Below are 64,958 nucleotides of genomic sequence, written 5' to 3' on the forward strand. Positions count from 1 at the left end.
CCCACAGTGTCGGTACATTAAATACATGAGCACATTCAGTCCTGAAGCGAGAGAAAAGAATAGGCACCGTAGAGTCAAAACAAATTCTAGCCAATGAAAGGCCAACCAAGCAGGCCTGGAGCTGTTGGGCCTCCCTGCTAGGATGAGAGCAGCAAATGCTTTCCATACGTGTGTGTTTGTAAAAATTATTTCTTAGCAATGTGGATGAATGGCCGCAGTTTATCCACGCTGCTGCTGCTGCTACATGTCCAGGGATCTTAAGTTTATTCCTTCCTTCACTGTGGGCGTATCCAAACTACCAGTGAATACATGCCCCCAAAGAAATTTCAGCATTCGTGCAACAAACCTCCTCTATTTAAAGATGAGAACATATTTTGGAGGGGTGGGCGGGCAATTCATTTTACACAATGACCTGAATGTGTGCTGGAGGCGGGGAGGGAGGGAAAATAGTACAGCTTTCGAAAAGACTGAAACACAAACTTAAAAAGCAAAAAGTTTGTGAGACGGCAAGGTGTCGATGCATGGGAAAGGGGGTTGCTACTTAGGAATAGGATGAGTCCTTCCAGGCTTGAGTGGGTACAGAGAATGGCCTAGTCCGCATGCTGTATTAAACTATAGGGTTTTTTAAATAAAAAAAAATATGGTTGAATGTGAACAAGCAGTGTGCTCATGCATGCTGCTCAAATGGCTCCTCCCACTCCTTTTGCTTCTACACTGTCAACAAAACAAGCTGGCGTCTACTTTGTTGTGATGTTCGAATCTGGGCTTGTGGGTTTGTTTCCTCTAAACATGCAACAAGCAGTAAGTCAAGAATAAAGCATGGTTACTGCTTGTGGCTGGTTTGAAGAACAGTGAACCACAAGCCAGATACCACAATAAGCCAGACTCTACCTAGTTTCCCAGTGGTGCAACAACATCAGGAACAGCGCTTATGGGTGGGGAGCAAGAACTTGCTGCACATTCACATTAATGTTTTAATCTTGTTTTTTTAGCTGTATTTCTATCAGTTGTTTTTGCATTTGGTGTTGGCCGCCCTGAGCCCGCTCTTGGCTGGGGAAGACGGGGTATAAGTAAATAATAATAATAATAATAATAATTATTATTATTATTAAACCATAGTTTGTTTCAAAACTTTGGTTTAATGTGACGTAAGAACCAGGGCCAATGCATGTAACTCTGCTTCTACAGTAGGGGGGGGGGAACTTGGGGTGGTATTCATCCAAGCTTTACTCACAGCAATTGCACTCAAATTAAAGAGCATGACTAAGTTAGGTCCATTAATTTCAATGGGTCTATTCTGAATAAAACTTAGCTGACCACCAGCCTTTATGTCACGCACATAGAGAGGAAGAAAGCTGTTAGTACTGGAGATGGCCCAGGGCCTCCCATAAATGGGGCCATGATTCTTAGCCACATTCTACAGAGCAGTCCCTTGTGCTTGCTCAGATTCATGTGTTAGTTGCAAGTCTCATCCATTATGTGTCCCAGTTTGCTATAGTAATAGCTGATGTGCCTGAAATTTTACAAGTGGGAATTCAGAACAACATACCAGGCGACTTGATTATTGCACAATTTACATGCCAGCTGCCAGAATGCTAAGGCGTTTAAGGAGCAAAAAGCTTTGTTGCTGCCATTGCATGAAACTGGAGGTGGGAGGGTTGGGGTCCAACTATGGCAAGTTTTGACTAATGCAAAGTACACAGCGGAACATAGGAAGAAGACCACTGGTTCATCTAACTCAGTACTCAGATAATCTGCCTCTCCAGATTTCAGTTAATCAAAGGAAAGATGTACACTTGATTCACTGATAACTTGCAGCTGAATGTATATGGATTCATTGCCCGGCATAGTGTTTGAGGAGAATCAGCCTCTGTAGTGTTTAGTTTCAAATGCCTCATTCAACACCTGCAAGATGCCAAGTTTCAAACTTGCATGTGTGAACCAATACTAATGAGAGATATTTGATTGGAGGGTCAAGGGGGGGGGTGCAGGGAGAAGAAGCAACACGTAGTTTCGAGCCTAATGAGTAGCTCCCATAACTGTAGACAAAGGGGGGGGGAACCGTTGTTTAGAGCTTTGGGCATTCTAAACCTTCAGCGTCACACTGTGCAAAATACAGAATCTGTGGCCAGGTACACAATGCATCTTCCTTCAGCAGAATGATGGCTTCAAGCTACAGCAGAAGCCGTTAGATGTTAAACATTCAGCACGTGGCTTATTCTGTCTCTTAGGGCACTGCATATTGGCATTATCATACCACATGTTCCTGTGGCACACACAATGAGCAGCAGATATATACAATTGCTTCAACCATTATTTAGAAGAACCGGGGCCTATCTAACATAGGAATGGGGAACCTGTGACCATTGGGGCCATGTTAACCGGGGCTGATGGGAGTTGGAGTCCAGCAACATCTGGAGAGCCACAGGTTGCCCTTACAGGTGTGAAGAAAATAACAAAACAGGCAGGCAGGCTGAATCCCTTTGCAATGCTCGGGGAGGGTAAGATTCTGTGCACAGCATAGTCTTTTTGTCCATGTCCGTAACTAGAAGCAGCAGGCAAACTAATGCAAATCAGGCATGTACAGTCAAAGCATTGATGATAGCAGCAAGCTTAAAAAGCACAGTAAACGTGCCTGACAAGACTATGGGTCTGTTTAGTCCAATGTTTTGTTTCTAGCAGTTAGATGTCCCTGGGGAGCTCACAAACAGGGCATGGAATCTTCCTCTTTTGCTTTCCCCCCAGTATACTGCCTCTGGCCAGAGAGTTTTCATTTAGTTATCATGGCTGATTCTTATGGGTTCCTTCCTGCATTTGTCTAATCCCCAGCTTTTAAAAGCCATTTCATGGAGGTTTGCTCCTCCTGGAGCTCCACCAGAGCCCCAGCTTCAGCATCTTTCTGCAGAAAAGAAACATTATACATTGAGAAGACATTTTTGATGGTTAATTAGGGGTGGGTGTGGATTTTAAAAAAAATCATTTGCTCTTTTTAATCAGCATTGTTACTGGCTTTAAATCTCTGATAGAGGGTAAGATATAAACTCAAACCACTGAACCCTTTTGCCTGGTGCAAGGAAGCGAATTCATGTGCATTTCCAGGAATATGCCACGTGTTGCAAGAAGAGAGGAGTACACACAACCCGGTGGGGAGGCTTACGCAAGAGGGCAACTCTCGCTCATAAAAGGGCACAGACAGCAGCACCTGCCAAGCAGGGATGACACCAGATCCCTAGGCTACCCCAGCCAACTAGGACTGGGTTTCTGAGGTCCTGTGGAAGTGATAGCACTTGGTGACAAGAGTCAACAGTGTCACTGGCTCCATCACTTAAGTCACTGGTTGCTTCACCTTTCTCCAGCTTCCCATTGGTTGACATTCTGCAAGGCTATTTTCGGATTTGTTCCCAAAGCACAGCCAAGACATTAGCTTGTTATTGTTCAGCTTCTCTCTCTGCCTTTGTGCAAGATTTAGTAAGTGTAACACAGCCAAGCTTTTTAACAACATTACAGCATTCAAGGCAGCTTCAGTTACTACTGGAAGAAAAACAGCAAGCTTTTCTCCAAACCACAAAGCTATCAAGCTAACTGCGACTACGGCCAGGCATTCTGGGGGGAAACCCCTGATCGCCTACTTCTGAAGCAACCCTTTCGCAGTTGTGGCATGCAAAAACCCCACACAAATTGGTGGTCTGTCCCAGTCCCAGACGATGAAAGCAACAATCGAAACACATGTGTGCTTTGTAGCACTTTAGAAGTCGAAGCACTTCTCTTATCTTCTCAGGAACCCCTATATAAGAATCTTGAAAAAGGTGAGTCAATACCACCATCACCCTTGCACAACAAGGCACCTACTGAGGTCAGGTCAGATAGATTTGAGCAGAGAACTTCCTGGCTCGCTGCTCAGTTGCTTAACCACTACATGGCACCACCTCTTAGCTTTGGACTATGTTTCTCTGTGCCCAAACAGTGCCCCTCCTACAGCATGAGTCAACAAATCTAGAAGCAGTTTTTGTGTTGCAAGATCTAGCTGCCAACAACTTTTACTTCAAATTAACATACAGAATCAATCCTGATTAGGGCACCCAAAGCACTATGTCTGTACACTTTATCCCTGCCAGTCTATAACGTCAGCCAGGTCAAGCTGCATAACGTGCCTGATCCTTATCTGTATTGACAATGCCTGCGACTGTGGCGCCATCAGCAAACTTAATTAAAAACACTCCTACTGCCATTACCCAGGTTACTACCCAAAGTATTTCCTAACATGGGTCCCATGACTCACCCTTGAGGAATGCTACTTGGTACTTATCTCTAGCATGGAAGCGCTTTGTTCTCGCCACTAATTCCTTACCCACTGCATGATACCTGCACAAAACGTTAAGTTAAAGGAGGATAATATGAGCTTCCTGTGCCTTATCGTATCAATGGTTTGCTGAACCAGAGAGGCATAGGTTTTATTTGACCAACTGATGTTCACGTTGCTGAACCCAAGTTTTGATTTACTGAAATCCAGAGAATTGGTTCGGACCACATTTCCCTAATTAAGGAAAATCAGCAGCAATTTTTAAAAGATATCAGATTAGGGTGCACCGATCCATTCTACATTCCATTACCTACCAAAAGCATTCTAACACTCACATAGAATCTACTCCATCACCTTTAGAATTCTCGCTTTTACAGTTTGGTCCAGGCCTTGTTTACCTCTGAAATTAAACTAACAGGTCTGCGGTTACCTAGGCAACTTATTCCCTCTTGTTACTTATAGGCAATATATATAACCATTAAGCGGCAGCCATCAGGTTCCGTGTCAATCTTCTATTTTACATACCAGCTCCTTTGACACTCTCAGTGGTAGATCAGTATAGGAGTTCGCAGAGCGATATATTGAACATAAACTTAACTCGAAATAAGTCTATTTAAAAGCAATGTGACTTATAACAGCCTGATACTTCTGAATAGGCGTGGTTTAAGAGTTTCAAGGTGTGCATCCAACAAACGGAGCAAATCTTTCTCTATGATCATTATTGTGACTAATAAAGAGTATTCACTGTATATTTACACTACACTGTACCTGATCTCTCTCTCACACACACAGCAACTGAAGTACAGCAAGAAGACAGGTGTAGCAGCAACACACTGACGCAGCCAATCCTATACGTCAATAGCGAACTCATTCTCTTAAGTGTGGTTCCTTCTAAAGCTAGAAAGGACTCCATCCATGCCTAGTAGGAAAGAAACCTCTTGACAGGTTTGCAAAAGTATGAAAAACAAGGGTTAGGAAAAACCTAAAAGGAGACCCCCAGAACAAACCAATGAAGATTTTAGCATGCTCAAATGAAATGAAGCATCCCAGAAAAAGGAATGGCCGACTCGTATTACGGACAGGAGCATTTCACACTGCAATATTTAGTTGTAGGTCCAATGTTTTCTATATTTCTTACGTTTACAAAGCTTCAAGTATAGCTACACCATTTGTAATGCTCCTATTAAAATTAAAAAATACATAAATCTAGATGCCCACATTTTTGCAACCTAAGACTCGATTGAAGCTGTTCTCCCACTCCCACCCCAGAGTTAAACAAAAGCAGTCTGATGAACAACGAAGGCCAGAAGACTTCCCAAAACAGAACAGCAGACTCCATTCCCCTCCGAAACCATTTCCCCCACAGCTGCCAAGTTGCTCATTTGCTGCTTTCAGGAAACAGTAAGTAGTGCATCAGCAGCAGCTGCCTGGAGTTTAACCTCTTTTATACGTAATGCTTCACTATAATTTCTCGGCTGAACGTGGACACAGTGTGAGTCAGCCTGACTAAAGCAAAGGAGGGAGAAGACTTCTTTGAAGAAATGAGACCATCAGTGGCCAAAGCATCCACCCCTTTGAAAGGGCACTCTGATCTGTTGGCAGAACAGGACGGGCACTGCATGAGTGTCAATGCCTCTAAGGCAACAGCTGTCACCCATATCATGCACACACAATATCTAAACCACTCTTACTTTTGACTCAATTCATTCTAATAGCAATTTTGGGTCTTTGCACTATTCAAGCTATTGGGTCAATGAGGACTAGAGCCATGACCATTTGAGATAAGAGAAAGGAAGCTATGGTTTCCCCTGTAGCCTAAAGCCAGATTCCAGATTTTATATGCCATGCTAGGCATGTGGCACACACAGCAGCTTCGCTGCAAGCCAGACTTCGAACATGCTTTTTTAAAAACAACAGTAGTGATGAAAACCGATCTTTCCAGAGGGAAAAACACAGAGGGAAAAATCCTCCTGTGTTATATACCCAATTTCTCTCTGCCAAAGCTCAAATCACTTGAAGCACACAGACAGCAGATGCTGCAAAGACATTTTCAGAAGCCAGCCAGGCTGTGCAACTTTCAGCTCCCCTCACCTCCCATTTCAAGCATGTTGTTGGTGGGAACTCATCACAGGCAATAGTAGAAAGCCAGAGAGATATATCCCTCAGAAACTTCCAACTGGTTCAAAATGCAGCAGCCAGATTACTGGCTGGGGTTCTATTTAGAATTTATGTAACCCCTTTTTCAAACGGTTGCACTGGCTGACAGTTCATTTCTGGGCCCAGCTCAAGGTGTTTTAACACATTTGTGTTTAAAAAGCCCTGATCACATAGCTGTGTCTTGCATTGTATAGCTTTCCCCATATGCTGAAGACACACCTCTCCCCCGCCCCTGCCCCAACTTTGGCAGTTGCAATATTTTGTTTTATGGGGTCCACGTCTTTTGCTGAATTTACACTGTTATGTTTCATTTGCAATGGAGAGATTGTGCAATGTGTTTTTTTTTAGTTGTAGATTTCATTGCTGTGATGTGCCCCGGTGGAAGGCAGAATGTAAGAAATTGTATGAACAACCCCTGAAAATAATGAGTTGCAGGTCTCTGCACCTACTCCCACAATTTTCATTGCTTGTGGAAGATGCAATGCCATCGGCATTAAGTTCAGGCCTTACTTAGCCACGTTAAATTTGAGGTGGACCTAGGGGTTTTGAAAACACACACAAAGCAAGTTCTTTAGAATCTGGGCCACCCATCCAGTGTACTTCAAAGAAGCCCAAAATAACACCAGCTTGGTGCTTTTGGCACAAGGAGTCAAAAGAATTGTAGCTTAGCTACGCTGCATGTGAAAAAGTAAGAATCTAATTTCTCAAAGAGGGGTTCTTGGAGAAGGTATTCAAGAGCATCAAGAGCCAATTCCACATAAGGGCTAAAACCAGAGAGGGAGATTGTAATTCTCCATGGCAACAAGGACATGGGAAGTGGCCCCTCTAGCAGTTTTTTAAACAGAGAAGCAATCCAGAGGCATTTAGGAAGTAGGATAAAGCAGCACATGGGCAAATTGGAGTGGGGGGAGACAGTGTGGGGCCAACTGCACTACCTCTACCCCCTGAATCTCATCACCTGCTGCAAATTGGAGAGGGCAGCATCATGCCGAAACCTAAAAAAGTAGGGACAGTGGTTGCATGCTCAACCCCCAACAAAAGCCTGAATAAGGCTTAAGAGTCAAGCAAAGATGTTAAGCCTATAGCCTCTTAAAGGTATGTATAATTCAGGAGTCTTCTACCCAGAATTTTACTTCCTTTCCATGTACACTGTTATCTGTTTTGATAGTCAAATTGCTGGGATCTGGGCAGAACAGGGGTGTTGTGGCTCTCCAAACATTGTTAGCCTGGAATTCACTGTGTGTGTATGTAAACCAGGGATGGGAAACCTGTGGCACTGCAGATGTTGCCCGCCTCCAATTTCCACCATCCAGCACACTGACTGTACTAGATGGGGCTGATGGGAGTTGGAGGCCAATACAATTTGGAGGGCCACAGGTTCCCCATCCCTGGTCTACATGGGGTGGGGGAATTCTAGGCTGCTTCTGCCATGCCCTCATGCTATTAGAAACAAAGCTCAGCTATTACTGACTGTAACAGAATGGTGTATTCTACTCACTAAAGAGTATTTTTGTTTACCTAATACCGAGATGAAAAGATGGAACCAACAGTCTCCAATCTTGCTAAGGATTTGTCCCTCAAATGTGTAAACATGGGAGCATAAAGCCTTCAGTGGTTGGTTGCAAACACAGTACTACCACTCTATACAAATATATGCAAAGCAGGTCCTGCCCACCAATGTAGATTTGGGCTGAAGGTGGGGCTTCTGGGTCAGAAAAAGTTGAAGACTACTGGTTTGGAATGAGCTCAGGGGCTGCTAATATACCTGATCAGGTACGTGGGGGCCACAGGTGGTGCTGTATTGAATACAAGGAAGGTTTTTAAAAATGGTCCATTGGTACATCACTAGAATGAGAGACATTTGGCTGAACAGAAGGCAGTCATACAAGAAGGCCTAAACCGAATTCACCAACACCAATGTGGTCCAATAGCGCAAGGCTGGCCTACAGAAGAACAGTGGCAGTAGCACACCATTGCCTGCAGGAAAGTCTTTAGCAATGAAGTGTTGATGACAGCCGCACTTTTGTTCTTACACCAAGTTGACAAAGGGGGCGGGGAGAGAGATTTGAGCAAGTGTTAAAATTCACTACACTTAATAAGCTACACTTATTAACAAGGCCAATAGTGTGAAGGGCTTACAGCAGACTTTAGTCTGGGCTGTAGAAGAAAAGATGGGACTGAGAGGCAAAATGGATCTCCTTCACCAAGTTCTTCTCATTGCAAACAAGATCTCCCGGACTTCTTTTTTATGACAGCAGGCTTTCCATCTCTCTTCGGAAATATGCATAGCACTGCTCTTTGGGGTTACATTATCCCAACTGAAAGCAATAATGGCAGTGACAAGATTCCACAATGCAGAGATGACCCCCCGACTCATATTTAATAATTATCCCCCAGGTGATGTTAAATTCTACTTTCCTTGCCCGTAATTTTCCATCCACCTTCCATTATATATTGAGCTGCTGAAGACACCCCCATAGTAAGAACAAACAAATGTACATTCAAACACCCACCACAATTTGGACTTAAATCCACACCTTTACATACATGTAGATACCTACCTCTGTGTGCCCGAGAGACAAGAGAGTTTCACACCGCTTGCATGAAACTGGAACTGAGGGATCTTGCGTTTTTCTGGAGGTTGGCCTGGCCCTGATCCTGGTAGGAAATGTGTTCAGCATCCAGATCCTGCATTCAAATCAATGTGTGGCCCCTCTGTTCACTTCTCCATGTAGTGAGGGGAAGGATGGCAGAGGAAGTGTGTAACCCCAGCTTTTAGTGACACAACAGTGTGTGTGTGTGTGTGTGTGTGTGTGCATGCACACTCACACACAATGGAAAAAGATGCCTCAGCACCCACTTCAATGTGTTTTTGTTCTGGTCAGAGCCTACTCAAAAACTTATATTTTTAAAAAATCCGCTTCTTCCAAAGCAATAATGCCGACAGCAGAGATAAACTTGAATGCAGCTTGATATAGCGGCTCCACACAGAAGTCAAAGCAGCCAAGTGTTCACTACAAGGCAATTAAGATGAGAACACACAAGCACCCTTCTTCAGGGGTCTAGGGAAGAGGTGGAACTAACATGAGGAGGTGGTGTGGGAACAAGTCTGCGAAGGGTGCATTCACACTGCTGTTTATTCCGTTTTCCTGACATCTCCCTAAATGTTATTTTGCACATTATATTTGAGCTTTTGCACAACGCAAAAGCTACTTCGGGAAAACGAATGGAATGGAATATTGTGCAAGTTTAGCACTCATTTTCATGTTATTTGACTCCAGCAAAAACTGTTTGCAGCCCTCTCAACCTGGAAAAGCATGGGACCTTGAGTGTGGCATTCCCCCGTTTTCACGCCGCAGCTGCTCACATGACGAGCCGAGAGGCGGCATACCAGCATGCACTGCACTGCATTTTGAGGCTCATGCCCTCCTTTTTTAGCCTGGTTAGAAAGCATGCCGGAATTTCAGCACAGAACGGCACAATGTCAAGGGACGGCATTTTGACATCTGTGCGAACAACATTTCCCGCACCGTGTTGGTGCAGAGGTAGAGATGTGGTGGAACAGGCTTACGCAGCGTGAAAGGAAAGTTAGCAAAACCAGGCACTAGCCTTATAATAAATGAATGCAATACACCCACCATACGAATGCAACCTAAGTCTGCCCCCTGCCCCATCACCTCCCTCTGCAAATTAGAGGACAGCAGCCCAAAAGGGAGGTCCTGCTCCTAAACAGGTATGTTTCCCATGTGATGTAAATCCTGGTTTTCCAGGGGTCTACACTGCATAGGGGAGTATACATGAGTAGAAGCTGGCTCCCCGATTCACAAAGACACCCTCCAACCTCTGGAGAGAGAAATGGGAATGGGAGTACAGCTAGCACTCTCGTTCCCATGTTTCTCTCTTCATCTGGCACTGAAGTGTGTAAGTGCTTTTTTTTTTTAACCTGCATTACGAAGCAATTCCAAATGAATGCTAATATTAACACCGACGACCTAGTTTCATTTTGCTTTTCACAGAGGCCAATGAGTGACGTGCAACAGGGACAGCAGGGAAGAGCGGAGTAGGTTTCTAGATAAAGGAGGGGAGGGGGAGGAAGAGGAGAGCAAGCTGTGTGCCTTTGCAATGTTGTGTATGTAAAGAGGAAGCGTTGGTTTTTGGTTTCTGTTCAGTTCTAACGTCTATCATTCATACCCAGCAGATTTCTTTGAATTAAAGAAGAAGAAGTGTAAGGCAACAGGGTGGGGGACAAAGAGACAAGTGCCACTCTGGTTAAAAAAGTGATTTTTTTTTATTTTTAAATTAATATAAAACCTTCAACCTGTTTAAGCAAGATTCTGATTTTAAAACCTAAAAAACAAAAAAACAAAAAGAGCCTCAGCATCTCCCTTGCCGCCGGATGTCAGGGAGCACTCTCTTGAGTCCTCCTTCGAATAATCCATCTTCTGGGGAGGTTGACGTTTCTGTTTTTATACCTTTGAAAACTTCAGCAACTTCCCTTCCAGCTTATCCTCCCAAATGCTTAAACTTTGTCCTTTTAAAAAGGGAAACAGCTTGAGAGCTGAAGGGGGAAACCATTCCCCCCCAAAACAAGAAGGGGACAGGTGGGAGAGCAATAAAGAGTCTGTGGTAAGGTACCAAAAAACAAAACCCCCAACCCATTTCTAGTTTCCGCTACTTGGAGCACACCTGCTGCAGCCGTTGGAGAAAAAGGGTTTCAATAGGCCAAAGTTGGGGCAATGGAGAAAGGGTTTAAACCAAAATGACAGCACGGACGCAAGCCCACGAAACCCCACTCTCGCCCATAAATTTGCCAGCCCATGTATAGGCTAGAAGAGCTGGCTGATTTTGCCAGACTGCACATGTCTCGGCACCTGTCAAAAAAGGACAAGATTTGCCTCCTTGAATGTACAAAATCTTGAGTAGGACTCAACATGGTCTCACAGATTTACAGCCCCGATAACATGACATTTTGCACTATTCCATTTTTTTTTTTTTTTTCTTTTCAGGCTCCTTCTGTGGCCTACAGGAGAGCCCTGTGGAGCGGAGCCCACAGTGGAAAATTACTTCCCCAACCCCTCACGCTCAGTCACAACATGGGGCAGGGGGTAGTAGAAGCTCAATTCCTTTAGCAGGTGACACCCCACCCAGCCTAGGAGGCTCTCTGAACCGCACGGGCACACAGACAGCCACAGAATCTGAGGCCTGTGCTTTCCCTTCAAGCAAGGAGGGTTTCTCCCCTCAAGGCCCCTCAACCGTCTCAGCTGCTACAGGCAACTCCTGACAAGCAGGAGCCAAAGGAAAATCAAGAGGAGGGCAACAAAATTGGGAAAGGATGGAAAGGAGAGGCAACTTTTGGAGCTCTCCCCGCCACCCCCAATCACATACATACGCGCGCGCACACAGGGAGACAGTTCGAACCCCCCCCCCACGACCTCCCCGGATCCAACACAGCCACCCTTCTTTTTTCCAGGCAGCTTTCGCAGAATGCTACCTGGATCTTTGCAATTCCGTTGCTTTCATTCATGATGTATATACATTAGATATATTTATATATTTATATATTATAGTTATATAATTTTTTTTTCTTTTAAAAAAGAGAAAAAGATCAGTTATTAACTCTCCTGAAGAGTGGATAAGGGAAGAGAAGGAAGGTGGGTGCGGGGGAAAGGAACATTGGGGTTTGGGCTGATGACGACATCTCATCAGTTTTTTTTTCTTTAAAAAAAAAACACTATAAAATATTCCAGTGCGATCTTCAGGGGGGAAAAAAATACCCCCACCCCATTTCCCTGTGCCCCCTCGGATTTGCCACACCCTCTTTACTGCCCCCGCCACCCTATCAACTTCTCCCCCCCCATTCCAAAAGCATTAAGTCTTATCTCTGGCCATCCATTGCTGCCATGGCTTTCTGCTGGGGGGGCCCTTGCTGAGACACAGGAGGCCACATGGGCTGCTGGTGGTGGAGGTGGTGGTGGAGGTTGTGACTGGTGGGCGACGAAGGAGGGATCCAGGCAGGTTGGTGGTTTGGAGGCGAAGAAGCCCAGTAGGGGCTGAAGCTACCCGGAGGAGAGCAAGCCATGGATGTGATAGGGCTGTTGCTGCTCTGAAGGTTCTCTGAAGTCCGCAGCTTGGAAAACATGGCAAGGGCGTCTGGGAAGTTGGGAGGCGTGGCTGGAGTATTGCTGGGTGTGCACATCTGGAGGGCAGAGAAAGAGAGAAACAGGGTTATAATTGCGGCTCCCTTCGCCTGGTCCGTGCAAGGATTCACCTAATGACTTCCCAAGTCTACTTTAAAAATAATAATAATAGAATAATATCCAGCTTCCACATGCAACACAAGGAAATAGCCCCAACAAGAGCACATGGCTTCCTCTCCTTCCCCCAACTAAGCAGCACAATGTAGAGTCTGGGGAAATAGATAAAAGAGTTTAGGTCATTTCCAAAAGCATGTGCTTAAGCTCCCTCCTTAAAAATTAACTACCCCGCTCTGCTAAATATTGGCAGAGCAGGGTCCCATATTCACAGCTAAAACTGGATCGGCATTTCCACCAGCCTGACTGAATGCACCAAGTGGAAGGTCTGAGAGGAAGGGGAACTCCATTTTCCACATGGATTAATCAACTGGATGTGCAGCGGATCAATAGGAGCTTGGTGTAAATTATTTTGAAGAATGAAATAGAATACAACAAAATGTATAAATAAAACCAACTGATTTTTAAGAAAGGGTTTACAGCTGGTTAAACAGATTCGATGACCTTGACTATTCAACCTGTAGACTGGCCTGGGTCCCACTCAATGATACATTGCCCCTACACCCATACCTGCCGGCAAGCTTCTCCTTCAATAAATTCCCACCTTCCCACACAATAAATTATTGAAGGAGGATGGGGCAGATTGCTGCTTGGTGAGCTCCTCCTACCCAGAAGTGGACAACCTTTTGCTGACAGTAGTTACAAAATGTTGCTGAAGGAAACCAATGGCAGGAACTGTTGTCAAGATTCTGGCCGAATCTGACTCCAGAGGATGCCCTGCTTTAAGCAGGGGGAGGAAAGAGAAAGGGGTAAAGTGATTGGGGGGGGGGGAGAGAGGTTGAAACACTGGTTTACAAGCTGCTTCACAGAAGGATAACAACTAAGGTCTACACCAGTGCTCTTCAGATGTTGTTCAACTACCCATCTTCCCTCACCACTGGATAGCTGGCTTGGGGTGATGTGAGTTGTAGCTCCAACAACTGGGGAACCAAAAGTTGAAGAACACTGGTCTACACCATCCTCTAAGTTTATCCAGCCCCCAAGCAACTTTTTCTGCCCTCCCCTCCAAAGATGGGGGGCAGAGAGATCTGTGTGTATGTGTGGCCTAAAAATGTTCGCTCCAGAATCTTCCACGACAATATCTAGTTGCTGATCAAGGTATTAAAACCTTCCCACACAATAATAGTAGGAAACTAAGTGACTTCCCTTTACACAAACCTGCAGGAAGCAGACTTTGGGCTGGCACCAATCTGTGGGATAATAGTTGGAAAACACACATAACCCCCTTTTTGGTCTTTGGTGACAATATAAAACCGAAGCAGGAGGGTTTAAAGACCCAGACCATGTATGATCCAGGATGCATGATCTACACGCCAGGAAAATAGCTGGTCCTACAATTCAGAAAAATGGATGCAAAGTCTAAAAGCTTCCAAACACTGATACACACTGACCAAAGAAAGGCAGGGTGTGTAACTGATGCCTGTTTGTCATGTAGTTTGCAAAGTTATGTTTCATTTTGCTTACACAAAGACAGAGATGGATTGCGCAATCCCAAAATGTACAAAAAGCTTTCTGTGTTATGCCATCAAAATGAAGCAGGTGAACAAACAGAATTGAGTGTGTTTTGCATAATTCCAGCACATTTCAGAACGGGAGACCTTTTTGGATCACGGGAGGCCCCATTGCCAATGAGCAATGTTGCCTCATCCCCAACAACTGCATTTTCCACTGTGCAGGGCTGCCTCTTTCGGTGTCTTGACATGTGACATTTGACATGCACCATTAATCAAGCACCAACCTCAATCTTCTGGGGAACTCTTAGACTCAGGGCTGGCCCTTCATCTCAGCAGCATCTCACAAACCAGCCCCTCACAATAAGCACACTTCCTTATTAAACATCTTCTCCCTCCTAAAGCCTGAGAGGGAAGCACGACAGCTTGAGAGTTGAGAACCCGTCAGAAATTAGCTGCACCAATAGAGGCCAATTTGCAGAACGTGCCATCTATGATGAAACAATGCTTATTAATTGCCCCAAGCACGTTGTCTGTCTATACCTTTTGTCTGGCTCCATCACCATGTAAATCGTCTGCTCTCTAAAGCGGTTCCCTCATCTGCAAGATGACCTCTTTTATCAGATCAAACACGGCCAGGTACGCAAGTTCCAGTTTAAGTGAGCAGCTGTGCCAGCTTCAATCTTCTGAAGCCATTCAACTTTCCTATGGGTCCACCCTGCAGTCAAATTCTACTCATGACGTGCTGGAGTGCTCCAACAATCCATGCTGGCCTGGTCTGGCACTCCACTTAAATGGGGGCAAGGGACTGCGTTTGGGAAGCCCATCCACAGAAAGGCACCCAAGAAAACAAAAACGCACACACAAAAGAAACTAGTTACACTTTAACTGACCTTTTCATCACACATGGCTCGGCGTATAAAGCAGGGGTGGCTAAGCTTTTTCTGGCCAGAGGGTCGTGTTCACCCTTGGCCAACCTTCTGGGAGCTGCATGACAGTGGTGAGCATGACCAGTTCACATGGGGACACAGAAAGGTGCTTATACAGAGTCAGGCCATCTATCTCAGTGCTGTCTGTACTGACAGGCAGCGATTTGCAGTCTCTCACAGACCACCTGGAGGTGCCAGGAGCCAAACCTTTCACAAGCAAAGCAGATGGTCTGCCACTGAGCATCTTCCCCACATGTGCCACACATGCCCATAAAACAGAGGATCATGTGCAGCCTTCTCTCCCAAGCTGATCTATGCAGATCACCTGAGGGAAAGGGGTTATCATCATCTCTCTGCAAGTCAAAGGCTTGATCAGATGACTGGGGAAGGGGTGATCTGCATTCCAACTGGGGAGCTGGGCTCTGCGTCCCAGCACTGTCTCTACATTCTTGTAATTTTGCCAGAGCCAAAATCAATAGGGACTTTGAGGGGTGGGCAGAAAAAAAATGGGGGGGGGGGAAACTAGAATTGCAATTTTGTCACCTCAATATAAAGAGCAGGGATCTTCCTGTCTTTCCAAATGTTATATATAGGTAAATTAGATCTAATTTGCATTAATACCTGACCATTCCCCAGCTAATTACCATACAATAAATACACACACACTGCAAAATTTGTATATGCAAATGAAAGAGTTGAGCACAGTAACAGGTAGACTAGACAACATGCCCATGTTATGGAACTGTCCAAATGAGAGCAAGTGATGAATATTTCCCGTCCCTGCTTCCCATGCATCAGAAAGTTTCATCCAAAATGCCCCCAACTCAGATATTAGGTATTTGATCCTGGACAGCTTTAAGAGAGGGCTTTTTTTGGGGGGGGGTCCTCGTTCTTCAGGTAATCCTAATTGGGTAGTTTCAAATTGCTTGGAGAAAAATGTGTTCATTCTAGCACAGTCTGGGCCCCGCCTTGCAAATAAGTATATTCCTTTTTGTCAGGTCCCTCTAAAAGCTACATTCAAAGTCGTCTGAAAAGAGGTGCAGCTACCTCAAGCACCAAGCACTCCATCCATCCTACACACCTACATGTAATGTAAAGCCCTGAAGTACTCTCCACGTTTGCATACAACTTTCCCTTTTGGTGGAATTCGAACACTCCACCCTTCTGCTCAACCTACTGGCATGTTTGTTTTGACGACTGAGCTCTTTTTTTATTATGTGTACGCAGACTCTCCTGCCTTCCATTTCCCCAGTTCTAAGACTCTGTTTTGTATCTATCTCAAGGTGCTCTTTTTAAAAAAGGAAAGAAGAATGAAGATAAAACACCAAAAGCTAATCAATTTGTCTAGGCTTTAAAAAAAAAAAAAGGTACCGTGGCTAGCTCAGACACCAGGTTAATAAAAACAAGTTTCCTTTTGTGCAGTCAACTGTGTGAAGGTGCATCTGAAGGGTTGAGTGAGAACAGCAGCAATTTAGCTAGCACACTACAGTAACTTTACTCTTAAAATAAGAGAAGTTTAAAAGGTTTGCTAGACATCTAGTAACCATGTATCTCCAGTGGGGCATAGGCTGCAGGTATGTTCATGTTCCTCTCCCTTGTGTGCCACAGCGTAGGGTTGATCTCCCAAACCTCCCCCTCATAAAAAGGAGCCTGGAAGATTGCCTATATTAACGTATGCCTTGCATCAACCATCTGCACAGTGAGGTGCCCAAATCATGTATGTAAATAAGCCGGGCTGACAGCATTTCCCAACCCATCAAGATGTCAGCCAGCCCTAACACCCTGATGCCAAATGCATTGTGTGGAACTAGTTGAAACAATGGGATTTGGCTGCCAAGTAAGAGTGTCTCAACCTACATAATTTATTCAAATTTAATTTTTTACACAACTGCTTGCATGTAGGGAAAAACCCATGAACGTCATCAGACATGTGCTTATTTCACCTCGCATCCAAGTGATGAGGATTAAGATTCCCACTGTATGGAAATGTGACCAGAGAAGACACACAACAGGCTGCTTACTGTTTTACCTTCAAGGAAGTGATCTCTCTGTAGGAAACTCAAGTCAAGCAACCCTTCCCAGAGGCAACTTAGGCACAACAAGTTGTTGGAAATAAAACCCACTGATTTATGGTGCTCACTTTGCATCTCGTATACAGTGGTACCTCAGGTTAAGTACTTAATTCGTTCCGGAGGTCCGTACTTAACCTGAAACTGTTTTTAACCTGAAGCACCACTTTAGCTAATGGGGCCTCCTGCTGCTGCCACGTCGCCAGAGCACGATTTCTGTTCTCATCCTGAAGCACTATTTCTGGGTTAGCGGAGTCTGTAACCTGAAGCGTATGTAACCCGAGGTACCACTGTATTTAAAACATCAGAAACAATAGTATTTCTTTACTACAGGTGTACCTCCCCCTTTCCTCCAAAGAGCTCAATGGGCAGCATACGTTGTTCCACCCCACCCTTTATTTTCACAACAACCCTGTGAGGTAGGTTAGACAGAGATATGAAAACTGGCCAAAGGTCACCAGTGAGCTTAATGGCCAAGTGAGGATTTGAACCTGCATGTCCCCAGTCGCAGTCCAACAGCCTAGCCACTGTGCCACACCAGCTCTCTTGTTACCCTGATATATTTTGCTTCTTTACTTAGAAAATTTATAAACCACTTTCTCAAAAAGTACAGTCACACCTCGGGATAAATGTGCTTCAAGTTAAGTATTTTCGGGTTGTGCTCCACGGCGACCCGGAAGTAATGGAGCGCGTTACTTCCAGGTTTTGCCACGCGTGCATGCGCAAATGGTCAAAATTACTTCGCACGCATGCGCAGAAGGAGCGAAACGCGACCCATGCAGACGCAGGTTGCGTTCACTTCAGGATGTGAACGGGACTCCGGAACGGATCCCGTGGTACCACTGTACTTCGAATGGTGTACAAGTTCACACATACACGACAAAAAAAAAAATGCACCATAGAAAAGTACACAGTTACCAGTCTTCATCCAACTCCTGGACTGGAAGATTAGAACCACACTAGAAATATGCCATAAACAGATGAACACAACTAGTTTCTTCTATTTTGCAGCCTACGTAATATCAAGCGCAGCTTTTTCTTTTGATGGCCTTACTCTAGAATTACTCTCAAATGAGAAAAATGGATCATTATTCAAAAGTTGCTAAGTGAAACCTGCCACAAAGTTTTGAAGTGTGGAGCGGCTCCTATTTACGATTCTAGCCTGCCACCCATTTTCAACTCTGGTTTTCCCTCTCTCCCACCTGTGCTGAACCAAAGGTGAACTTGTTCCGGGAGCTTTGCTAACGCCATCTTGGTAGTCAAGACTAACCCCACAACTAATTGGTAGTTGTTGTAACAATGAGCTTTGATATACGCGAATTGGCTTGCTTTGATGTTACCCTTATCTGTGGGGCTTGGGGTGCTGGGCTCTGAGCCCAGAAAAGGGGAGCTATCTGAAAGGTTTGGATATTTGCCACCTATGCCCTCGTCTGGCCAGGTGGAGTGATGGGAAGCCCAGGCCAAAGTTACATATGCTGCAATTTTCTTAGGCAATGTTTATAGTAAGTATAATATAATCCAGGGCAGCGAAACTGAGTTTATGTAGCTTAATGCATCAAAAAGTTAGCCAGTAATCCCACCTCAGGCAATGAGGTAAAATACATAAAGCCAAGATGCAGTTGGCCTCTACAGTTATCATCCATGCCCACTTTAGACAATGTTGTGAAGATGCCTCACACTGTATAAACACTGGCCTATAGGACTATTTTGTGATATTGTGCGTGTTTTTAAAAAGCAAGTTTCTAGTCCTCATTCGTAGAAGGAAAACATCTGCAAGCATCATGTGCTAAAGGTTCAAACAGCAGGGGCTTGCTGCAGTCAAGGGGCCTTCCTTGCCCCTACCTGCTCCCCACACCTACTTCATCCTTTTGAGGCCTGTTTCTTTCCACCATTTCAATCCTTTAAAATATTCTGGATTCTGAGGGGAGAAAACCCACCCGATTGGAGTCAAAATGGTCTAACAATGCAATGTCAAAATCAAGCCTGAAGGAAAAATTTGGTCCAGCTCTGAAGCCAGTGCAAAATACTAGCTAGACCCCACCCACTTTTGGCCTCTGGCCCTGAGCAAACTACTTCTGAGGGAATGTGGCCCTCAGAATATGGCCCTCGCCTGGGAGTGGAGGTTCCCTAGCCCCTTTAATCCTGCAGTCTCCTCACTTGTTCATTTTTAATTATTTTTTATTTTTTAAACAAAACCCATCTCTGTATTAATTCTGAGGAGATCCAGAACATTTTTGGCAAGAAGCATCGTTGTGGCATGTTGCTTTGCTTTGTTTCTCCAATGCCAACAGAAAAGGCATAATGTGAGTCCAATAAGTCACTGTAAAAACACACACACAGAAACTACCAGAGCCTTGCTTTATTGGAAGGTGTGTTCTGGGGGTCATGTTTACTAGAGGGCAAGTTTCCTGTGTCACAAACAAGCCGAATCAAAAGAACTATAGTCCACAACATATATGGCAAAAACATTGCCAGTGAACACCATTGTCCTGAGGAGAAATGAACATTTCCCTCCAAGTAGCGCGTGCCAGATTAAACAATCCCAGAATAGACCAAAGGGGTGGGGGAAGAGTGAGAGAAAGAAAGAAACCCCACATCAGTTTTAGTCTATTTAGACACCGTGAACATGGCTGCCCTCTCTAAAAGGCAGGGCCCCATGTTAGCAGCCTCACAGTGATCAGCAGCGTTACCACAACAAACAGAGAAGTTACAAAACTAGCAAGGAGAGGGCTTCTTGCTCGGGTTACAAGAGACCTCCAATCCCACATACACACACCTGCAGGGACATCCATGCTAGGGTCACGTAACACAGCTTGGTGAAATACAATACCAACCTAAAATCCAATGGATCTTTCAAGAGGAGAAAAATAGGTGTGAAAAGTAACTTAAAATTGACAACACCTCTTATAATATAACAAGGGCGGGGGGACTACATATGTATACACACACACACACACACACACACACACGTGTTTTTTTCTTTAACTTAATGTATAAATAGTTTTTAAGATTAGGAATAATAGGGAGCTGCCTGGCACTGTCAGTCTATTGGTCCATGTGGCTCAGTTCCTAGACCAGTGTTTCTCAAACTTGAGACCCCAGCTGCTGTTGGACTACAGCTCCTATTATCACTGACCACTGGTCTTGCTCACTAGGGATGATGGGAGCTGTAGTCCAACAACAGCTGGAGACCCAAGCTTGAGAAACACTGTCCTAGATATTGCTGAACTACAACTCCCAAGCTGCTTGGTCAGGGATTATGGGAGTTGTAGACCAGAAACATCTAGAGCACTAAGTCTACAATGCTGACAGTGGCTCTCTAGGGTTGCAGACAAGAGTCTTCCAACCCATCTTGAGATGATAGGGATTGGACTCGAGATCTTTTACATGCAAACCACATGCTCTGCGTTGAAGCTAAAGCCCTTCCCTGCGTTTTGGGTTGGAACAATAAAATACACAGTCATGTCAAGTAATATGCTTTGCTGATAGTAAATGATGGACAATTTTTATATAGCTTTTTTTTAAAGGCACACAAATGGAAAGTTCAGGGTTAATTTGCAATCCAGAGCAAACACACAGAACAGCCATTCACAAACAAAGGTAGTTCCTGGTCTCTAGGAGAACCAGCCAATATAGTTCAAAGATGAGCATATGCATAAGCGCTCCATCCAGCTAAATCAGTGTGCGTGGGGAACAATTTCTGCGAAGGCCAGAATGGAATGTTTGTGAACACCCCACCAAATCAGCTCAGGGGATTCCCCCGGAGCAGATTTGGGGTGATGTACCCAAGGAGCAGCAGTTCCACTGTGTTTGAGCAAGTTGTTCCACACACACAATTTTTTTTACTGGATTCAATCCAAAGACTCAAAAGCCAGGAGAGGCCTGCTGCCCATAGAAACAACTCAGGACACTGTGAGACCTGAAAAATTCAAGTACTGTAGAGAAATGAAATCTAAAGAACACATAGGCATCTTCAGATGAAGCAAGTGGCCAGAGATTGTAACTTCCTTTACTTTTCTGAATGATGTGCAGCAGCGAAGAGATTGTTCCATCCATGCAACAAATCAAAGCTACGTGGGCTATGAAAAATGTGGACAGGCCCAAACACAAAGGTCTTTTTACACCTCAGTCTCAGTTCTACTATGTCTACTTTATAAATGGCAAATTGCCTGTGGCAAGCAAGCTTGAGGAAGTTGACGTGGGTGGAGCTAGGGCAGAATATAACCTCCATTATAGTAACTCGATGTTAAAAGGGTGGATTTTGTAACCAGGGTGAAAAAAACAACCAAGGAACAGGTTCGACTTTGCAATGTAGATGTATCCCTATCAGCAAGAGCCAGGCTGCTTTTTCCTTCTCATCTACAGACTAATTTAGCTAGCAGCTTGCGACATCCTAGAAACCTCTAGAGAGGTCCAACACAAAAGAGTACAGCAGAAAAGCATCTCCATCACCAGCTTCTCCTCACTTCCTGGTAAGTCCTCACAATTTTGTGTAATCATTCTAATTTTAGCATCTTAAAACACACACAACCCCCCCCCCCGGTCAGGTCTCTCTCTCCCCCCCCCCCCAGTCGTCACCCCAAATGCCTGCTGTCAACACCCATTTTGTAGCTGAAGGTGGGGGGAAACTTAAAATGGTGAGGGCCAGCCCACAGAAGGAAGAATTAGATCACTGTGTTCGGTGTGTACAAAAAAGAAAGAAAGGAAAAAAAGCCTGCCAAACTTCAGAAAGGAAGAGGAGAACATGACTAACAGAAAAATGGGTGTGTGTTATGAAACAGCTGCCTGGGAAAAAGTGTGCAGCAGCCCAAAGAAAGGAGTGGGGAGGAGAAACAGCAGCAGGGAAGGGTTCCTTTACCAATGCCCCAGTTTTAAAAGAGCAACAGGCCATTACTCCTTAAAGAATAAGGTACGGTGGTACCTCTGGTTAAGTACTTAATTTGTTCCGGAGGTCCGTACTTAACCTGAAACTGTTCTTAACCTGAAGCACCACTTTAGCTAATGGGGCCTCCTGCTGCCGCCACGCCACCAGAGCACGATTTCTGTTCTCATCCTGAAGCAAAGTTCTTAACCCGAGGTACTGTTTCTGGGTTAGCGGAGTCTGTAACCTGAAACGTATGTAACCTGAAGCGTATGTAACCCGAGGTACCACTGTATAGAAATACTACTGGACCACACAGCCTAGACACCTCTTTGTAAATGAAGGTAACTCAACGGAACAGTAACACCCAAACATACAGCCCAGAAAATCCGTTCTCCCTCTTGTTGCATTTGCTATTGGATGCAGGAGAGGGACGGTGTTACCTATCCTAGCTGCAGGTGAGTTACCCCACCATCAAGCAGCACAGCCTGGCAGGAGCAAGCACAGAACAGGCAGAAAGCAGGACCTATATAATTATAAACAGGGTTCAGCAGGGAGGAAACCATTGCATAATGCTCTCTTATACATGACTCAACCTTCCTGCCTGTCAAATTAAAAACAAACAAACGCAGCAACAACAAAATCCTAACAGAAGCTTTGCAAACTAAGGATTGGCAAGCGGAAGCACAGAAGGTAACCTTGACCTTCCTGGCATAAAACAAGCCCAGCTCGCCACGTGGGGCAAACACTCTTTTGCAATCCCAAGCAATTCAACCTTAACACTCAATGCAGCCTAATAAGGAGGGGAATAGACATTTCTGAGCTTCGTATGCTGATTTATAGAAAACTATACTACCTCGGCTACCACAAAGATCTCATCCTGTCCTTCTATCATTAGCCTTGCACTGGAAGCTCCACTGTATGTTTCATACGACCACAGTTCAGTGTGGGGTGGTTGTGCGAGTATGTTTTTAAAACAGAGAAGGCATTCACATGTGCCACAACAGGAGCATTAATTCCAACTGATTTGCTGCAAGTCGGAATCACGCTATCAGCTGCTATGTGTGTGGGAAAACGGCACCATTTGTGCCTGCAGCAAGCTGTGCAAAGTTAATATAATTAAAACAGTTAAGCTGTCACAGATCTCTTTTATTAAAGGCAAAGTCAATGCAGTGGTGTGAACTGACCCCAAATGGCATCATTGAACACATCCATTGGCAAAGTAAGCAGCCTGGGTCATCGTCTATTTAGGGGTGAAGGCGTCAAGTTAAACAGGGTGCCCACCCCCAGGATAAAGCAAAATGGTTTGCAATAAGCAATACACTGACAGCCAAATCAACAGTGTTGCTAAACGGAAACCCACCAACAGCTGGACTGCTGCGAGAAGGAAATCTTAGGAAAGAGCCAGTTCATGCGCTGGGCACATGACTGTGAGTTTGTCACTTGTCTACTTTGTGCCTCCTGGTGAACTCCTGTAATGTTTGAAGATTCACGTCTATAAACACGTGGGGGCAAACCACCCCCTTGTGACACAAGTCCATCAAGCACCTTTAAAGACATGCATTTACCTTTGAAACACTCTAGCAACTACTCAAGTGTACCTGAGAGGCAAATTTGTCTGCTGTGTAAGAGAAATGAGAACTTTCCATGCTGAGAAAACACACAGGCACAGCGGTATCTTCACTGTCAAGCTACATTCATAAATATCACAGGCCACACCCACAGCATACATTTAAAGGACCACTATACCACGCTGTGGCGTAGCGTGGGGGGTGCAGGGGGGGCCGGCCGCACCGGGCGCAACATCTGGGGGTTAGGGCAAATCCATGGGTTAGGTGGCGCAAATCCACGGGTTAGGGGGCGCAAATTACTTGCCTTGCCCCGGGTGCTGACAACCCACGCTACGCCACTGATACCACGTCAACAGCCATAGCTTCCCCCAAAGAATTATGGGAACTGTAGTTTAAGGGTGCTGAGAAGAGAGCCCTATTCCCATCACTGAGCTACAATTCCCAGAGTTCCCTGGGAAGAAGGATTGGTTGTTTAAGCACTCTGAGAATTGTAGCAGAGGTCTCCTAACTCTCAGGTCCCCTTAAATGACGGTTCCCAGGATTCTTTGGGGGAAGCCAAAGCTGTTCAAAGTGCTGTAACAGTGCTTTAAATGTATGGTGTATTGGCAGTCTTTGAATCACAGAGATCTGCTTTGCGGTGCAAGACATTGCTGCTAAACACAAGGCCAAAGTTAGAGCATATGCAACAGCCAGTTGCCTGGGACAACTGCAATTCTCGGAAGGTATTATCAATGCCGTTTTGTCTTGAGATGATCCTATTAAAACATGCCAGTTTCAAACTAGGTTTACTGTGTTGAACAATTTATTTTGCTTTTGCCAGTCATGGGAAGGGACAACTAGCTAAGCAGGATCCCAAAGCCTCGCCTCTGGCTATTACTTTTGCCCTCACCCCCCACTTAAGATTTTATGTAGGTCCATGGGGTGCTCAGTGCTCGGTCAAGCACCAAGTTCTGGCCTTTTGCTTTGTGGAATCTCAGAATATACATAGCTGTGTAAAAACAATAAAAATTCCAATGTTGCTCTCAACACATCTCAACAGCACACCTACATATTAAATTCAATTATTTCTCGTAGCCTAAACTACTTTCCATTTATCATTCCAATGGCCTCTGGCCACAATCCCTAAACCTCTGAAGCTGCTTCAGCCCCTCAGACATCACAAGGCGCTACTATTTTCTACGTGATTTGTGAGTCGCCCTGAAGGAGAGTAAGTAACTGCAGCTCCACTGCATGGTTAACAATCAAAGCCTGCTATACCTGCAACACAGAATGAGAGCTCAATATTTTTTTTTTTAAAAAAAAAACCTTTAAAATGGCATTTATTTGGGAAATGGAGCATTTGTCCATATTTGCTTCTATTAGCCTAGAAACCAAGCTTTTCTGGGGTGTCAAGGCTGCAGCTGAAAAAAGGAAAAAAGGAGGAAGGTTGGATGCATGCATGTGTGTGTGTAAGACAATCATTTTATTTTTTTAGTTTCCATTTGTTCCTTAATATAAAAATGTTTATCCTACCCTGTTGCTGCTCATGCAGCATTCAGGGCAGTTCCCAACAATGTAAAATCGCATTACACTAGCACATAGTCAAACAGAAAAATAAAACAATAGGAGAGACAAAATAAACTACATTAACATCCATTTGAAAGCAGCAACAGCAGAGATCACAGGTAAAACTGACCATATGTATTTTTAAGTCTTTTGAAGTTTTTAGGCTACTTGCATTCTAACACATTTTTGTTCCTTCATATGCTCACCACCTGACCAAAGACTTCCGGCTGATCTTGGGAGAAGGAAAGTGACATCAAGTTTCAATAGCTCTGAAATAAACCCTGAAATAGCTCCATTTACAGCACACCAAATGTAGCAGAAATAGCGCTGATTTACACATTATGAATGAGTGTTCATGCAAGCATTGACTAGAGCATATACGGCCACATGACCAGTACAGTGCAAAGAACTTATGACACCATGTATATCGTCTCACATAACACCTTGCTGTTCACCTGAGCATGCAGAAGCATGCACGTGTGTGTGTGTGTGTGTGTGTGCATGTGTGCGTGCAAAGAACTTTGAACCACAAATGAACACTGCATGATCCTGATGTATTAAAACAATGCTCAGTGGGCGGGGGTGGCTTCTAGGAGGAAGTCTGGACCTTTCATTACACGCTGGCTGTGGCCAATGCTACAAGCGCTACGATAACGCACATGGTTACACAGAATGCTACGAAAAGGCTCTGATTTCAGCTGGTCATTTATATAGCACTGACAATGTGCATAGTACAGAGCAGAGAAAAGCAAGCAACACACCCGCAGGTTCCTGCCCCAAGGAGATTACAATGTACAGTTCAACATTGGGGAGATGAAGGCAGGGGGAGAAGAAAAGGGTGAAGCAAGAACAAAAGAAAGCAATCAAGATGCAAACTTAGGAACATGTTGCAGCACTGACACAGCCAGGGAAAAAAATCTTATATTGTCCCAGCACAAAGAAAGCACACACAAAGCAGTCATGGCATCTTCACAATAGACAAAACTAAAGTGCCTAGAAACGTACAAAGCCACAAGCAAGCATCTTACGCCAGTGCTCCGTAAACATCCAGCGCACTTGATAACCTTAAATATTTTATAGTAAGCTGTAGTAGTAGGAAGGAGAAGATCCCCAAGCCACCCTTACAATCAAACGCGCGCGCACACACACACACACACACCAATTTCTTTTGTCCACATCCAATTACGCAGTTGGCCTTGACATATATTCAAATGGAGCTTGGCTGTGTTTTTCAGAACTCAATAAACTAAGCAAATAGACAATCATCCTGGGTGCTGGAGGAACTACAGAAAACACAGAATACTTTGATGTAGCTACTTGCTTGCCTTTACTCAATTCTGCGTTGCTCATTCACTTTAGTAGCCCAACTATTCTCCAACAGACAAGGCTGCTCGTGTTACCTCTACTACCTCTTGCCTACAAATATGTACCCTGCTTATCAATAAAACCATGCCCTACGTAGGCTTATGAAGGTATAACAAAAAAATAGAAATAAAGCTATAACCCAACAATGAGAGGTAGAGGAACATATAAGGAGAGGAATAAAACAACAACAACAAAACTGCTGCTAAATATATTTGTTAAATTTGCACCTTGCCCTTTCCACCCCATAGTGGCTCACAGTGAAATAAGGTCTGGGTAAAACGCACACACAAACATTTTTTTGCCAAGAGTCAAAAACACAAACCGTTAGGTGCCAAGCATACAGAGCTGCAAGGGAAACAATTCTGGAGTCAAGGTAGCATTAGACAGAAGAACCCAAAGTCTCAACCGCCAACCAGCCAATCTTGGAAGGTTAGGTCATCTGAAGGAAGAACTCCTCAGATGACCTCAAGGAATGGGCAAGTTTGTACAGGAATAGGCAGCCTTTGAGATACCATAAGCAAGGGCAGGGATACTATGGCCATCTAGAACTTGCTGGTCTACAACTCCCTTCATCCCTGAGCACTTCAACCTCTGGAGGGCCACAGGCTCCCCATTACTCCCCTATACAGGGTGGGTTCATGTCTCATAGGTTACCAGCACCATGTTGACTAAAGCCTCAGGACACACAACATAACGCTCTTGAAACTGGCAAGCTGTGCTGCAAATGGCCTGGTCATGTTGTGCGGATGCCTGATTATCTTCTTCCAAAGCAACTACTCTCTTCCGAACTTAAAAATGGAAAGCATATTGCTGGTGGTCAATGAAAGAGGTTTAAAGACTGTCTCAAGGCAAATCTAGAAGTAGAAGTAGTATAAACACTGACAATTGGGAAACACTGGACTGCAAGCGCTCCAGTTGGAGAACAGCCTTTACCAAAGGTGTCATGGGCTTTGAAGACACTCAAACTCAGGACGCAAGGGAGAAACGTGCTATGAGGAAGGCACGCTTGGCAAATCCACACCATGATCAACTCCCACCTGGAAACCAATGTCCCCACTGTGGAAGGACGTGTGGATCCAGAATTGGCCTCCACAGTCACTTACGGACTCATTTTTAAAACCATGTTTATGGAAGACAATCTTACTCAGCTACGAGTGATCGCCAAAGAAGAAGAATAAAGAGGTTGCAGTTAGCACACAACCAAAGCTGGTGAAAAGAACTTCGTGCCATCTGGGTGTCCAAAAAGAAGGAATATAACCTCAGATGAAATTCCAACTCTTGGATCAGCCCATTAGCAGCACCTCCATCTTGTGCAGGCAAAATCTCAGTTTAGCCCTCGTCCAGTTTATTACCGACCTCAAGACATAAGATCGCCACTTTACTACCATCATTTTCGCAGGTGGAAAACCGCAACAGAGAGGCACTAACTGAAGCCAAGCCAGGAGAAACACCCAATTCTCCTCAATACAGACAAATTGGTAAATGCATCTGCAGACAAGGTGTCAGATATTCCTTACTGCACAGGTTATTTTCTTCTTTTCAGCAAGTTAATAAACCCAGTCTGTACCTTTTCTAAATTTGCACCTTTTGCACCTTTTCTAAATTATCTGCCTTTGAGGGGGAAAGTGGGTGGGTTTGTTTTTTTAAAAACTATTAATGTCAAGTATATTTCATTCAAAATACTCTAGGCCAGCACTGGGCTGCCTCTTTTAGCAAAAAGTGCTGCAGTGTCGCACATTAAAATTGTCACACGTACATCAGCATGCAGATTAAGTGCAATTAAAGCATTCTGCTTGTTATTTTCAAAACTGTGGCAGACACAAAGATGTGATTTAAATGCATGTTGTTACACCGTGGCAATAACACAGAATCACTTATTTTGTGCAGAATTTAGGACTCGGACCCTCATATTTATTTCAAGTTGCTAAACAGGTATGCTTGAAATTGTTTGTAGACAATGCCTGAGGGTGGTTCAGAAACTGGTGAAATGGGAGGGGGTGGTTGTCACTGAGCCGAACTTCCAGAGATGAGGAAGAAGAGCTCAATGCCTCCCTTCCTGGGGCTATAAAAACAGTATGAAAGAAATATAATCAAATGGGCTTCGTTACACAGGTCACAGAATACAGTTTTTCTTGTGGCTGTGTTTTAAAACAGAGATTGTGAGGAAAGACGTACACCAGGCTTCAGGAATATGTTTTGTCAGAGCAGAAGACACCTGGAAGCCCGTGGGATGATTACTGTATTGCTACAAGCAACTGCTTGTATAAAGCTGCCCTGAATCCCCTCAAACACACCCCTATCCTCTTGCTGCAGCCAGGAGGGAAAACCAGAAGTGATTACCAACTGAGTGACTGCAGGACTGCGCACCCACTTTTAACACCCTCCCCAGCTGCATTAGAAAAACCTGCCTCCATGGTCCAAGAGTCTAGTAAAGTGGACAGAACTATGCATTTATTTTTGGAGGCTATCAAGATGCTGTTGGATTCCCCAGTGCCATGATTTGGAGGGCCACACATTCCCAGTCCCCATTTTAAAGGAAAACAAGCGTTATTGGCAAGAGTGCCTCATGTTGCCCACCAGCATTGTCGAATTCTATTTCCCAAGGTACCCCCAAACCTCAAAGAGGTGGTGAATGTAAGTGAAAAGTCTGCCAAGCGAGGGGAGCACAAGAGCCAAGAACTATTTCAAGCCCCCCTGATTATCATAATTTCAGCCTCAACATGCTTACTTGCTTTGACGTACTCCCTCTCTTTTTTAAAAAAACTCCTTTATATAAGAAAATCACAAGCATCAAAAATATACAAAAACAGAAGTGTCTATCCATTCTTACCATAACATTGAAAACACTTGAATTTTCAGCTTTTAAAATTATTGATTCTAACTGTTATAGGATCATAGAATTGCAGAGTTGAAAGGGACCATGAGGGTCATCTAGGCCAACCCCCTGCAATGCAGGAATCTTTTTGCCCAACGTGGGGCTCGAGCCCTTTATTTTTATATTTAATAAATCGCATGACTTTTACAGTGGTCAATAAAACACAATTAATTTTCAGTGATTCGTCCCATCTTTGTTTTTCTTCTTTCTTTATAATGTATCATTATTTAAGGGTTTGATGAACCAAGAGGATTGGGGGTGGGGTGGGGATCTCTGCAATGACAGCTAAGTACCTCCCCAAATAATTGCCCATGTGGACTAGGCAAGTGTTATATCCATGTGGTGCTCTAAGGAGTGTGCACTGGGAGTGTAGACAAGTGTGAAAAAAGGGAGAAGAAAGAAGTGGGGCAGATGACTTGTAACCATGCTTGCTTGTGACACAACAGGGGGACAGTCCCTGTAGATTCTAGAAACAGACTGAAGATCAGCCCAAGAAGAAGTCAAGTTTGCTTCCAGGTACTGCCTCATCTACATGTTAGGGCCCTGTCCTCTTAGGCTGTGTATACAGCACACATTTAAAATACGATGAAAGCACATGGCTTCCGCCCAATAATCCTGGGAAATGGTAGTTTGTTGGAAACTGAAGCTCTGCGAAGGATAAGCTACAGTTCGTAGGGTTCCTTGGGGGAAGCCATGTGTATGCAGCCTTCGGTCACTTTCTGCTACGCTTGATTTCCAAGTACAGTGGTACCTTGGGTTACATACGCTTCAGGTTACATACGCTTCAGGTTACAGACTCCTCTAACTCAGAAATAGTACCTCAGGTTAAGAAATTTGCTTCAGGATGAGAACAGAAATTGGGCGGTGCGACGGCAGTGGGAGGCCCCATTAGCTAAAGTGGTGCTTCAGGTTAAGAACAGTTTCAGGTTAAGAACGGATCTCCGGAACGAATTAAGTACTTAATCCGAGGTACCACTGTAGCTGAAAAATGGTAGGACTGAAGAGTGCAGGTTGGGGAGAGCCCTGAAGAGCATTCACTAAAAGGTCAAAAGGCCGTGGCCTTCGCTGCAGGAAAGCGGGGGGTGCAGATTTTATTGTAGTTTTCGGACTAGAGTTTGCCTTTTCAGGCCATCTTAAAATAATTCCTCCTTTCCCCTGCAACTCTGTTTCACTACACTGTTCTGGAAAGTCTGACACTCTGGGGTAGGTTCTTGGGATCAAAGAAGGCTTCAGGTGTTGGGGGGGGATGAAATGGGTTAAAGATTACCTTCCCTCCTTTCTCCAACTGGAGATCTTCCAGGATCAAAGTTCCTCTGATGGGAACAAGTTAGTCATGCCCACTAATTTCAATGGGTCAATTCGGAGAATGACTAACCCTAGATACAGTCCTTTGAATCCAGGCAGTAACACTGATACTGGGTCACTGAGTCACACACACACACCATGTTAAATGCTCTCCTCTAGTCTAAAGGACTGGCTAGGTCTATACATGGTTAGTTTTAAGTTATGCAGCATCACCCTAGAGACCATTCACTGCAATGGGGAAAACCTTTAAATACTCACAACCAAGCAATTACTTCCTTCTCTTCAGATGAAGTACCTAAACTAAAATTAGGAGATTTAATTCAATGTCTTTTCTTGGGAGTTTCCAAATTGCTAGCAGTTCAAAGGCAATGAAAGCACGCCCCAAGGCAGCTATCTGCCTCCAACACATGCAAGTACACATGGAATTTTGCCTCTGTAACCCCCACATACATGACCTGGTACACTGGTTGGATCAAGGGAACAGCTGTGCTGTTTTTTCCCTTCATTTATTGTCTATCTAAAATGTGGTATCTGTACAGCCTAAAGGCAGAGTCAGAAGGTCTTTCCCCACATGCTGTTGGCTTACAGCTCTTACATCTGTAACACAAAAACCTTGCACAAATACTGTGCAAAGACTGAAAGATCATTAACCCCTCCATCTTTCTCCCCTCATTTCCCCCCAAGTGCATAATGTCTATGACAACATTGTCTCATACCAAATGTAAACAAACTGTGAAAATGACTATGAATTGACTCTATGAATTGAAAGTAGAGACGCTGTATGTACTTTTTGGTTACACAAGTAAATTTTTAATAAAAATTATTCTTCATCATCATCTCTTAGCTCCTTAACCACTGGCCATGCTATCTGCAGCTAATGGGAGCACATCTGGAGGGCCAACGCCTGGGTCTAGAGAACAGGCAGTAGTCACATCGCTGAAGCTAAGCAGAGCTGGTTCTGGATGCAACTTGGATGGAAGGGCAGCGGGTTTTAAAAATACCCCCCCCCCGGAAGAAGATGTGAGGCCTGAGTACCATTAAGTCAGCAACTGGCCCAGGCAAGCAACCATCGAACTCTAGAAGCCAAGTGCTGACACTAACTGCAAAGAGAGGTGCGTGTGTGTATTGCAGGAACTTTTTTCCCCTTTTCACTAGAACCCTAAGGTTTACCAGTTGATTCTAAGTACAAAACCATGGGATGGGAAGCAAGCATTTGGAATTAAAAGTAGAGCCTACTGCCAAGTTCCTGTTCAGGACAGGAATTTGTGTTTGGTACTAGAACGCAGGCTTGCAATCCTTCCACCCAAAATACCACCCCTGCTTTTCCTGAGCTTTCTTCAATTTGGCGGCCTAATGTAAAGTGGGTTGGAAGAGATCCGGACCTATGTACTTTTTGCTCATCTAAAGAGAGAGAGAAAAAAAGTAGTTGTGATGGCCTATTAAAAATAAATAAATCCAACAACCACAGCAGGGAAAGGCCTTTATTAGGACCAACCCAAAGGGCACAAAACAGTGAGCAAGCTTTTGAGTTCCCCAAAGCTCTTCGTTGAGCAAAAGCAGTGGCCAGAGGAGAAAAGTTTGCATTGGCCTCAGTCTTAAGAGAGAATGTGGGAAGAGACAGCAGACTTAATTGGATTAGCCTATCCCAGGTGCTATGAAAGGTTTCAGATAACACCCAAGAGTGCTAAGATAAAGGAGCACACAATTCCTTATTTTTGAGAAGATAAAATCCAGTACGGGTCCCTGCCCATTCTGCTGATCTTTCTAAAATAGGGGTGGGTAACCTTTTTTTTTTCTCCTCTCCTTGTGGGCTTGGATACCAGTGGTGGGCAGAGCCGTGGATATCACTTTTAGCAATACAAAAGGCAGAGAGGTTTTTTTTACATATTCACACCTCTGTCCTCCTTCCAAGCAAGCAAGAGGCATTATGATCACAGATCAAAGACACATTCCAGACAGGCGAAAGTATTTCAGGGACCGGGTGTGGCTAAGGGAGAGTTCCTGGTCAGATAGAGAGGCCCTTGAAGGCTGCATGAGGCCTGAGGTTCTCTGCTCTCTAAGGCAGAGGTCAGCAAACTTAACGCAACTTGGGCCGGTGTCTCCAGCGCCGATCGTGTGGCGGGCCGGAGAGCGCATGCCCATACGCGTGCATACACGCTATTTCCGGTGCACTTCCGGGTCGGAGGAGCACCGGAAATCGCTTGTGCGCATGTGCACGGGCCTCCTCCGACCCAGATGCACACCGGAAATAACACTTGTGAATGCGCAAATAACGCGTGCGCATGCGCACAAGCTATTTCCGGTGCTCCTCCGACCTGGAAGTGGGCAGCTGTGCAGTGCAGCACTGGTAAGAGTGGGCGGTGGCAGCAGGCCGGATAAACGAGTCCCTCGGGCCTTATCCAGCCCGCAGACCTTAGTTTGGGGACCCCTGCTCTAAGGAGAGAGGAAGTGAAACAGCAGACTAGCATGGTGGCAGTACAGCAGTTGGGAAGACATGGATAGGGACAATCTTTGTTTCGGTGGCAGGGTAGTGCTGGCGTCAAGCAAACCAAGGGATTGGCTTGTAGACACAATGAGGAGGGAGGTGATGTCAGCAACCCAAGACTCTTTAAGCAGAACTAGATGCCCCTTAACTGAACTGCCACAAGAACAAAATAAAAATACACCAAGTTTCTCTCCACTCCACCTCCCACCCCTGAATTTTTGTTTTCTCTGGGGAGCCAGGGATTTTCCACTGGGCTTAAGCAGAAACATTGCTTCATATGCCCCACATGTTAGTGTTTCAACCAGAGAGAGGGGCTGGAAGCAAAGCAAAACACCACCCTCTAAAATCCAACATTTAAGATCCTGAAATGCCTCTGGGAAACGTAGATTACAAAAGGGGTTTCTGGGAGGGAATAGTCACACAGAACATCATGACTTGAGCACTAGTTTCTTGATTAATGTGTCACCGGTTATAGAGAGATTGGGGGAGGGGGGGAATTGAAGATAGCCTTCCAAAGGAGACAGGATATCCTTTGTTTGCAATCTCTATTAAACTGCCCCTAGCGAATGCAGGAACTGTAAACTCCTTAATGCTTGGCAGTTGGGAGAAACATTCCAGGCCATGTAAAAATGGGCCCGGCTCGTGTCTCTTTAACGCAGCTATGATACAGCGACGCCTTGGCTTAAATCTACATCTCAGAAACAGTTTTTATGAATAAATGGAGCCCCGGCAAATCTGCAGTCTGCATGCTAATGAGAGAAATAAGGAATTTCAGAATGCCAGACAAGGAGAGCAGGAAGGAGGTTTTCCTCAGACTGCTGAATCTGTTTACTTCTATTGTTTTGGTTTGGTGCTGCTTTTCAAAGTGGCGTCTACCTGTCAGCGAGCGCTGGTGACTTGCTTTAAACACACACACACATACACACACACACAACATACAAATATAAGGATCAAAGAAAGGAGGGCAGAAGTGGATTTGCTGGCAATATGTGCAGAAGGGCACACAGCACCAAGAACTGGATATAAAACAGATTAAACAGGCTAAGCTCCCTGTAGCAGTCAGGCACTGAACTAGGCTCCCCTGCTGTGTGCTAAGCATTTCAAACACCTTGAATCAAATCTGAAATCCTACTTGCTTCTTTCAGACCGCTAGCTGAGCTGCAGAAGGGACTGCACAAGATGAAAGGGCTCCGTCAAGATTCCAGCTTGGCTCCGGGTATGGACATGATTAGCCGAGACTCCTGGTGATCCCTGGAATGTTGTCTAGCTCCGTGATGCAAAAAGGGCATCATCACCTTTCCCTTACTTACCCTTAGCAATGTCTCACACACCCAAATGACAAACCCTCAATGCTGCCTGGCTCCATTCAATGCGCTGCAAACCCCAGCTGCCAATCACAGGTAGCTGCCTTCTCCCCAAGTCAGACCCTGGAGTCCCGTCTAATTCAGTATTGTCTAGCTGGCAATGGTTCTCCAGGATTTCAGACCGGAGCCTCTCTCAGATGTATTTGGAGATGGCAGCACTTGAAACACGGGAACTCTTGCACGCAACGCACATACCAGGGTTTGTCGTTTCCTATATGTATCATACCTACTCACCCGCCATGGTTCGAAACCTCACAATAAGATGACATCATGCAGATTAAGGTAATCAGGAGCCAGATTTCTGGCGGCAGACACATAATGCCTTCCAGCAAAGCTGGACTTTTTAAAGCCATATATTGGGGCAGATGCATGGGGGAAGTGTGGGCTGTGCCCATGTGAAACACCCTAGCTATACAGTGGTATCTCAGGTTAAGAACTTAATTCATTCTGGAGGTCCGGTCTTAACCTGAAGCACCACTTTAGCTAATGGGGCCTCCTGCTGCTGCCGCGCCACCGGAGCACGATTTCTGTTCTCATCCTGAAGCAAAGTTCTTAACCCGAGGTACTATTTCTGGGTTAGCGGAGTCTATAACCTGAAGCGTATGTAACCTGAAGTATATGTAACCCGAGGTACCACTGTATAATAAAAAGGCTGCTACTACTGGACCCAATAAAGGATCAAGATGGCATCTCCAGTGACTCTAATTCAGGTGTGAGAGATCTTTGACCCTCCAAATGTTGCAGAACTACATCTCCCATCATGCCTGGCGATGCTTACCTAGGCTGATGACAGCTGTAGTTCAACAACATCTGGACAAATAAATAAAAAAAATTGTCCAGCAGCACCTTACCAACTAAGTTTGTTTTGGGTATAAGCTGTCATGTGCATGCACACTTCTTCAGATACAAACAAAAGCTTGTACCCAAAACAAATTTAGTTGGTCTCTAAGGTGCTACTGGACGATTTTTTAAAAAAAAAAATCGACTGCGTCACACCAACAGGCCTACCTACCTGAATCTACATTTGGACAGTGTTAGCTCAAATATATAAGCTAGGTGCCAAATGGCACCTTAAATCTGGGTTACAGTAGCCACAACAGAATGTCTATTTGCCAGGAGGTTGGACTGTGATCTCAACTACATTGCTTGACTGTAGCTTGCTCTTACAACAATTCACTTGTCCCAACATGCAAGAAGGAGAACCACACTCAGTGGAAGTGGAAATAACTGTGGACTAAGGCAGAGGTTTCTAAACTGTGGGCGCCAACTTGGCACCCAGAAATCTCCATGTAGTCACAATTGGACCCACACCAGTAGGAAAACATGCCTGGCTAATTTCTAACACTGCATCTGGAGGGCCAAAAGTCCCCCATACTTGCTTAACTGAAGGGTTATGAGGCCTGTTTTATTTCCCCTTTTCCTGGAGAACTCGGCAAACTTTTTGTACACATTTTAACACTGCAACATAGGACCCCATTCCGCAGCCCCAAGTGCAGAATATCTGGGGTTAGCTGATTTATGATTTAGAGGTTTAATGTTACCAGGAGACAGGAAAGTCAACGAGGTCTCAGAGAACTTAGTAGGCCTCACCACTTGGGATGGGCTTGAATTCCTTGTAGGTTACATGTGAAGCGACTCAAGGACACTGCATACAAGTTTTCAAGCAAACCTCTAAACACAAGAGATCTACTTTCACATCCAGGATTAAAAGAGCAAGCTTAAATTAGCTCATTGGCCACAGGGAACGTGTTCCAACAAACCTGGCAGTGGAATATGAATCAGGATTCCAGCTCTTGCCACCTCATACAGGCCATTCCTCTTATACCACAGTTTATTTCCCAACATCTTGAATTTACTTGTCTATACTGTATTGCACAGCAAACCCCTGACAAAAAGAGGGAGGACTCTGCTGAAGGGGAAGAAAGAAGCTAACACATGAACTTTGATAAGGCATTCATAAAATACTAGAGATAAGGCAAAACCAGAGCAATGATAAACAAAACCAGAGAGACGAGGACATTGTGAAGCCATATGGAGAGGGGGTGGGAGAAAAGATCCTTTAAACAGACTAAAGATACTTTAGAGCAGGGAGCTGTTAAATTGCATTTCAGAGAGAAAATGCTGATTCAGTATTTTAATAAAATCTTGAATTATTCCAGGAATCAAAACAAGAGAGATATTTAACCCCAAAGTTATAACCTTGGCATGACAAACAGAAATTATCTTCTAAAAGCACAACAATTCTCCATCTTTGAGAACTCAGCTTTCCTTTGCTAAACTAAGACAGACATTTCCTGATTATTATTAATACTTCTGTTAAACTGTGAAAGGGCTTTACACCCCCAAAGATTTGTTTATTCCCGAAAGCATTATTTGCATGCAAACCTCAGCTTCACTACCTGAAGAATCATGGAGCAATCATTGGAGCAGATGAGGTGACAGACTCTTCTCTGCCTGATATACTAAAGTCAGAGGACACTATATGTGGGGGTAGATGAACAAATAATCCAATCTGCGGCAAGACAGCTTCCTATGCTTCTGAAGTGCATTGTAAACCAGGTCATGCCCATTACACAAAAAAGACAAATGGAAAGGAACATTCGCTAAAGTTAACCTATCTCCAAGAAAACTGGGTCACACTGCTCATTGCAAAATATATACAGTACAGAAGTAGACCAACAGTTTTCTTAATTTTTTTTTGTCATCTGGAGAATAGCGAACAGTGTCCTCAAATTTCAGTCACTTACCATTTACAATTTTGTTTTGTACACAAAATACACCTGGGACAAAAAAAAAAATAGCCCCCAAAATCTACAGTCATACCTCGGGTTACGAACGCTGCGGGTTGCGGATTTTTGGGTTGCGGACCGCGCCAAACCCAAAAGTACCAGAATGGGTTACTTCCAGGTTTCATCGGGTCGCGCGCATGCGCAGAAGCACCAAATCTCATCACGCGCATGCGCAAACGCGGCGCTTCAGGCTGCAAACAGTACAGGTTGCAAACGTGCCTCCAGCACAGATCACGTTCGCAACCCGAGGTATGACTCCACTGATTTTTGACACTGGGATGTGTTTCCCCCACCCCAGCCAATGTTAATCTATTGTGGCAAAATAAAAAATACTATCCAATTTTTTTCAAAGAAAAATCAACCCCACTCCCAAAAAAAGCAGTTAGGTGCCCTTCCTCTGATAACACACACATCATGGCTTTTATTCTAGGACACTTTACCATCCCAAGACTCATCAGCTTGGAGTAAAAAAACCTACCCCATAAAACTTTCAATGTCCAGTTATTAGTTTTCTTAACTCAACTAGCTGGTGGGGGCCATTGTGCGTGTGATATTCCTTTCCAATATCAATAAAAGGAGTAAATGTGTGCTGTTACATACATACGCAGTCATGTGCAAAACTTTCATATTTTGGTATGTGCAGTTGTGACAAAACATACATTTTCATGGGTTTCACAAGTGAAAGTGTGCACATTTCCCCAACTCTTACACTCACATAGGAAAGGTACATAAAACAACCTTAATTCTATGCCCAGAATGAATCATGGTTTAAAAGTCTTCTCTTCCCAAGATTAGCCAGGGGTGACAGGCTCAGAATCTGTTCTACATGAAAACTTAATGTTTAAGTACAGGGCTTATTTGGCAGTGGCCCCAAAGTTGCTAAACATCCTCTCCAGCTATGTCCAACCCTGTAGAACTTGAAAATGCACAAGAGTCTTTAACTGAGATTGTAAATATCCTAATTTACTTTTTTTTAAAGGAATGTTGTAATTATTTTCCATAAATCACTTTGTTAGGTTCTCCTGAAAAGCAGTACAAAAATGCCTTAAAAGGAGTAAGACATGCACACAAATATCCATTTCAGGAAATTTTATGATACAGACCCTCTAATGTTCCCTGCTGGATGTTTCCTATTAATTTGTCTCTTTTTGTTGTTTTTACTTTCTCATAACTTTATCATATGATTCACTTTAATCTATTTTAAGGCCAGCCTGAGGAACATAACTAAGAATATAATGAGCATATCTAAAGGTAGAACACTACATAACTAAATTTGTGGCTATTTGAATAAACAGGATTGGTCTTACATAGCTAAACATTCCTATTGCAGCTAAAGCTTTACAGATATGGGCATGCAATAGCAAAAACAAAACAAAACGCTTTGAAAATGTTCCCTAAATTCAAATGGAAATCTAGTAGGTTCTCAGGATAATAAAATCTACACTGCCCAAGTAGCAAGCAAACAGCATTAAAATTCCATGAGATATTTCTTCCTCAGTCTTTCCCCCCCACTTCTAAGGCTAGACATCGGTTTTAACAATGGCCAAGTACGGGGGAGGGGGGGAGCTGCAGCTTAAGTCTCTATCTTCTATTATCCTAGCACACAGCACTGGTTTAGTTTTCTTTTTTAAAAAAACACTTCCTTTGCTTGCCAAAGAAACTTGCCCTCAGTCAAGGTCATGTAAAGTTTTGCTCAAGTTTAGACGAAACGTGCAGAGGCAGGGGGAATAAAAACCCAAACTTTGTCTGAATTTGCTCCTTCCCTCCAACCCTGAAGGTTTTCCAGTTATTCAAGAGCATAAACATAAGTAAGATAGATTTATGTGAGCACAAAGGTTGGGGGTGGAGGGAGGAGAAGAGAGAAACAGAAGTCCATGTTTCCTGGCAGACATTTTGGCTCTTGTTTACATTTGCAGTCTGTGTGTTTCTCTTGTTGCAGAGCAATATGGCTGTCTGAAGAGCTGACAGCTTTGAATGCACAACCACTGCTGGCTGCAGGCTCGTGTTCCCCTCCCAGTATCAAAGGTTGTGTAAAATTATGCAGACGTTGCACATACAAGGCAAAAGAGTTCCTCCTCCTCATATTTACATGGCTTGACAAGTCAACTGCTGTTAAGGAGGGGGGTGGTCTTTAATTTGTCGTTTAGAAGGTGCTTTCTAAGCTTATGGGGAAAGGACTAAGGCAGTTTTGTTCTGGGTTTATTAGTCCACAGAAGCAAGGAATATGCAAAGTGTTTCTCTTTTTTTAAAAAAAAAAATGGCACGCACTCACACACAAACACATACTCCAATTGCAAAATTTCACTTCAGCCCACAAGAAACAAAGATACTGTGAAGAACAGCGTGAACCTGAGAAGTTTGAGCTACTTACCATTTGATGGTGGTGGTGGGTGTTAGGAATGTTGGTTTCTTGAAAAAAAGCACTCAAAGCAGTCTATGTTTAAAAAAAAACAACACAAGCCTACAATTAGAACAAGGGGCTACAGCCTGAACAAAATAAGTGAAGTTGGAGGGCAGGGATTAGCAGCAAGATTTTTGCAGCAATAAAAAGAAAAGGAGAAGACCTCCTGACATGCTTCTTTCCCCCCTCCTCAAATACTTCAAGTGTCAGCAAATAATCTAAGTTGACAAACACAGGCCTGGTTTGGGCCCTTGCATTCTTCAGCATTGGCTTGGGACACCATTGAAATGTTAATTTGTCTTCCCTCTCCCTTTTGGGAGGGGAGAACAGGAACCACAACAACAAAAGAGACAGAAGAAAACCCAAAACAAACATAGCTTCCCCTGCCTTCAGTTTCCACAAGACAAGAGGTGTTCACACCCCCCCCAAAAGGCAGGAACCTAGAAGAGGAGACTGAGGAATGTAAGGGGACATATACACACACACCCCAATTGCAATTGGGGGTGGTTTCCTCTTTTTTAAAAAAATGCTGACAATCAAGTAAGAAATACAAGTGTTTGTTTAGATTTAGAACAACAAGAGGGGCAGGAAGAAGTATTGGCGTAAGGGGGCAGAGGGGACGAAATTTATAATATAATTTATAATATAGTATAGTATAAACACTATATCTAGTGAAAGTGAACAAAGAGCCTTTTTGCATCTGTGGTCAAGATGCTGGCTCAAACCAATCTTTTCCTGCTCTCCAGCCTTATTAACCAAAACAAAGAGCACACCTTTAAAGCAGTTCGGCTAGGCTGGGCAGAATCTGACCACGTTCCTCTTTAAAACAACGATGTTGCTATGTTTCACCATGCAAACCGCTTGTGTGTGTGTGTTAGGGTGCGAGAGATTACTAAACACAGGCCAAGCTTCGAAACTGATCCCACACCCCCTTCCCCGGTCGAAGGGGAAAAAATGCCGTCGTCTCCTTGACACTTCTTTTCCGCAAGGGCCTGGTGGCCTAGTCAAGAAATAAATTACTATTAGGGGGATGGGGGCTAGATAAGCAGAAACAAACCGGTCGTCTTTCTCTCTTCCCCCCTCCTCCTAAACTACCGCATGGCCTACTGGAGGTTTCAATGCTTAGAGCGATTCTGAGTTTCCCTTCAACTCGAAGCTTCCTGGGTTTTGGAAATAGTTATTCCAACGATTGTTCCGACCATGCAGCGGCCGTTCTCTCCCGGCCTAACAATTACAGTAATATAAATGTGCTCCAACCCCCCCTTTTTTTTCTCCCCCACGACCAGCTGCAACAAGAGATTAGTCAACACGCAAAAAGGCCCAGCGCATTCCCAGCCCCGGAAGGCACTTACTACTCCGGGAGGAGGCAGTCGTTCTTTAAATGCCTTTGATGGGTTGTTTATTTATCTGTTGCCAGCAGAAATCCGCCGTCCCCCCCCACTCCAGCGTTACACAAAAGGGTGCAAGGATCTTTTTGTACGTCTGTGTGGTGCGGGGGAGGGGGGGCTATTGCCGAAAGCAAATCCACCACCACAGGCAACTGTTTCCGCCACCCACCGCCCTACTAAGAATTGGAGGTGGGGGGTTCGCATTAATTCCCACCACCTTTCGCTCGTCGGCATTGCGGGTGGGGGGGGAGGGGTGCCGCGTGGGTAAAAAAGAAGGGGTCTCAACGCACCTCGAACTGCCAGTGTGCCGCCTGCAGCAGCTGCTTTGCTTGATCCGCCGCACAGCCCGCAGCCAGCACGAACTGGTTGATCATGACCTGATGCCGAAGCTCCTCCATATTCACCGACATGGCGAGAGAAACGAAACCACAACAAGGGAGGGAGGGAGGAGGAGGAGAGCCAAACACGGCGCCGGCGGTATGCGTGAGTGTTCCGGGGAGGGGAAAATCCACAAAGGATCCCTTCTTCTCCTCTTCCTCCCCAAAACTCCCAAGCCGCTTCTGTGTATCCGAAGCTTCAGAGCCGATGAATCGCCCCCTCGGCCTCCCCCTCCTGCTTCAATCGGCACGAACAAGGGTATGTTGATATCCCCCTCCCGCCCCTCTCGTAGCTCCTCGGCAGCTAAAACACCACAAACAACAGCATCCAGGGGAGGAGCATGTGGAGAAAATCGGGGTGGGCAGCGGGGGAAGCCGGCGGTGTCTCAACGTTCTATTCCACGCTTCCCGAGGCCGCTGATTGGCCGCTGCAGTGTTCTCTGCGTGTATGAACGTTCGGTGCGAATCTTCCAGGCGCTGGATGTTTCTCTTTCTTTGTCCCGCCCCCTTCAACCCCATTGCTTGCATTTGATTGGAGGAAAGGAGCCACTGGGCTCCTTGCTTATTGGTTGGATGCTATGTTTTGGCTGAGAGAGATGCTGCTATTGGTTAGGGTTTTTATCGTAAGGGGGAGGGTAAAACTATGCTCTTGTTTGAACTGAACTGGAAATTCTACTCCTTTTGTTGATTGGCTGCTCTGCTCCCCCTCCCGTTCTTTTTTCCACTGTTGTAAAAAAGAAGAAGAAAAAGAAGAAGGAAGAAGAAGAAAAAATGTGTAGTTTGTAAAAGCCAAGTTCATTGACGAGCTTCACTGTAACCAGCATGCTCAGCTGGAAAAACAAGAAAGCACAGCAGTGATTCATTTCCTTTGAAAAGGCTGGTCATCCTGAAAACTAAAGTTATCACACAATAGAAAAAGATATAGATAAGATGCATAACCACTGTGGGAAACACAGTTTAGAACTTCCAGAGCAAAAATTGGAAATGTTACTTCTTGTAATTTTATGCTAGCCCTGCTTTTACTAATTCATGCCAGAGCAAAATGCTGGTGACAACTTCCCCTTGAAAAAAAACCATGGTTTTGAAGAAATCTGTAATGCAGTTTTTTTTCCTGTCTGCCTTCTTTTTATGAATCAACTTCTCTAGGGCCTTGAACGAAAGGGTGAAAATTCTCTTGGGGCTTCCGGACCCCCCTGGGCTAAAGGGAAACACAGGTCAATCCCGGGTTACCTTTAGCCAGGGGTCAGCAAACGTTTTCAGCCGGGGGCCAGTCCCTCAGACCTTGCGGGGGGCCGGACTATATTGGGGGGGGGGATGAACGAATTCCTATGCCCCACAAATAACCCAGAGATGCATTTTAAATAAAAGGACACATTCTACTCATGTAAAAACACAGTTATTCCTGGACCGTCCGTGGGCCGGATTTAGAAGGCAATTGGGCCACATCCAGCCCCCAGGCCTTAGTTTGCCTACCCATGCCTTTAGCTCTTCTGCCGAGTGCTGACTGCTGAGCAGAGCCATTCCTACGCGATGCAGTAGAGGCAGCAGATTTGGAGTTGCCATTAGAAGACAACACGTTGGCAACTATTGTATGATTGCCATATTTTTTGTTACCACCAAGGGAGCGGTCCTTTAGGCATATTGCCTCCATTTGTCCTGGGCCATCTGTGCTGCTGAAACTGTTGTGGGCATGTTGTCAAATGTAAACCTGCTTGGGTTTATTCGCAGACACCCCCCCCCCTCTCTATGAAGTCCTGCAAAAGGCTATTCTCACACTGGTATTCCAAAATGCAATCCCCAGGGAGTACTGACATGCAGGCTATCACCTCAGTACAGTGGTACCTTGGGTTAAGAACTTAATTCGTTCTGGAGGTCCGTTCTTAACCTGAAACTGTTCTTAACCTGAGGTACCACTTTAGCTAATGGGGCCTCCTGCTGCCGCTGCGCTGCCGCTGCACGATTTCTGTTCTCATCCTGAAGCAAAGTTCTTAACCCGAGGTACTATTTCTGGGTTAGCGGAGTCTGTAACCTGAAGCATCTGTAACCTGAAGCTTCTGTAACCCGAGGTACTACTGTACATGGTAGGTGCATCTGGAAATCTGTGTGGCTTGACTGAAACTGCAGCTTGCTGTGGGCTAAGAGCTCTTGGAGAATCACAATTCTGACATTGGTGGGTTCATGGTGGGTTTCTGAACCATCTGAGGATGTTATACGTGCATCTTACAGAGCAACCCCACTGAGTTCACTCCTAGGTAAGCTGTGTATAGGACTGCAGCCTTCAATACATTGTGAACCTCTCTTTCCCCAACATTGTCAATATGGGATAGAAACATAAGACTTGCTCTGTCTCCATCAAACTGATCAGCTATAGCCAGCCAGGTGCTATTGAGTTTGCATTTTCATCGCTGCAGCACACTGGAATATTGACAGGGAACTTTCCACGCAACCACAAGATCTCTTTGCTGGTTCAGGCCCCATCACTGTAATGCAAAATGTTTTTGTGTGTATGTTGCCTCCCCCCTCCCGCCCCCCAACAGTGGATCACTTTGCACTGGCTTAGACTGAAAATCATCTACTGCTTTTGTTCCCATGATCACTCAGTTATAGGAGTTCTTCACAATTTGTCTTTGTTTCCACCATCCTGAATAGCTCAGTTATCATTCACCACACTCTGGGCTAATGTTATTCCTGCCTCCAAATCACGAATGACTTAATTAAAGGGAATGGGGAAGAGAAATCAGATGTACATTATAGCCAATAAATACGGACAGATTTGTGCCAGAGTTGATTTAAGGCTCATGTGTCAAAATGCCCCTCTTTACTGAAGCATTTTAGCTGCAAGGATCCAGTTGCCACAAATGGTGTTAATCTCTGAAATCAAGGCATTCTGGGGTGGCTGGTCCTTTGAAAGTGCTCATGTACAATACTCTGCAGCCTGATCTTAGGCATACGTATTCAGAAGGAAGTCCCACCAAGTCTCATTTGACAGCCTGATCCAATAGCCCTGGTCCAATATGGTTCCCTCCATAACTGGGGATGATGGGTGTTGCAGCCCAGCTGAATTTGTAGGGCACCACTTTGGCTAACTCTGCAGTAGCACATCATAGTTGCAATACTATATCCAACCAGCAGCAGAGACAACAATACAGCAATAGCCGTAGAGACAAAAGCTATTAGAGCAACGTTGACAGACACTTCTGCAGAGTTCCTGGAAACTCTTATCCCGCCCACTAATCGCAGTGTCACTCATTGACAACACTCTCTCCTGTTGGTCATATATGGGAAGCGCCAATTAACACAGAGTGTCTGGAGGAATGCGACAGCTTGTCATGCTACCTGCGGTAATGCCTCCTCTTTTCATTGGCTTGCTGTGGACTGACAGCTGGGTGGCAAGCATGCAGGATTCCCAGGAGAAGGGTTTGAGTCCCACTGGAGCACCAGTGATTACAAAAATAACACGCTAGCAACAACCACAACCAATTTGTGTTGCTATCATCAGTAGGAAGGGAACAAGCATTTTGCAAGGGAGAAGAATGGAATATGTAAGAGCATGCTTGCAGGAAATAGAACCATGAATTGGATGTTAGCTCAGTGGGAAAGAGTAATGCAATGGGAAACGGAGGTTCGAAGTTCTACCTTGAGGAAATACAAACATGGCTGCCACTCCCAGAAGGCAAAGTTCCCTTTTGGCAGCTTTTGACAGCAACAAGTGTTGAAGGGATGAGGCAACAGAACTAGAGGCAGATTAGAAAGAAATAAGATCCACGATAGGTTATTACTGTAGTTATTTCCTGTGATTCTAGCCCATTAACATTTCCCTTCATCATGTATCAGACTCGGATCCTGGCTCTGAAGAGACTGTACCTCTTTCTTAACCACTACACATCACTTAGAAACTATGGGGTTAACAGACCCTCCAAGTGCCCCTATTGTCCAGGGAGGAGCTGTAGGTGGAAGCATAACTCCATGGGAAAACACAGACTGCATGAATTCCTGCTCCAGTTTCTGTTTCCCAACTGATTTCACTCTAATTACACTGAACTCTAGGAAATGGAGAGAGTGTCTCACACACAACTGAAAGAACAGTGCAGAACCCCATCAGAGTGACTTGCACAGAGGTGAAGGAGCCTCAGGGGGTCAAATCTGGCCCCCTAAGACTCCCTATATGGCCCTCATGACACTTCCTCCCCAAACCACACCCCTCACTGACCTGCTAAACCCCCTCCTCCAGTTTTGTTTTGGCCTGGTTAGAATGTGCTCCTGATGATAACCTCACCCAGGTAACCTTCTGCCTTGGGGAGTCCTAGCATTTCATCAGACCCCCTTCATACTATTACAGAACACTCACTTACAGTATGTTCATTATGATTTATTTGCCAAGCTAAGGAGGTTAATGGCTTATGTCTCTAGAGACCTGAGAAAGGGCACCTGCGAAGGTTCTGAGAAGACAAGTCTTATCCATCTGCCCTTCTTTGTGTTCTCCCTAGCTTCCTTTGTGCAAAGTGCCCTGTCTGTTAAGTTGTGGGTGAACATATCAGACGACACAGCGATTCTTCAAACAGCTCTTGTTTATTCACAGGCCAGAACAGAACTGAACTGAAGGGTTCAGCCAGCCTGCTTATATAGAGCTCCACTAGAACACAACAGTAACCATTTTCTGTAACTAGCCAATCACTGAACGTTACTTTCAATCCCTTATTTGTATATGTGGACCTGAGTGAAAACTATCTACAGTATCCCCCTGCTGGCCCAGGGTGAGAACTTCAGTACATAACACTGTCAATAAAGTCCCTGATTGCATGCTCCTTGTTCTCTAGACGTGGCAGGAGGGGAAATGATGTGGAAGTCAAGGCCACGTGTTTTCATATATGTGTGAACTGGGGTTCCCTGGCCACATGCAGAGGCGGCTATAAGGCAGTGTGACCAGATTTGCTGCACCAGGTGCCAAGCCTAGGGAGCACCACAGGGCATCACAACTCTGATGTAGTGAGTTAAGCAGAACGGAAGGTGGGAGCCGAATTTTGACTTTGCTGAAGTATGAAAAAACAGTTCGCTGTCACAGCGCTGTCAGGCACGGAATGTCCAGAGCGAGGAATTAACTATAGGATTGTCAAAAGTACACTCCTACATTTCTCAAGCTACTCCAAGGTGTGCACCCAATGAGGCAGTTTCAGTGACAGGGAGGTCCTGCCCCAGACCTTCCACATGTTCCTCTTTTCCAGGGACATCCCTGATTTAGAGAAGCCATCCTGGTTTCTGATTTGATCCCGGAATGTCCCGCTTTTCCTTAGGGCATCCTAATTTTCATTGGAGTAATATTGGAGCATATGGAGTTATCAGACCCCCAAGCCGTCTGAAGGCAATCGGGTATAGGGGTGGGGTTTTTTTTAATGTTTAATGTTTTATTTTGTTTTTATACGTATTGGAAGCCACCTAGAGTGGCTGGGGCAACCCAGTAAGATGTGTAGGGTATAAATAGTAAAGATATCGTTATGGAATGGGATATCCCTATTTTAATTGGAGAAATGGTGGAGGGTATGCAACTTTGGCTCATGTATCTCCCCCACTGGAGCTGTGCACAAGCAGGCAAAGACTACACCTGCGTGTAACCTTCTGTTCCTCCCACTTCAGTCCTCTTCTGGTCCTGGGAGACAGTGGAGCAGGAGAGGTGGGGGCAGGAGGAGGAGGTATGGGAGTCCTTGACTCTAAACCAGCCTGACTTCTCTCTCTCTCCCTCCCCCTGCACCTGTTCTCCACTCTCCGATCCTGCAGTTTCTCCTGCCTCTGACTTTCATCTCGTGGCCCTTACAGGCTCCCCCAGATCCCTTCTTCCAAGTCAGTCTCCAGCCCCTGCCCTTCTCCTGGTGCCCACACCAGTATCCAGCCCACTCCCTCTGCCCTGCCACATGTGACTTATTTATCCCTCAGAGATGACGTGGTGAGGGAGGTCGTTCCATCGTGGCGAGAATGGCAACAAGAAGATTTACATATGCAAATATGTGAAAACTGTCGGGCCTTTGGAAGTGCAGGAATTTTCCCACTTGCTTTACTGAATTGGACTTTTGTTGTTGTATATTGTACTGTTATAATTCTATATCTACTGGACCGCCTCTCCTGGTATGCCCCGCAGAGGACCTTATGGTCCATGAATAACCATAGTTTAGAGGTCCCCGGCCCTAAGGAAGTCAGACTATTCTCCACCAGGGCCAGGGCCTTTTCAGTGATGGCTCCGACCTGGTGGAATGCTCTGTCCCATGAGACTAGGGCCCTTCAGGATTTAACCTCCTTCTGTCGGGCCTGTAAGGCAGAGCTATTCCGCCTGGCCTTTAATTTGAATTCAGCCTGATCTTTTATTTCCCTTCTCTTCCCTCCCCCTCCCCTTTTATGAAGATCACCCACTCTTGAGACCCCACAGCTAATTCTCCCCCGGCCTCTTCGCTGGCCCAAGTAGGACCAATTCAGCCAGCTAGCCCTGGGGACTATCTAATGCTTATTTCCCCTAAATTGATTTTTGAATTTTATTCTTATTCATGTTTTTATACTGCATGGGGGGGAAAGGCATCCCCACCCCATCGACACCATATATGGTGTGTATACAAACATAAATGAATCTGACAGTAATGAAGCCGTGTTGGTGTGAACAGCTGGGAGGAAAGTACTGTGAAACGCATGGCGGGGGGGGGGGGGAACCAAACAGTTCACTGCACTCTAAGATGGCAATGTGGTGACTGGGAAGCTCAATAGCCCAGTTGGTTAGAGTGCGGTGCCGACAACGCACTCAGGTTGCAAGTTCGATCCCCATAAGAGACAGCTGCATATTCCTGCATTGCAGGGGATTGGACTACAGTCATACCTTGGATTACAGAAGCTTCGGGTTGCACGATTTTGGGTTGCACACTGTGCTGAACCCGGAAGTACATGCGCAGAAACGCTAAATCGCACTTTGCGCATGCGCAGAAGACCAAATCGCAACCCGCATGTGCGAAGATGCAGCACTGCAGGTTGAGGACGCTGTGGGTTGCGAACGTGCTTCCTGCACGCATCCACTGTAGATGGTTCTCAGCGTCCCTTCCAACTCTGTGAGATATCCTGCTCTATGAGCCAGCTACTGGATTGGGAAACTGAGCAGCGATTGTACTGTAACCTGGGTTTCCCAAATCATAATCTGACACCCTAATCACAAATCGTGCATCATAAGCACAAGAAGACTCTTGTTCTGAGTAGTGAATACATCACTCTGGGGTTCAGCCATATGACATCTATGGTCTGAGAGTGGGCGCAGTCCCAACACTTTACCTGGGATGCTGTGCAACTGTGTGCCTAGGCTACAGGCTACCCTGGTAACAGGTAGGTGGTGCTAACATATCACAGACTCCTCATTCTTGTTAGTGCAGACAACCTAGGACATTGGTCACATCCATACCATAACTCAGAGCACCTATACAGTACATGGTTTCTCCCAAGGAGCCCTGGGAACTGTAGTTTACCCCCTCGCAGAGCTACAGTCCCCAGCAACCTTAACAAACTACATTTCCCAGGATCCTTTGGGGGATAGCCATGGTGTATATGCAGTCTGAAAACTGTTTCCCACTTCTTCAAACCCAGCTCTCTGACTACAGAGGCCCTCCCTATCTCTGATGTACTTACTCAACAATCCTTGCTTTCAACCGACCTCTCTGACTCGAGTAACTATGGACTGCTCCAAAATCTCATTATGCTGTATTCAGCCACACTGCATAAAATTGTTTTTCAGGACAAAACAGATATATTTTATCCAGAGATTCAGTTAATCTCATGAACAGACTTTGGTTTGGAATAGGTTTGCTGCCTCCAAGACTGGAGTCTACCTGCCTCAGCCATTAACTTGCTGGAAGCCTTCAGAAACTGCCCTTTCTCCCTTATGGGTAAAGATCATTAAGTTGCTAGGAGAAAGGAGATCATTTTTTGCCCTCTTTGCTCTCAGCAAATGAGCTGGTGTTTGTGGACTGGTGGTTAGTGTCAAACTAGGACCTGTGAGACCAGAGTTTAAATCCCCAATCTGTCATGAAGACTACAGGGCTACCTACCTCACAGGGTTGTTGTGAGAACAAACTGGGGAATAATCATGTATGCCTCTTTGAGCTCCTTGTGGAATGCTGAGATATAAATGTACAAATAAAACGAAATATACTGTATTTTTCGCTCTATAAGACGCACTTTTCCCCTCCTAAAAAGTAAGGGGAAGTGTGTGTGCGTCTTATGGAGCGAATGCAGGCTGCGCAGCTATCCCAGAAGCCAGAACAGCAAGATGGATCGTTGCTTTCACTGTACAGCGATCCCTCTTGCTGTTCTGGCTTCTGGGATTCAGAATTTTTTTTTCTTGTTTTCCTCCTCCAAAAACTAGGGGCATCTTATGGTCTGGTGCGTCTTATAGAGCAAAAAATACGGTAAATATGAACACATTTCTTACAAAGCACCTACTGCTGCCTCTAAGCGTAACTTGCCAAGGGCCTTACTATAATAATATAATAAGTTACAGTCTAAATTAGAATATACCTCTTAATAAGTTTTAACCCCCATGACAGAGTTAATAATGTATTGTTTTTTTGCTCCACCATTCTTGTCCTGTATCTCGTGGGGGAATTGTAGCGTACCTGCCTGGTGCCATTAATATAGGTCTAATCTGCCTGCTTTCATCCCTAATTCTCCAAGTGATGTCACAATCCAATTTGTGACATTGTGCATGCTTACCACGAAACCAGGTCAGCAAAGCCGCAAAGCCAAAAGAAAAGAAAGGTCCTGTATATTGAATAATATTATTATTGTGGTGGTGGCGGCAGAACAAGGTTGTTTATGAAGGACGTTGCCTACGCTCATGTGGCCAGGCTCCATTTTGCTTTTTAAGGGAGGGGGGGTCACGTTTTGAATCCAATTGATTTGCTGTCCTAAAATCAGCAAGAAACAGAAACGACCCACTTTCCCTCGCCCAGTCCTTTCCCTCTGCTCTCATTCTACAGTCACAGGCTGTCTTGGCTGCCGCTTTACGTCTTTTAAAACCACATGAAAAGAGAAACCAGCCCTATATTAAGACTTACACGGCGTTCGCAAACAGTGTAAAGATAATTGATTTAGAGGAACCCCAAGGCACTCAGATTCTGCAAAGATGAAAGCCATGCAAGGATCTAGGCAGACAGATACAGATTTTGTTATTATGTGGCGTGAGCTTCATCTCAGAAGCGAACTTCAAATGCAGTGAATTCCACAAATTTGTCAGATGCGGGCTCAAATCTCAGGCATCTTTCAAACAGGCAGGACTTGTGTCTTAAAATCTATAGGAAGCTGTCGCTGAGCGAATTCATTATGCCATTTGTTTAAATCATATTTCTCCCCACCCCGCCCAATCTTGCCCTGGTTCAATAAAACAACTTCCTAGGCAGTTAAAAGAAAACACTTGGAAAAAATCCATTTAAAATAAAGACATCCCTTAAAACAACTAAGAATGCAATCTTCCCCATGTCTACTTAGAAGTAAGGCAAAGGTAAAGGGACCCCTGACCATTAGGTCCAGTCGTGACCGACTCTGGGGTGGCGGCACTCATCTCGCTTTACTGGCTGAGGGAGCTGGCATTTGTCCGCAGACAGCTTCCGGGTCATGTGGCCAGCATGACTAAACCGCTTCTGGCGAACCAGAGCAGCACACGGAAACGCTGTTTACCTTCCTGCTGGAGCGGTCCCTATTTATCTACAGTACTTGCACTTTGATGTGCTTTCGAACTGCTAGGTTGGCAGGAGCTGGGACCGAGCAACGGGAGCTCACCCCGTCGCAGGGATTCAAACCGCCAACCTTCTGATCGGCAAGTCCTAGGCTCTGTGGTTTAACCCACAGCGGCACCCGCGTCCCACTACTTAGAAGTAAGCCCTGTTAAATTCCATGGGACTTAGTCACAGGTAAGTGAGGCTAGGATTGCAGCCTATAATAGATTAAGAGGAGGTCGATGATAAAAAAAAATCTGTAACGAACAATCGATAAAATGGTTAAAACAGCATTCAGATAGTCGGGGGCTTCCAAAAAGGCCTTTGACAAAGCTCTTAACAAAGAGGTGGGTTGAAGGATGGGCCATAGCTCAGTGGCAGGAGCTGATCCAGGCTGAATCGCCGAACAGGACTTGGGAAGACTCCTTGCCTGTACTCAGGAGGGGTGCTGCCGGTCAGTGTAAACAATGTTGAGTTAAAAGGACCAACAGTCTCTCTTGGTACAAGGCAGGCTCCTTTGTTCCTACTGTATATGAGAACAGGTGGCACTCCCCGGGGGGGGGGGTGGACTTTGGCATTTCAAATGTCAACGGCACCCTGCACAAGGCCAAAATTCGCGACCCCAAGCCTTCCGTTCTTGCACATGCACTACATCATAGTTGCGAGGCCTGCAGCAGCACCCCTTGGCTTGGAGCCCAGTGGAGGGGATGAAATCGGTTGCGCTGTCCTATTCTGTGAACCGCCCTGGGATCTTATGGGCAGTATGTTAATCAATCAATCAATTAATTAATTAATTAATTAATTAAATATATATATATATATATCTGCCTCTGGCACCACCTGAATTAGAGAGAGAGCCTCCTTTGCTGTTGTTTTTAGAAGGGTACAGGGAGTTGTGGCTGAAATGTGTGTGTGTGTCAGGGGCTTGTGGATAAAGGCCTCCCATACCCATCTGAGCAGTGCTTTCAAACTGCGTGGTTTGATCTTCATAACACGTATCTTCTTCATGACCTCAACTTGGAACTAGGGCTTTGCAATGATAGTAATTAACTGTGGGTTGTTGTTTTTTCTAATTGCATGTGTTTTTGTGTAAATGTCTTTTTATTATATTTTTACCTATGCTTATGTTAAGTTATAAGGCTCTTGGAGACCTTTTTGGGGGTAGTATAATAATAATAATAATAATAATAATAATAATAATAATAATAATAATTTAAATTATATCCTGCCCATTTGGCTGGGTTGCCCCAGCCACTCTGGGCAGCTTCCAACACATATAGAAACACAATAAAACATCAAACATTAATAGTAACAATCTGATCCAATACAAAAAAGTCACAATAACTTTTAAAATAAACAACCTATATAAAATAAAGCAATATTCAACAATCCCTTAAGGGCGAGCAACAAATTATTGTTGGATGGAAAAGCCTTCTTGCAAAATTTGAAAACATAATGTTGATAATAAATAAATATTGTGGAAGAAAATAATAATAATAATAATAATGATAATAATAATAATTTTTATTTATACCCCGCCCTCCCCAGCCTAGGCCAGGCTCAGGGCAGCTAACAAGCAATAATAAAAACAAGTTGAATGAATACAACTTAAAAACAAGATTAAAATACAACATTAAAACACTGAAACATTAAAATGCAGCCTCATCACAGGAGGAGAAAGGAAAAAGGAAAAAAGTATAATAATTATAAGAGCAGTTCTTTCTCGTTCGTTCAGACTTCTCTTGCCCAAGTATACCAGTTTCTCTCACCCATTCTCCCCCCTCCCTCGGGGGGGTCCCATGTCAGTATCATATTTAATGGCCTGGATGTAACTCTTGCCATCCTGATGGCTGAAATCAGAGCTGCCAACATTCTTTTCTGCCAGAGCTCCTGTGTGTATCCTCTGACGGAAGAAAACCAACAAGTGTCATCTGTTCCCGCAAGGAGGCACAGCGACAGAAATATGCAGCACTGCGTAAGAGTTCTGCCAAGAAAACTGACAGCAGCAATCACAACCATCACTTGTCTTCATGATTTCTTGAGTGGGTGGGATGGATAGAAGTGAGACATTGCACATGTCTCTCTTCAGTCCAATGGAACATCCACTGCTTTCTAACCCACTAAAATTCAGGGAATGATTTACAAAGCTCCCCAGGCTCTTCCATAGTGGCCATCCCCTCTCAAGTGAAATTAGCACCTGCCCAACAAGGGGCTGATAACAATTCGGATTGGACTTCCCTTTGCCTTTTAAATTCCCCACCATCTGGCTCCCCCTGCTGGCAAAACGTTTAAATGCAACAAATAGCTCTTCGCAGCGCTTGTATGTATTCTGCAATTGGCAACAGCAGTGGCGTAGCGTGGGGGGTGCAGGGGGGGGCCGGCCGCACCGGGCGCAACATCTGGGGGTTAGGGTTAGGGGGCGCAAATCCACGGGTTAGGGGGCACAAATTACTTGCCTTGCCCCGGGTGCTGACAACCCACGCTACGCCACTGGGCAACAGGAGACTCTGGAAATAAATAAGGCTTCTGGGAAATTGTCCACTTCTGGGCTTTGTGAGCACAATGAGGTACACACCCCAGGCAGCTGGTTTTACATGTCACAAAGGGCAGCAAATTATTAGCTATTTAAGTTGTTATTATTGTGCCTTTCCTCTCCCAAGGAGAGGCAATTGTTGGATTTCCTGCCAAAATAATGCGGCCAGTCTTAAGTGTTTTGTTTTTTTCCATTTTGATACAGCCGGGGCAGGATGGCCTTTACTGTTCTGCCTCAGGCAGCAAGTGTCTCAGGTAGGTCATAATGCTAACAGCTGCCTGTATCTCAAAACACGGGCGGCAAAAAGAAGAGGAGGAGTTTGGATTTTATATTCCGCTTTATCACTACCCTAAGGAGTCTCAAAGCGGCTAACATTCTCCTTTCCCTTTCTCCCCCACAACAAACACTCTGTGAGGTGAGTGGGGCTGAGAGACTTCAGAGAAGTGTGTCTAGCCCAAGGTCACCCAGCAGCTGCATGTGGAGGAGCGGAGACGCAAACCCGGTTCCCCAGATTACGAGACTATCACTCTTAACCTTTACCCCACACTGGCTCTCATTGCGGCTTAGCCAACAGGGAATGGAATTATCAGTATGTTCGTTGTGTAGCTCTTCCTGCCCCCATACACCCACTTGGCAACTGCCTTAAAGCAAGCCTGGTCATTGGTCCATTTAGCTTAGTGTAGTCTACACGGACTGGCAGCAGTTCTTGAAATGGGGACATTCCCAGTCCTACTTTGAGACACCAGAGACTGAACCTTCTGCATGCTCTACCATGATGCTACTGGCCCATCCTCAATGAAAATGTCTGAAGACGTTGCCTTGAAGTTAGCTTCTAGTTCCCAGTTTGAACTAGGAGCACAGCAAGCTGTCTCACACCAAGTCAAGCCAGTTACCATGCAATATTTGTGCGTCTGTGTGTGTTTGTGTAAACAGCATAAGTGCTAAATAAACCTGGAGGCTTGAAGCTCTGTGACTGATAGCACTGGCACAGGTGAGTGGAAAGGGATAGTGACTTGCCTGTGCCAACAGATGTTACCCGAGTGCCACTCAGTTACTGTATTTTTTGCTCTATAAGACGCACCAGACCATAAGATGCACCTAGTTTTTGGAGGAGGAAAACAAGAAAAAAAAATCTGAATCTCAGAAGCCAGAACAACAAGAGGGATCGCTGCGCAGCGAAAGCAGCGATCCCTCTTGCTGTTCTGGCTTCTGGGATAGCTGCGCAGCCTGCATTCGCTCCATAAGACGCACACACATTTCCCCTTACTTTTTAGGAGGGAAAAAGTGAGTCTTATAGAGCAAAAAATACGGTACTTCCCTGGTCTTTTGTTTGTTTTTGTAAAATGGATGTTGCCGCAGCGGACTTGCTACTGTTAGAAAAGTGGCATCGTCTGCAGGCAAGGTGCTTTGCGAAGCAGAAGAGTCCAGGTCCCTTCCCTGACTCCTGTTCAATGCAGGAAAAACAACTAAGGGAGGGGAGGCAGGGATAAAACAGGGAAGCAATATGGGGTTCTTTCAGGTGCACATGCTCACAGCACAGCAGAGCTTGAAGACTGGAGGAGTTGAGCTGAAGGATGAATGGGGAAAGTGGACTTGAAGGAAGAGGCATCATCACACAGGTGATCTGGAAGGCGGTGGAGTGATTTGGCATTTGGGGCTCAGTCGCTTCCTCCTCCCTTGTACAGTGGTACCTCGGGTTACGTACACTTCAGGTTACAGACTCCACTAACCCAGAAATAGTACCTCGGGTTAAGAACTTTGCTTCAGGATGAGAACAGAAATCGTGCTCCGGCGGCGCAGCAGCAGTGGGAGGCCCCATTAGCTAAAGTGGTGCTTCAGCTTAAGAACAGTTTCAGGTTAAGAACGGACCTCCAGAACGAATTAAGTTCTTAAGCAGAGGTACCACTGTATTCAGATTGCAATCTTGGGCAGACCATTCGTATCCACCTTGCCCAGCACAGCTGCTTCCAAAAGTGGTCAGTCAAGCGCTTCTATGGCTGGGTTTCTCCACCGTCTTTACTACTTTCAAATTCAAATAATCCAGTCTACAAAATCCTGTGCACGGCCTGTATTTGAGTAGAATTGCAGAGCTATGAAAATTATGCTGTGTTATGGCTTTGTTTGACCTAAGAGAGAAAACAGCAATTGGGCTCCTGGTTTTGCATTTAAAAAAAAACTCTGGTAGGATCTTCTCTTGCAGTGTTATTGTCATTTTGCACCACTCCACTGCAGTATGGCAGCATAAAATACTCTGCTGCAGCTGCAGCAACAGCAAGTGCACCGTAAAACACTGGCGCTGTACATAATGGCTTGCGCTTTATGGATATTTGCAAGCATAACATTGAATTATTGCCTGCTCCAGAAGGGTTCTGCAGCCTGTTTCATGATGTTATAACAGACTCTAACCAAAGTGACTGGCTTTGTTACTCCCTCGATTCACCATTTTGCATTTAGCTGGGGATTTTATCAACTAGCCATGTTCCCAGATGATACGACGAGATATATTCTGCCCACCTCAGTGTTTCAGAATAAATTACCGGTATGCAGAATGTTGTATTCGATTTGCGTAATTTATTCTGATTGCAGTTTGCAAAATTTGCAAGCACAACCGGGAGTGGTGGTAGGAGGGAGTGTGAAAGGCACAGCCTGCAGTTAAAGAACTAAGATTTGCCAGGAGAAAATCTCTGCATAGGCTGCACTCCTACACAGTTAGGTACAGTGATGCCTATTGATTTGCAGTAGTCTGAGACACACCAACAGAGCAGTCCTTGCCTGTCTGCTCAGAAGGAACTCCACTGAGCTCAGTGGGATCTACACCCAGGAAAATGTGTATGGGATTGGAGGCTAAGACTGCACAGGATTCAGGTACTCAAGAGAATTACTGAATTTTTGGCCACATCCACTTTTAATTTCTAAAGTACACCGTTTGTACTTTTCCACATTTTCACCCTAGGCGAACTAGAAAATTGGTTTCGAAAACTAACTGAACACTGTCATTGTTAAAGCCTACAAAGATCTGGAGTGACTGGATGCCACAGAAAACAGAACCAGTGTATCTACAATAATTGCACAGAAGAAGGATTTTGACAGGTGTGGCTTGCCATGTCGGAGAGCCGTATATTTGCATGTGTACTGAAATGTTCTCTTCTGCCATTTTAGTGTGCAGTTACATTGCATCATTTCACCTTACTCTGAGACTATAGTAGACTCTAGGCTATAAATGCAGCAGCTGCGACCTCTTGAGCGGCCGTTTAATACTTATAAGGCTGCCTGGAAAAGGATGTAATTTTGTTTTCTCTTGTGGGAAAACTCCCTGCCTTTCCTCTCCCCCAAGCTGTTTGATGTTCCATGTGCCCAGTCCTCCACACCAGGTAATACAAGGACGGGAAGTTCTGAGATGCTCAAAATTCACCAGACATTTCTGTGGCAAAATGCAAGGAAATAGGACCGTGTGCCTGGCGGCCGAGCAGCTCAGTCATCAGCCAGCCCCAAGCTTTGTATATCCAAACAGCCTCATGGAGCTTTCTGCATAGATATCAGGTTTCCCACTGAATGTTTAGCACTGCCCAAAGAGTAAGTGTGTGTTTATATCACTGAGTTTCCTATTTAGGCTTGCAGGGGAGGATTGGCGAGGAGGGAGGAGCTGGGTTGGGCGGGGAGGAAGAAATACGCATCAGTAATGCTGTCAGCACAAATCTATATATGTCTATTCAAAAGTAAGTCCCACTGAGTTCAATAGGGGTCTCTCCCAAGCCACTGTGTATAAGACTGCACCCTGAATGAATAAATAAATGCAGGAGTAAAAATGATCAGCTGGTATTATTATCAGGAAGCCTGATCCCTGCCTGTGTTTTTTCCTTCTCCATGGCACCGACTTCTGATTATCTTTTTAAAAAAACCAACCAAGTTGTATTTACTGTTTTCTTCAAAATAATGTTTTCTTGTCTCCTTAGGTGATCTTTCGTTGCTTAGAATCCTACTGCCTCTGTTAGAAAAATGAATTAGAGTATCTACATCTTTTTTTATATACTGCAAAGGTGTTACTAAGGCTGCAATCCTAAAACTGCTTACCTGGAAGTAAGCCCCATTAATTCAGCGCGACTTACTCCAAGTAGATGTGTTTACAACTGCGCTGTAAGGCCCAGTATGAATCTAGCAGGCATGGGGTAAAGAGATTGCTGCCCCTTTTACAACCCTTGATATGAAGACAAGCAGAATTTAACCTCACACTAATGAAGCAGTGCTGATGTGAACAGCTGGTGTGTGTGTGTGTGTAAGTGCTGTGAAATGCACTGGAAAACACACAACTCTGCAATCTAAGGTGGTAACATCAACACACCCTTAAACTGTCAATTAAAGAATACTATGCAGCTCAAAAGGCTTGCATGACTAACCTTTATCAAAGATGTTGAACTAATAAAATATTTCATGCTGAATATTTTGTGTTTCTGGGAGCTTAGCCAGTGCACCTTACAGCACCATTCTTTGCATGTTTATAACTTGGAGGCAAGTCCCACTGAAATACACCCAGGTAAATGTGCTTAGCATTTTAGCCTCAAGCTAGTACAGCTGAGATATTCAAATTGTGCTGTAAGCTTGTCTCTAAACTACATTACAACTGATTCTCTGTTTAAGCCAACTCTGCAAGGCTTGGGCATCATCTGTTCCCAGCTTGGCAGCACAGGATGCAACAGACACAAATTCTTAAATGTTTTTAATGTGCAATTCCTGTTTCTTTTAGGCAGCATCTGTTGCTTGCTGAGCGCTCACAGCAAGGAAAATGAGAAAAAAATGGTTGCTGAAGGATTTGATATATTTCAAACATTTGAATCCCATTTTGTTCCAGAGCTGTTCGCGTAACTTTTGTTGTGTGCTTGAATCCATGTGGACAGATTAATTTTTTTAAAAGGGAGCATCATTAATTGCACAGCTTTGGGTGCTAGTTTAAGAAACCTTTGTGGAGCTGCTGGATATAATTGCATTTAGCACTAGTGCGAAGTGTTCCAGTGCTGCCTGGGAAATAGAAGGAGGTGGGGAAAGAAAATTGTAATTTTTAAATGGATAATCTAATTCGTTAGTTGTATGGCCCTCCAAACATTTATGAAGACTGCTGCCTCCATACTGGGAGACTTTGTGCCAAGTTTGGCTATGGTATCTTGAGCAACAGCCGGACCAATGCTAAAAAACAGCCAGTCTTTTGGTTTGCCATCTTGATTCAAAATGGCTGGTGGTCAAATGTTGATGAAGACTGATTATATCACAAGAGGCAGCTGTACCTATACATAACAGACAAAACAAACAAACATTTCCAAACAATATAGTTGATCCTACATGGAACGTGCTTTACTGCCTCATACAGGTATAGGATGTGTATACATTACCATTTTGAAATGCAGCCAGATTGTTTCAATCTGAATTGAAACTAGTTTGGGGTGGGAATGCATCAAAATGCAGTATTGATTTTGGGAATTATGGGACTAGAGTTACCTAAGCAATACAAAAAATTATTTATGTATGCGACCGCTGCAGCTCAAGTGATTTTTGCACAAAGATGGAAAGAAGAAAACGTCCCGACCAAAGAAGAATGGCAACAGAAATCATTAGAATACTCAGAAATGGCAAAGCTTACTGGAAGAATAAGAAGCCAAGATGATAAACTTTTAAATACAGAATGGAAACCAGTTATTTGCAACATTATTGTAAACAAGTTAAGACATTAACAGGATTGCAGCAAAAACATGCAGTAACAGAAAACTTATAATGACTATTTGGGATACATAACAAATAGGGTTAACTTGGAAATGCAGTAAAAAGTAGAATAGATATAAGAAACGGTAGAAAGGGGGGGGGAATGAAAATATGATGTGTGGAATAATTTAAATTTATGCTTTGTGTTTGTTGTAAACTGAAACGTATAATTTTTTTAATGCACTATTTCATTAAAAATGACAGGACACAATATAGATATGGATTGTGGCAAATATGTGTGCACTGCTTGCCAAACCAGAGGGCAGTGCATGCAGAGTAAACAGGAATGTGCATACAGCCTTCGAATTCAGGGGGTGTTTCAGACCACATGCGGCGATTCCTCAGATGCACCCATGTTTGGTCAACTCAATGGCTTTGTATGCAGACTGTTTATTTATTTGAGCCGCTCTTTGCCTGCTCTTCATTAAAATAAGACCCAGAACAGGTTCCAACATGGAGAACACATAATACCTACTCAACCATGAAAACAATCTAAAATCTCATTTTAAAATATCACAACAAATCAAAAAGTGCCAGAAGTGCTTAAATGGGTATACATCCTCAGGCTGTGTGAAAATTTGCCCACCAAATTGTCCATCATAACTGTGGGTGGTGAAATTGAAAAAAATTACTGAATATTCTCTGGTGTGCAAGTGAAATTCTCCAACAGCTTGGGGATGGCTGAAAAATATCTGTCGGTCTGTTTCTCTCCCTCTCTCTCTCTGTGTGTGTGTGTGTGTGTGTGTGATTCTCAAAACGGTATGGCTCAGTTAATACAGAATGAAATTATGTTATAAATTCATACTAGTGGACCAAGGAAGGAATAGGCTAGGAGTAGAGGACTAGAAATAGGGACCAAACCCCTTCCTCCTTTCAACAATATTAGCATATTGTTATGTAGTAATTTAAAACTACACTGTAGTATGTACAGTGCTTTTTTCTGGGGGGACACAGGGGTATGTATACCCCTAAACATTTTGTGAATTTAAGTTTGGCCTCATTGAGGGCCAGTATTTCAATATGAGTAGGAAAATGAGAGTAGCTAAACATTTTTTAATATAGAAAAAAAGCACTGAGTATGTAGTAATTTATGTTACTGTTATGTAGTAATTTAAAACTGGCTCCACAGCAGCACCACTTTGTTAGTGGGGGGAGAATGAGGGAAGGAATTTCACTTACTTTTTAAGAGCAGATTAGTTTGAAATTCTCCAACAGTTTGGCAGGAGCCTGAAAAACAAAAAGAATTTAGTAACTTACCAGAAATTTATGTTCTGAGGTTTTTCAACCCATCCCTTGGTGATACAGGTTCAAATTGTTTTACTCCAAAAAAGATAATACTGTTTGGACTGTACTGATAAAATTACTATAGTAGCTATGAGGTATAAATAAATGATAATGTCACCATTTGGCACACTTGGACGGCTGTCAGGAACACAGTGCTCTGGCACAGCCCACTATTTTCCTAACCCGATGCTTTGTGTAGTTGGGTCTAGCTACCATTAAAATTCCCCACAGTGCGTCCAGTGCAGTATTATTCTGGGTTATTGTAATGAATTTAAATGGCAGTTCTCAAGCACCTGCTGCCAACCTATTTGCCCACCTGAGAGGAAGGTGCCAGCCAGAGGGCTAATTTCATGAAGACATCAGACCTAGGGCTCCTTGAGGTCAGTGGGACTTGCTCTCAGCCAGGTATATTGAACTGCAGCCTGGATCTACCTTATTATAGGCTCGCTTCTGAAACAAATAATCTCATATACATTGGTTTCAGTAGGATTATACCTGGTAGTAAAGTTCAGGAACTGCATAAGACTTTTAGCGTTGTTAAGAGACCGATTCCTTCAAAGAATGACAAAAGCTCAACCTTCTTCCACGGATATTTTAAGGTAGTGAGAGAGAGACTATTGTAGTTCTTTCAATGAGGCCTCACTAACTGGCAAAACGATGTGAAAACCGAAACAGCTAGCTCCATTTTTAGAAAAAGATAAGAGAAGCTAAAACATCTCTCTTTGTTCCCATTTTTCCTTTGAACGTGCTAGGTATATGGCTGAATTCTACCTTTGGTTTAAAGTGTGAACATAATCCAGTTACCACCCTGAACTGCACTCGCTCCTTTAAAGTTAAGTTACATTGATGATGATGATGATGACAGTAATAATTTATTTGTTCCCCAGCCACTCTGGGAGGCTACCAACAAAGATTAAAAATACATTAAAATGTCACACATTAAAAACTTCCCTAGGGTTTTACTTTGGAGTAAAGATCAGCTGCAAAGCAAATCTGTATCCACGAATCATTTCCATTCAGGGATAGCTTTACTTCCAGATTTAAAAATGAGCTTAAGAATCGCCCAGCACGTGACCAGAGAGAAATTACTTTGATTCATTGTGAAAGCTAAGCAAGTCTCAGCAGGGTGAGCATAGGGGGCTGGGAGACCTGCTACCTAGCAGCTCCCACCGTACCCTGCTCTGAACTTCCTGAACAAAGGACAGGATTGAAGTATAATAAAAAAATGAACACCTTATGATGATGTTACCCCTGAGAATGCTGCACTTGCTGTGACAAGTAGAGTCTATCTACCCTTCCTGGCATTATGCTGCTCTAGTCTGTCTACTAGGCTTCCTAAATGGCCAGATTAAAAACAAACAAACCTCAAACCCAGCTTGTCCTGTCTTGTCCCCTGTGGTTTAGTTAGCAGCAGCTTAAATGGGTAGCAGTTGTGAGACATGGCTATAGAAGTCGCACAGTTAAGGCTGCCAGTTTTTTCCCTTCCTGTCAAGATTATTGGGCTTCTCCAAAAGCAGGAATGTTTTGTATTTGTTATGTACTAAGCTTGGATCCTAGTACAATAGGCAGGTAGGATCCTAGAATGCAACAACTGATTGGCTTGCAGGAGAAGACCAATCAGGCTCCAGGAAGAAGATAATCAGCCTATTAGGCTGGTAGGATCCTAGAATGCAACAACTCATTGGCTGCAGGAAAAGACCAATCAGGCTCCAGGAGAGAAGCAGAATCAGCCAATCAGACGGGACTCATTGTATAAATAATGTATATAAAAGCCTGATGTTTGGGGGGGGGTGTAATTCAATCACTGTTTTATAAACTGCAATAAAGAGCATGAAATCACTACGGGACTCCCGAGTATATTTCAGTATTCAACTATACTCATACCAAGTAGTTCCAAATTATTTATCAAATGACAGAGGTGACATTGAAATCTGATGGATTATCATTGCTGAGTTGCCCAGAGGATGGGTGTTAAATAGAGTGACTAAAATGTTACTTATTAATCTTCTTATGGTGTGTGGTGGAGGGGAGGGACTTATTGGCACGCAACTGTAGAGGCTATTAAGGAAGGGCTGCTAACAGTATTTGAACTGGCACAAAGGTAGAAATTTTATTCATTTCTTTCAACAATTTATGTATTGTTTAACACCATAGTTATGAACTCAAGAGCCTGCTGGATCAGGCCAATGGCCCATCTAGTCCAGCATCCTGTTGTCATAGTGGCCAACCAGATGCATGTGGGAAACCAGCAAGCTGAAGAAGCAACGATACTTGCCTCAATATCAGAAAGGGCACCCATTCATGTTATAATGGAATCAGCATGGTGGCACAGAAGGTTTGTTATCGCTGCGGTTTATGAAATACAGTGTTTGTCATACAAATGCAACTTTACAGCAGGCAGAAATTCAACAGGTGAATGGTTTGAGACATAGTAATAAAGCACACAAAGTGTATACGAATGTCATGCATACATTTAAAGGCACAGGAAGCCTTTTTTTTGAAAGAAGGTAACAACTCTAAGGCAACAGAAGAGTCCTGATTGCCCATCTTTGCCTTCTAATTCCAGCACATTCTTATCCCAATCGAGATATGGGCATGCTCCTTTATTTGTGTGCTGATTCGGGCACATTGACTTTGTGCGGACTCAATGGAAAAGGGAGCAATCCCAGGGTGCCCCCATTTCTTGAGTCTGGCTTGCGACCCTGCTGATAAAAAGTCTGGCCAGATTAAATGTTGGCCACCTTACACTGCACTCTTAAGTACACATAAAAGGACGTGGGTGGCGCTGTGGTCTAAACCACTGAGCCTCTTGGGCTTGCCGATCAGAAGGCTGGCAGTTCAGGGTGAGCTCCCGTTGCTCTGTCCCAGCTTCTGCCAACCTAGCTGTTCGAAAGCAAAGCAGGGCAAGTAGATAAATAGGTACCTCTGCAGCAGGAAGGTAAACGGTGTTTCCGTGCGCTCTGGCACTCGTCATGGTCCTCCATGTGCCAGAAGCGGTTTAGTCATGACCCTTAAAGCTGTCTGCGGACAAACGCCGGCTCCCTCGGCCTGAAAGCGAAATGAGCACAGCAGCCCCGTAGTCACCTTTGACTGGACTTAATTGTCCAGGGGTCCTCTACCTTTTACCTTTACCTTAAGAATACATACTAGAAAGCAAGTCCAAATGAAATAAAGTGTGTCTTTCTGGGTGAGTATGCGTTGGCCTCCCCGGCTTAGGGTGAAATAACCACCCAATCCCAGGCAAGCTTGCTTAAAATGCAAGCCCCATTGGACCAAGTCTAGGATTTCCCCTCAACAGGATGACGAGGAAGTCCCCAAAACTCAGCAGGGCTGGCTTACCCTTCTACAGTAAGCATATTATTATCATAATTCAATTTATTACCCCGCTTTCAACAGCAGGTCCCAGGGTGGGTTACGATTTAAACCTCAATTCTTAAAGCAGTTAAAAACAGATTGCACTCACAGGAATAGGGAGGGGCCCTGAAAACATGCATCCCAGGTGTCAAAGGTGTAAAGAGGTGCATCTTCTGCATTCTCCGAAAGCTGAAGCAGGCAGATGCCCTTCTGTGGGGAGGAAATGCCACAACTTAGGGGGCTGCCACAGAAAAGGCCCTCACCTGTGCCACCACCCCAGAGTTTCTGAGGGACGTGGAGCTACCAACTCCCCTCCTTCCATGCTGAGCTTAACACTGGGGAGGGTCTGTAGGGAAGGAGATGGTCTTTCAGAAATAGGGTGGAGTGGGGGGCACACTTAATGTCATTTGGGCCTTTACAGACCCTCCATGTGTCTCAATTTCCTAGGGACAGTCCTGGATTTACAGAAGCCATCCCGATTTCTGATTTGATCCCAGAATCCCCGCTTTTCCTTCGGACCTCCCCATTTCCACCAGAGAAATGTTGGAGGGTCTGGAATTATGCAGCCTCCTCACCCAAGGAGATAAGTAACTATACAACCTTTAGAAGACATCTGAAGGCAGCAGTTTTTTGGTGTTTAATGTTTTATTGTGCTTTTATATATGCTGGAAGCTGCCCAGAATGGCTGGGGCAACCCAGTCAGATGGGTGTGGGGCATATCTGTCAACCTTCCCTTTTTTTGCGGGAAATTCCCTTATTCCAGCA

The 64,958-nt window shown here is 44.5% G+C and overlaps 1 protein-coding gene across 1 annotated transcript; it reads right to left on the reverse strand.

The window, feature by feature from the left end:
- Positions 1–10,726: 10,726 nt before the first annotated feature.
- On the reverse strand, positions 10,727–42,149 carry UBALD2 (UBA like domain containing 2). Its single transcript, XM_083597994.1, has 3 exons — positions 41,457–42,149; positions 39,749–39,811; positions 10,727–12,653 (listed from the first exon to the last, which is right to left on the reverse strand). Exons 1-3 carry the CDS (start codon positions 41,574–41,576, stop codon positions 12,333–12,335), a joined length of 504 nt encoding a protein of 167 aa, XP_083454120.1. The 5' UTR covers positions 41,577–42,149; the 3' UTR covers positions 10,727–12,332.
- Between the last annotated feature and the right edge of the window lie 22,809 nt (positions 42,150–64,958).

This window comes from Podarcis filfolensis (assembly GCF_964270895.1).
Source record: "Podarcis filfolensis genome assembly, chromosome: 2".
Classification (NCBI taxonomy): Eukaryota; Metazoa; Chordata; class Lepidosauria; order Squamata; family Lacertidae; genus Podarcis; species Podarcis filfolensis.

What these genes read in the sequence shown, in the direction of transcription:
- UBALD2 (XM_083597994.1), bottom strand. Translation starts at nt 41,576, where the DNA reads ATGTCGGTGAATATGGAGGAGCTTCGGCATCAGGTCATGATCAACCAG. An exon ending in CGGCACACTGGCAGTTCGAG is followed by an intron (nt 39,812 to 41,456) that starts GTGCGTTGAGAC and finishes TTTTAAACATAG; the next exon opens with ACTGCTTTGAGTGCTTTTTT. An exon ending in CCCACCACCACCATCAAATG is followed by an intron (nt 12,654 to 39,748) that starts GTAAGTAGCTCA and finishes TCTGCCCTCCAG; the next exon opens with ATGTGCACACCCAGCAATAC.